Genomic DNA, 72,089 nt, shown 5'->3' on the forward strand with positions numbered 1-72,089 from the left:
CGATATTTTTGAGGGGACATTATTACATGGAGTTTATTTGCTTGGGGGCTCTGGTCTTCAAAATCTATTAAGACAGCCATAGGCCTCACTGACTACAACTATGTAAGTAACACACAATTGTCCACTAACTCTACACGCAACCATAAAGTCCAGCTGGTCCTGGCCACGTGCCCCAGCCCAGTAGGCTCTGGGATGAGCAAGAAGAATTCAAAGTCCATCCTTGCACACCCAACCAAAACTAAAAATATTACAATGACCCCCCTAGCTAGAGAGATGGGACCACCCCCACTGACTACCGAGGTGGTGAATCGCACCCCTACGGCGGTCAGTGGTCTGGCAATGGGCCTTTCTCCGGAGAACCATTGGAGAACCATGCGGTTCCTGACTTTGCCACACAGAATGCCCACAATCAACTCCCTGGTTCCTCCCATACTGGACTACACGAATGGCCGCCACACTGTGCCTTCTGACAAGAAGGCACACATCGCACCATGCATCGCAAACCCGGTGCCCTGGCCATCATGCCGCATGGGGGCGAGGGGGTGGCAGAATTCATCGGATGAAAAATCACGCCATATGCACGTAAAGAGCAGCTTAACCCAGCAACCCTCCTCCCATTCCAAACCCACACCCACTTAGCACTGTTACCCGTGCTCCACTAACTGGAAATTATCAATATTGCCTGGCAGCCTAAATGGTAGGACAGTGCTAAATGCTAATTGGTAAGGGTTGTTGCCCCTGTATGCCCAATACCCCTAACGATGTGCATTCCTCGGTGGCTACCTGGAGATTGGCTTGCCCAGAGTAAGTAACCAGACCAGGGGGGAGGGGCCTCGTTTGAAGTTTTCACCACTAAACTGGGGAACCTACGGACTAAAAGAATCCCAGATGATAGAACCACCTCACATTCTGTAAAGTGCCACTGGAGGGCCTTCATTTGAAGTGTTTACCACTAAACTGTGGAACCTAGTGCCTAAAAGAATCCCAGATTATAGGGAAATCTCGCATTCTGTAAAGTGCTACTGGGGGTGACTCATTTGAAGTGTTTACCACTAAACTGTGGAAGTCAGTGACTAAAGGAATCCCAGATTATTGGACTGCCTCGCATTCTGTTTACCACTAAACTGTGGAACCTAGTGCCTAAAAGAATATCAGATTGTGGGACAATCTCGCATTCTGTAAAGTGCCACTGGGGGTGACTCATTTGAAGTGTTTACCACTAAACTGTGACTAAAGGAATCCTAGATTATTGGACCGCCTCGCATTCTGTTTACCACTAAACTGTGGAACCTAGTGCCTAAAAGAATCTCAGATTGTGGGACAATCTCGCATTCTGTAAAGTGCCACTGGAAGGCCTTCATTTGAAGTGTTTACCACCAAACTGTGGAAGTCACTGACTAAAAGAATCCCAGATGATAGGGCCAAGTGGTTCTTGAGGTGCAGGAGTGTGCCTCTGGATGTCAGACAGCATAAAGCATCCAAACCATAGTGAAGTGTACCCAACATTTTAGTGGCAGCCTTGCTCTCTTCCTGATACCCCCACAAACCACCTGACTCGCTTCCCGAGCACGACCCGGAGCAGAAGGGGGTGGGGGGGCATGCAAATGACTATGTGAGAAGCAACAACATAATGAAACACGACAAAACTTAACATAAATGGATCCCCAGATTGTTGTACCTTGGGGTTCAATCCCAAGCTGACAGTGGGGACGGTACCATTTCTGGTGGCACTTGTCTACCAGTGCAGAGGGGATGTGGTCAAATAGGACAATCTACTTTCAGGGACAATTTCAAAATTAACCCGATGCCCTTCAATGCCACCCAGAGAAATTCCCTATCCAGTGATACTTTCGAATAGAAATGACCGAAAACCTTTTTAAACAAATCCAGAACACTGAATTTAATTAAAATAAAATATAATATATTTGAGTGGGGTATGGGAGTAGAATGGGTGGGGATGGGTATTACGGTGGAAGGACCACGCTGGAGCCGGTAAGCCTTCACACCAGATCCTTTATTTCCCAGAAACATGAAACAGCCCCAACCGCTCCATCAAGGCCCATCCGATGGCTTTCAAGAACCCACATTCCTTTTTACAACCGCATGGTTCCAATTCCAAGCTGGAATAGTGCTGCATCACAACATGACTATTTACACTGCACACAACTATGTACATATTATACTGAACATTTAGAGAGTACAACCTGCATTATGTATTAAACAGCAAGTGTGGTGCATGTACACAACCTGTTGTAAGTACATGGGTTACACACATACATAATACATTGTAAGTACATGGGTTACCCACATTCATAACAAGGGGGTTGGGGTGGGTTTATAGACATAGGGAAACAGAGGGGGTGGAGGGGACCCACAAATATATATTAAACAGAATAGGTATTTTTTCAGTATTTATGTTTCATTAAAAATGTTTTCGATAAACAAAATTAAAACAAATCACATAGATTGGAGAAATTCGCAAGAGGCAGGCGTAGGCTGGGTAATGGATGCAAACCAACTTCGAGACATGCACCCCCGCACTTATTTTGTAAGCTGGCATAGCACCCCTGCAGCATTTTTATAGCAGCTTATTTATTTATTTACCTTGCAATTTATATAGCGCCCCCGACCTGAAAGCATCTGGGAGCTGTTCTTGGTAAAGCATAAAGTTACAATGTTGCGTGTATCAATGACATGAGAAAGGTTACAAATGTTACATACATACATAAACAATGACATATATTTGCAGGACGATAGCTAATACCATTATCTTAGATTCCTAGTTGAGGCTCATTTAGTAGATCCTGTGAGAAAAGCCAGGTTTCTAAGGGTATTCGGAAGGTCTAGAAGGATTCTTCAGGCCTTCGTGTGGCTGGTAATGTATTCCAGTGTCTTGCTGCTATCACTGGGATGCTGCTGCCTCTGGCTTTCTGCAATTTGAATCGAGGGGTGGAAAGCAACTGCCGGTGTGCTGAACGTGTCGGCCTGTTGGGTTGAAAGGTCGTGACTTTATCTGCCAGGTATTTAGGGGCTGAATTATGTAAGCATTTGTGCCTCAAGGTAAGTGATTTGAATAGTATGCATTCCTGGATGGGTAGCCAATGGGCGTTCCTTCTTATCAAGGAGATGTGAGTATTTTTTTGGGGATGTTTAGAGCTGCTCTAAGGGCGTTATTTTGGATCACTTGTAGTTTTTTTAATATTGTGGTTCTTCGTGCCTGCGTAGAGGGTATTGCAGTAGTCCAGCCTTGATAAAATGAGGGCTGTGGCTAAAGTGATGAAACTGTCAGGTGATAGGAAGTGCCTGCAAACGTTGATAAGCTTAGATGTATAAACTGCTGCTGACGCTGTGGCATTGACTTGTTTGGTAAGCGTTAGGGCAGAGTCCAGATAGAAGCCTAGTGTTTTTACATCCTTCGACACCTTAGTGGTGATGCCATCTATATTAAAGGCCTTAAAGGAGTCCTCAAGTTTGTTCAAGCGGTATTGTGATCCTATGAGCAGGAGTTCCGTCTTTTCATCATTCAGACATAATCTGTGATGGGCCATCCAAGTCTGGATAGTTTGATAGATTACGCTGAGTGATGCAGAGTGAATGTTGTGACAGCCCATGATCGGAATGAGATTTGAGTATCATCTGCATAGTTACTGTAGGTGACATCCAAGTCATCACGACAGTCGAAAAGGGGTTTTATAAAGATATTGTAGAGTGTAGGTGAGACACATGATCCTTGAGGTACACCGCAGGTGACCATGGTTGGCTGGGCTGCTGCACTGATAGAGAATACTCTCCTAGTTCTGATCGTAAGGAAAGATGGAATCCATTATATAGCTTTCGGGGAAAAGTGGGCCGCTGACGCTAGATCGTTGCAGAGTATTTTGTGATTGATTAGATCAAACGCTGCTGAGAGGTGAAGTAAGAGGAGGAGGGCTAATTTACCTTTGTCCTTAAGCTCATCCATTTGAATTTTTAAATCCAGTAGTGCTGTTTCCGTCCCATGTCTTGGGCGGAACCCTGAATTGGCATAGACCAAGGAGGTTGTTAGTTTCCAAGTATTTTTGGATCTAGAGGTACACTCCACTATTTTCAGGAGGAAATATACTGTAGTAATAGGTTGGTAGTTAGTCGGTATATTTGGGTATAGAGTTGTTTTTTTTTAGCAATGGGAGAACCCACACATCTTTAAGATTAGTTGGGACTGTGCTACTTTCAAATGAGGAGTTGATTAGATTTGTGATGAAAGGCATCAGATCTGATGCACAGTCGTTGATGATCACGACAGGGCATTGGTCCCCTTGGCATCTTGATGGTTTGAGGCTGGAAATCATTTTCATCACTTCTGAGTGGAGACAGGTATGAATACGAATAATGCCGCTGTGTTATGACTGGCGTGACTTCAGGACACTTGAGGTTGTAAAGCAGATTTGATATTGATTTTTTTGTTTTAATTTTAGATTGTAGTAGGGCAAGTTTATCAAATAGGGCTTTTTGGATGCCTGTGCACCAGTTAGTGTCTTTGTTGCAAACTTCGATAGGTGCCACTGGCGACTCTAGTTCTCTCAGGATGTCAAAGAGTTCCTTAGTTCCTGATTTGACTTTAGAAATTCTCTCGATATTCTCTCGTTGTATGTGGAGCTTTTTGTTTGGGTAACTGCCTGTTTGTAATTTGTAGACTCCTTAACAAACTCTGCTTTGTTTACATCATTTGGTACTTTTTTTCCAGTTACCTTCCGCCGTTCTCTTCGAGCTAGTTCTGAGTGTACCAGGAGATGAGGTGTGCTACAGGTTTAGCTTTACGCATAAATAGGGGGGCTACTTTGTCAATGGCTGCCAGTAAATTATGGTTATATTGATCAACCATAATAGATGGGTCATTGGTCCCTATGTTTTGCTATGTCATGATAGCGTGTAGCAGAGGTAGGATATTGTTTGCCATGATGTTTCATTTATTTCTGGATAATGCAGCTGGTGCAATAGGTGTTTGGATATGATAGGTTATTTATAACGCGCTTAATACCCAGAGGTTTCTAAGCGCGGACCCGGGGCTCGAACCTGTGTGGCTCTGTGTCGTCTTGCTTCCAAGACGAGCACGTTGCTGCTGAGTTATCCTCCCAAGACAATGGGTCCAAGGGTTCTTGGAGATAGTAAATGGGATGGGGTGATGGTCAGACTATGGGCATTGGGCATTGGAGGTTATATTTAAGTCACAGTTGTGGTCCGCTAGCCAATAGAGTGTGCAGCCTTTAATGTGAGTAGGTTTATTAATCCGATGAGTATAGCCTAATGCCGAGACGGTGTTGGCAAAAGCAAGGGTGTTGTCATTTGGGGCATTAAAGCCCATGTTAAGGTCACCCAGAAGTATGGTTTGAAAGCTAGGTTTGGTGTTAGATGAAAGGAGTTGAGCAAGTCATCCTCAAATGATGATATGGGGCCAGTTCAAGCCACACACTTGAAACTTGACAGCACTATGATTGGCAAGTGACATGAGTTCCCCCAGAAGTCTCATATCGTGCCATGCCAGAAGGAAAACCTAAGCACGAAAATGAGGGCAGAGGTTGCTGGCTACGTAACAGTTAATTCTCCAGGCTGTAGTGTACAGGTCCTGCCAGGTGGTGTCATCTGCTACACTTCTTCTGTGAGAGATGACTGAGGTGAGGTCCTGGCTACAATAGGTGGCAGGTCAGTAGTCCATGGGAGGGGATACCTGCCCTTAGACACTACCTTTAAAGAGAGTAGAACATGTATGCCATTCTTGACGGAAATTAACTCAGTTAGTGGGCAGTTGGTGGTGAAAAGAAACCAGATCAGAAGTGCTGCAGTTGCTGTCTTCTAATGGCTTTCAGGAGAGTCTGGTAAACCTTTCTTATAGAGGTCTTTTAAACTTTATTTTGAGAAGTTTTGCTGTCATTTATAAGAGGTGATTTGGCTTACCTTTTTGATTCTATGTATATATTATAGGGCGGCGTTAAGGTTAAACCTTTGTACAGACTCCGACTGTCCTTTAGGGCAATAGGCCTATGGCCGAACCAGAAATGCAAAATGCTGCTGTGGGCCCGTTTTTTTTGTCAAAGTGGGTCACTTTTTTGGCCAGTGTGGGTCAGTTTGATGAATTACTTCACTGTGTGGCTGGAAGTTTTTACCATTGCTGCTGAATAAATGTTCTTTGAATTGCAAAATGTGCATTCCATTTTATCAAAAAACTCCCACTTGGGTACTAGTCAAATAGTCTGTTACAAAAATAATCAATTGCCTTTTGCAACTGTTGGCCACTTTGACATTGGTGCCCAAGATAATGTTATGCCCCAGTCGATGTGATAATGTCCCTGCAAAAATGTTGCCTGGCAAAAAAGTCACAAAAATTACCATTTTTTGCAGGGACATTATTACTCGGAACATGCGGGGGACACCCCCGCAAACCCCAACACCTTTTTTTTCTTCAAGGTGAGCAGGGCACACCCCCACAATCCCTGCTGCCTTTGACCCCATATATATGGTCACCATATAAAATGTTGCTACAACCTTTTCCCAGGCGACATTATGTATGGCGACCATATCTGTCAGGACAATATGACCGGATACCGCTAATTGCAGGGGGGAAAAGCATGCAATCACATCATACAAGAGGTGGGGAGGAGGAAAGCGGTCACGATGTGCAGTTGGGGAGTTGGGGGTGGTCTGGGGGAGCCAATTACAGTTAGAAAATGTTCCGCTTACAGGGGGAATCTTGCAAGATTACCGTGGCAATGCCACAATATGAGCTCAGAAAAGAAACAGCGTCACACAAAACGAAGAGTGATAGGGGCTAATGGGAGAGGGTCGGGAAGGGGGAAAGCACTTGAGAGGGGTGGGAGGAACAAGGAAAGAGGAGGGTGGCACAGGGTGAGTACCGGAAAGAGTTTTTAATTTTCGGGTGTTATCAGGGGAATAGTGGGAGAATCTCGCGAGAATCGGAAGACTGTTATACCAATGTAGAAATCAGTTTAATCAGAATGACTTCAAAGAAAACTATGGCGGGAAAAGAGAGTGAGAAAAAAATGGACACCTGTAGTGATCAGATCTACTAGGCAGGGGACAATTGGTCTTTGTGTCACTGGCCATGGCCGAAAAGTGGGGTGTGCAGCCAACTGCCTAAGAGGGAGTCGGCTGCACAGCCTGTCCTATGGATAAGACTTTAAATGGTTTCCATAAGAGACAGAAGTGTCCACCGGAAAGGCCGTGTGATCATAGCTTCTTGTATATTCCTCACCGTGCTATCCACAACCACACATGCCAGCAGAAAGATTGGTTACAATATGGGAGCATACAAGAAAGGCAGGCAAAGATCATGCAGTTGGCAGAGCCACCAACACAACCATCTGCAGGTTTTCTGAGAGTGAGGTGTGGTTTGAAAAAAGGCAGCAGTTCACAAACCCACGTAGCCAGCAGTCCATAGACCATTTGCAATCCCTCACGCACCTCAGGAGCAGGCAGAATTACTATGGCAGAGAGCGCGGCTTTAACCACGAATACAGATCTAACTTCCCCCGTGCAGAAGGTAAAACAAAGATGGTGGCTGGAGCTTTTAATACGTTAGCTAGTGGAGCAAGTGGCAGAACGCGGAGTATTTTGATCCGCCGTACAGAGGGTGAGTGTGGCTGGCGTGATGAGAGAGGAAGGCTGTGAGAAAAGTGAGGTGAAGGTGGATGAAGGAGAAAAGGAGAGTGGAGAACTGAGAGGGAGCAGAAGATGTTAGAAGATCACCAGGGGGATTTCCTGGTGGGTGGTTGCCATTCCTGTGATCGGGTGCCCGGGTGTGCAGCCTCTGGGTGATCTGTTTCTTACAGCCTGGTGCAGTTGGAGCCTAGCACATGAGTTCTGCGCCTGCCGGAGTTTAGCTAGTCGCTAGGCTGGGGAGGTAGAAGATGCTTACGTTGTCGAGGAGCACGATTATTAAGGTCATGATATTGCTTGTTCTGGGGAAAGAGCCAGGAACAGAAGTACATCCCCGGACAATCCAGTGATAGAACGGGAAATTGACCACAGAGGTAGCTTGAGAGCCCAATGCGACCTCTGAGTCCATGGGAAACTGTAGATGTCAACTTCCTAGTTAGGAATAGGAGCAGCTCTGAGAGGTGGGAGCCATAGAAACACGGTGGGGAGGTTTCAGTGATATTTCTCTGCATTTCAGCCTTACATGTTGTATATGGTTCTGAGTGAAGGGTAGTTGAATGTCGAAAGACAGGTTGGTCAGGAGGCAGGGGAGAGCTAGGGGTTTGTAAATCTGGAGCATAAAATGTATTATGGGTGTCATTTTAGGGGGGACAACGGGTGTTTGTCCCCCCACACCTTTTTTGGCACACCATTTTGTCCCACTCATGTGGTAGGGGCACCTTTCATTTAGATGTCATGTTTCCCCCCAACATTTTCAGCAAAGTTACTCCACTGATATTGATGTCATCTGCATAATTATAACAAGTAAGTCCAAAGGATCAGATTAGCGCCGGGAGCCGCAGGGTGAGGTAGATGTTGAAAAGCCAGGGGAGACCCCCACCACCACTGTGGAACTCTGCCACTACACTCACTAGGAAATGAACAAACTCGAGAACCCTGAATTTGCTGTGGGTCTCTCACTTTCCACTCCTGTCATCGCAAAGAAGGCACGCTCCTCACCAACAATGGCAGCCTTTCTTCAGCTTCTATCCCCAGCTCTGCTGAAACCGAATAACCTCACACTAGAGCTGCCAAGTGCAAATGGGACATCCCCGAACTGAACCAACCACACCGTCAAAAATAAATGGAATAAATCCACGGCGCTGTCCGCTAAACCAGGCCGCTGAGCCCATCTCACAGGCTACTCTTTGACAGTCAGAAAAGTGAATGCACTATGTGGCACCCGAAAAGCGCTCAACTTCTATTAATATCGCCTCGAGGCACCGAGGAAAAGGATATCTGCAGTGGTCAAAGTGGGCGGGAGTGGTGCTCCTCTACTTTTTTAAATTACGGTTTACTGTTCCTATACTTTTATTTTAATAAGAAACCATTCCGGAGTTGAAAGTAGCACTTCAGTGCAGTGCACTGAACGGTCCCTGAAACAGCAGGCGCATTTATTTGTTTTTTTTAATTGTGTGTGGGAGGGGGCTTGGCGAAGGGCAGAGGCGTTGCTAGGGGGGGTTGAGGGGGCTATAGTCCTGGGTCTTTTAGTTGTAGCCCCGGGTAGAGGCTCAGGTGCTACAACCAAAAGGTTGGCTAGCCCCGAGTCCTGACAGTCCCGACATTAGCGTAGCCCCTGATCTTTTCCAGACCTAGCAACACCTCTGGCGATGGGGTTTGTGGGCAGCGGGGGACAGGCCGGCAGGGAACATAGTTCCAGTACTTCTTTTCATACACTTCGACCACTGGACATCGGTGAACCATGTTCTGACACAGCTTTATATAATCAAACCGCACATTTGAAAACAAAGGCAGCTGCCCCATTAGCAGAGACGACAGTGCAATGCTAGCAGCAGGAAAGTCGAGAGTTACTATGAGCCGGGATTGAAGGGCTGCGTGTCGTCTTCAGCGATGTTTAGAATATGGTGGTGATTGACTGCGTTAAAAAGAAGGGCACACCCCACAGTGATTTTGCTTCCAAAGCGTTGCGCGCACGATCATTTGACATCACATGTGACTATCCCACTGCAGCTGGTCACAGCTGAGGGCTCTGTGACACAATACATTGTGGCGAAACAAAAAGGTGATGGCTGGAAGGTTTTGAATTATCATAACCATGAGCACGGCTCTGGGCAACCCTCCAGACCATCGTTTCTCAGCCTGCCAAGCCATTAGAGAATGGAAAGTTGATATGCAAATCAGGCTTAGACCCACTCCAAAAGCGGCAGTCCAGCCCGAACTGCTAGGTCACATCCCTTCTGCACGAGACCACAAGCACCCCCAACATCTTTCGGCCTTTGGGCATCATCAGCGATTAGCAGGCTCGGGACCCACATCTGGGCATACCCGTCCCACTCGGGGTGACTTAAGCAAAACAAAAAGGTGATGGCTGAAAGGTTTTGAATTAATCATAACCATGGGCACAGCTCTGGGCAACCCTCCAGACCATCGGTTTTCAGCCTACCAAGCCATTACAGAAGGGGAAAGATCATATGCAAATCAGGCTCGGTCTTACCTCTTTTGTAATGGCCTGGCAAGCGAAGACCGGCGGTTTGGAGGGTTGCCAAAGCAATGCCAGAGGTTAGTGCAAGGATTAATTTCAAACCTTCCAGCCATCACCTCTTTTGTTTTGCCACAATACAGTGTGCACATACATTGCAGATTTGTTATATAATTTACACCATAACAAAGTTCACATGTCATGCCATGATTACTTAGCAAAACCTAATATGGCATAGCATGACATAACACGCAGAGTGTATCAAAGCACCATAGCTTAGCATACTGCATGGTACAGCTTAAGAGGACCTAGCAAATACGGTCTAGCCCATTTTTGCCGACCTACACTTAAGCCAAATGCATTTTTGCCAATTCTTTTACCACTTTTATTGCTGCAAAATGCAGTTGATAAGTTGGGGTAAGGTCAGTGCCGGCCCCAGGTCTACCAGTGCCCTGTGCGTATTTTATGTGTGCCCCCCCAACGTTCTAACGCACTGGTGCATTTTACCAACAGGCGCCAGTTTATAATAATGGAATTAAGAAATGAACTTGACGGGCGGCTGGGAGGATAGCTTAGGTGCAGCACACTTCTCTTGGATGCAAGACAGCGCAGAACACAGGTTTGGATCCCGGTCAACGACTGCAGACCCCAGCAGTTTACCCAATCAAGGACAACAGAATTCCCCCGAGCCCCTGCTGTTCTTGATAATGTGGTTCAGGCACAGCATGTTTCCTGAATATGTGCTGGTGCCGTGCCATTGCCACGCCAGGCTGGAGTTTGGAGTCGGCTCATAGAAAAGTAATTGACTGACACTTTACATTGTGTGATCTGGCAGCACCCTTTATTTGCAGCACCCCTGTGCCACTGCACCACTTGATCACCCCTTGGGCCGGCTCTGTGTAAGGAATATTGAAGGGGGTGTATTAGGGAGGTTCAGGGGGTCTCAACCCACATTTTGTGGCACAAAAAGCAGATTTTTCTTCATATCACAATCTTACTAGGTATACAACACAAATTCTCTTGTGCATATTACCTGCAAGTGCACGGATTTGGTGGGTGCCTAAGCGGGCTGCTCAAAGAGAATACAGCTAAGATAAAGAAAACATTGAACAAGAGTTGGTTTCATTGTTTACCATTGGACTTATTTGCATTGCACAACAAACCAGCATCCGACCACCATTTAACCCCACCAGAGGTCGTACCCGGGCTGCGCATTAGACTTCCCCTGGCTCTTCCCATTAGGGCATTATTGGATGTTGAAAAATGTCTAATATATTGATTGGGTCAAGAGATGTATGAATAAACATGCTTCCTTGATGGCTAGTGCCTCTTTCATTTCTCGCCAACAGCAGGAACAATGGGAGAGGCCAAAAGCAAAAGAAGAAAGCAACAACACAGAAACAAACAAGGAATGATTAAAGGCTCCACAACTTTATCCCAGAGAAACTGTTCTTTTGCAGGATTTTACTGGAAAAAGGTATAAGCCCTGCAGTATGGGTCCTCACGTGGTGGAAGAAGAAACCGACCAAGCAGTGAAATTGAAAAACAAAAAAGCCTGGAACTATATTGACGACATCAAGCCCTGTCAAGCAGCAGCCTCTCCTAGCACCAACAGTGAAAGGGTCAACATTGCACAAGCAGAAGAACAAACAGATCATCTAGGAACTTCACAGCCCAGCAGAGGCCAACCCATGATTACTTGCTCTCAAACAAGAGAGATGGGGAAAGGACTTCCTAAACATCCAGAGTGAGGATACACTGTCTGTTTATTATTTTTCCTTCCGCACACTGATACCATTCATCATGAATGTTGCGACTGTTATTGCTACGTTATTCCATGCTTCCCCAAGACCATCACCCAGCGACCTTTCAGTGCCAATTTGACCACTTTGTTAGGAGATCTAACAGTATACAAAGACATCCTCCTAGTGTATTCTTCTATGTTTTCCTGGCTTATTTGTCACAAACATACCCACAACTGAATAGAGGAAATCCATCAGTGCTTGTAGTACTTTGTGATCCTAGGAAACGCATTGTGTGGGAACAAATATTCCTTCTTGCAATGACACAACATTGCATTCACACAGCCTGAAATAATAAAGTACTAACAACAAAATAACGCATTTCTAGCGCATTTCAGGCAGGTCATCAATATTTTTAAATCTACAAAAGGATCCAAAGAGGGGCGAGTAATGAATACCATTATTAAAGGTGTGCTACTGGTGTCTTGTGTCTTATTTTCGTTTGGTATTTTTGCTCTTATTTTTTGGTGAATGTCCTCTTTTATAGAAAATAAAGCTTTAACTCCTACTAACACAACCCCAATTTCAGCAGGTGTGGTTACCATATCAGGTGGGGGGGTAAGCACTGCTAAAGAAATAAAGAGATGCAGTGTTGAGACAGATATAGGAGGGGTTGATCTCTATCTCACTGATACTGCTCGAGTATCAAATAGCATGTGATACAAGCACATGACCAAAGTAGGTAAACAAACCACTGGGGAGAGCGGTTATGTCTGTTCTCTTTTTCCCTATGCCATGAGTGCCTCCAGAACGTTTGTGGCAACTGAAATACCAGCAGCAAGAGCACAGTGCCTTATGCAACTGTCAATGGGCCTCATTACAGGTCTGGCGGTAACCGTGCTGGAGCTCCTGGCAGGTTGCCGCCTGACCTATAATAAATTAATGGCAAGGGACTTCCTAGTGTTACAGGGCTATTCCAAGTCCGGCGGACGGAAAGTCAGGTACCAGTAATTTTGTTAATGCCGTGACCGCTGTGCCCCACAGGGTCAGACCTGTCAGGCACAGCGGCTCCAGCAGGTAAACCCATAGTTTGCCAGTGTGGAAACAACAGTGCCGGTGAGCTTACAAGCACCGTTGTGTCCGGACCGGCAAACTTACAATGAAGCCCAATATGTACTACCCGAGGAAGATTCCAAGGGAGAACAGAAACCTTGAGATGGCTGTCTAAAGCAACATTCCCTTATGAAGATAGCTACATAAAACACTAGACATGATGGACAATTGTTGGAAAAATGACAAGGCTATACAATATATTACTGACGGCCCACAGAAAGGGGAGACAAGAACAATATCACTGAAAGAACTACCATGTCCGAAGAAGGGGCCTAAAGAAATCGGAGGAGCACCAGGATGCTGGGAAAGACCAGAGATGCTTGTGTATGGCCAAGTATACACAGCAGAGGGATGGAGAGAAGGAGTGGTAGGGAGCAAGCCGCATACGCTCCTAACGGTTCCAGTAAATACAGTGCAAAAAGAAAATGACAAATGCCCCAAGGAATGGGAAGCAAGTGCTAAGTTACTGACTTGGGTGGAGAATGAAGCTGGACCAATGCCCATAATACCACTGAGGAAAGCAGCATTATGTTTCCAGAATGATGGAGCAGTAAAGGTTGGAGAAAACAAAGACTGCAAGCAAACAGTAAAGGCTCCAGGCATGAAAATTGGTACAGCAGTATTAATGGATCATTATTGGGCCTGTGGATCTAAGGCATATTAGAAACTGCCGCCCAAATGGGCAGGAGTATGCTCGCTGGTATATATCAACACGTCAGCACTAGTACTTCCACAGAAAGACATCAAAACAGAGGACTTCCCTAAAATGGACGATGCCAGAAGAAAGAAGAGGTCAGTAGATTTAACCAGGCTGAAAAGAGGGAACTACATATCCTCAACAGCACCTTTTGTTCAGCCGGACAGAGATATTCTTTGCATTAGTAGTTCCAGCAGTACAAACAAACACAAATGCAAAATGACTGCAGATTACTAGGTGGGAGCTGATGCAGACAATAAACTCAACGGTCAATGGCTTCAATGCCATAAAAGAAGATCTCCGAGCAGTAAAGTTAATGGCCCTCCCAAACAGATACATTCTGGATTTATTTATTTATTTATTGCATTTGTTACACGCCCAGACCCTGAGGTATCACGGCGAGGTTACAGACAACTTAATAAAGCATACAATCAATGGGCCATTAGGGCACAGTTACATTAGCAGATAATAGGAAATTAACACAGGGTATGAAAATGAGGAACACAGTTATTTACAATGCAGAGAGGTATATACATTACACATATTATGATGGCGGCTATTATTGGTATAGATTGAATAGCCAGGTTTTTAACCGTTTTTTAAAACCCGTGAATGTTTCCGCATTTTTTATGGATAGCAGTAAAGAGATCAAGTGTTTGGGGGCTAGGTATTGAAAGCTACTGCCCCCTGCTCTGGTGTTTTTGTAACGGGGTATTGCTAATAGTGAATGGCTGTTAGATCTTAGGGATCTGGTGATTTCTTTTTTGTCAATCGCATGGTTTAAGTAGATAGGAGCATTCCTTGGAGGCATTTGAAGGTGATACTCTAGCTTTGATGGGTAGCCATTGGTGCTCTCTTCTGGTATTGGAAATGTGGTCAGTTTTTCTTATTCCGAGGGCGGCTCAAAGGGCTTTGTTTTGCATAAATTGTCATTTGTTGAGGTTTGAGGTGGAGGTACCGAGTAGTAATACGTTACAATAGTCGAGCCTTAATAAAATCAAGGCCCTGGCTAGTGTGATGCAATTGGTGGGTGCCAGAAATTGGCGACTGAGAGAGATAAGTTTGGAGGTGTAGGAGGTGGACGATGAGAGGGCGTTGATGTGTTTAGTCATAGAGAGGTTAGCGTCCAAGTAGGCTCGTAGAATTTTTACATGTTTCAGTACCGGTATTGGAGTACCATCTATGTTGTTGGCAGAGTAGTCCGGATGAAGAGCGCTTATTTTGGATTGAGGGCCCACATTGAGAATCCCTGTCTTCTCATTGTTGAGGAAGAGGCTGTTTAATGCCATCCAATTTTGGATTATGGTGTAGATTTTGTTGATAATCAGGGTATCTTGGGTGTAGTTCCCTGATAGAGGGATAAGGATCTGGGTGTCATCTGCTTGTTGGTGTAGATGAAACCCATATCGTCCAGTGCTCAGAAGAGTAGCTTCATATACGCATTATAGAGTGTGTGTGAAAGGCAGCAGCCTTGAGAAACACCAATAGGGACTGGCATGGGGTCTACTGCAGGTCCAAATTCATAGTGTACACAATAATTTGCACATGCAAACAATAGGCAGTACCATGCGTGAGTTGAGAACACGGATACAGGAACACTTATCATCAATTGGGAGTCGAGATGTCACACTTCCACTTGCACAACATTGGCAAAAGAACCACCAAATGGACAAAAAGCAAGACATCAGGTTCATAGTTTTACAGAAAGTGACCCTCGGTAAGAGGCGTGGAAATGCAGAAGTTCTACTTGGACAAGCGGAAGCCAGCTAATATGCAGATTCAGAACATTGGAAGTCGGATTAAATACGGATAATGAAATGGCATCGTTCCTGTAGGGACTAGAACTCAGGAGCAAAGATAATCATTTACCCTATGGATGTACAATGTGAAAAAACCAAGCTCATGCTCCATGGGTATTCAATATTACAAAGGATGACATATTAGGAATGTGATGAGCACCTCAGATGCTAATAATAATTGTTTAATGTAGAGCCACATATATATGACACAATGCAAAAATGCTTTTTACTATGCACTATGTTTTGTGATGCATTAGTATATTTCTAGACACAGTGAAAACATGGAAGGTATGGACAAGTCATACCCAAGACAAGTTGTGTGGGACTGTTTAGCGAACAAGGGATACACCCAAGACATCCCAACATAAATACGGCAAGTTCAATATTTCATGATGTTTTTATAATACAACACATTTATCAGCATTATGAAAAATACATGAAGTGCAATAGTGACATAAGTTTGCAGGAACCACAGGTAATGACTAACAAATTAATTCCCTTCAAATAGGGCTCAAATGTTCGGTATCTGTGATTTAAAGGGCGCCATCCAAGCTCTTAGGTACACAATTTGAGATCGACTTCAATTTCAATTAATAATGGCTTAGTGGATAACAAAAAGTTCAACAAGGCTTAATTTACTCAATACACCCGGATCAAAGTCCCAATGCGGCAGAATTAGATCATCATTGCTCTAACGAGGCGTGCAGAGCATGCGCAATGACACAATGAAGTAAATACAAGATCTCATTACAGCTATGCGTACTGCTAATATATTCAGTACATTTGGAGCAAAGCTCATTATGAATCAAGTACCTAAGCATACAAAACATGCACAAAATAAAAAATAACAAAAAATAAAAAACGATTAAACATAATTTCAAGACAGAATATTATGCTCTGCAATGTGGGCGGCGATTGCAAGGTAGCGGTGAAGTGTGCAAGAGTGATGTAAATTACACTGTTTATCAGTTCATAATGAGGATGGGAGTAAATCGTACACACAGACAGTTTAAATGTAAGCCTTATACTAAAAGATGGCGGCTACTGTAGCTGAGAAATAGAGATTGAAGAAGGACTTTTGGCAACCGTGACAACCTCAATATACAAGTGAGGTGGAAGCCGGCGTCTCCATTAGAATCGAAGAGCTGATATGATATCAATATGCAATTAAATGCTAATATTGAGAATTAAGATATTGTGTGTCCTCTCATGTCCTTTTTGTCTTTGATTTTCCCCTGAATTCGTCTCCCATTTACACAATTCTAATATGATTATTGACTTAGATTTAAATAACGCTTATTGACTCTCTGTTTCACTCGGTTCTGACATGTTCTTTGAATATTTGATGTACTTTTCTTAGTTCACCGATTTGTTGTTCATAATTATGTTCTTATTTAAAATTAATAAAATGATTAAACTGAAAAAAAAAGAATCAGAGAGCCGACGCGAACTGACCGGATTAGACATTTTTCAAGTAAGCCCTAGCAGGGGATATGGCAGGACAATGAGGCAGAGTTGCTTCGATGCCATACGGCACGATCGTAATGGAAAAGAAATGTGTATGCTATGGGTAAAACTCTATATATGGGAAGAATCAAATCAGACATCATTTTTCAAGCACCAATGTGGTACAAATGCGCCTTTTTTTGGGAGCATGTACGTGGTTTTCGAGGATCATACTAACGAGATAGCTTTAATATGAGGACATTGAATGTATTATGCATCATTTGAAATATAATTAACGCTTGTTCGTAAAACAGATATGCTTTAACGGCATTGAAATTAGAAAAGGGTTTGAATATTGTACACGCTCGCATTAGGATTTTAAGAATACTCAGAATGCAAATGCAGGCACATATAATCAGTTTTAAGAATAAAATAATGACAAGGCTCAACCAATACTAGAGGGCGCGATCATCGCCCAGTAGAGGTTTGAAGTTTTGAACAAAATGCAACAATGTATTACAGGTGGGATTTAACCCCAAAATCTTGTTAAGCAAAGACCAAAGAATAAAGATCTGAGCATCCACGAACAGAAGAACTGATGGTAAGACCAGTACTATAAATTCAGGCTAATAGGTCAGATAAATGCTTTAAGGCTGACATATAAACTAATAGTAACCGAATGGAGCACTATAGGAGTGTAATAGCATATTTGAGTTTGGGAACAGCTCAAACCAGTGATGTCTACAAAGGAGAATGCCATCAAGATGACTTACACATTATGAAAAAAGTTTCTTCATACACTTGAAGAAGCCACACAGGAAATAATATAATTTTTGTTTTTTCACTATGTTTTGTTTCTTTCTCTTTTTTCCCCTTTTTCATTGTTGATGATGGCTTTTTCACATGACCCCAACCATCCTCCCTTTCACCATTCCATCATCTCTGTGGTATTGACATGTTTATGTACTAACTGTGGCATATTATTACATTTTTGTATTTGATTTTGCTTTCACTTTGACCAGTAATGTGTGATAATGTAACACTTTTTGCCCTGATTTGAAGAAGGCACAGGAAATGCCGAAACACGTGTCTCACAAAGAGCCCTCCTACGGGAGTTCAACAATACAAACTAATAAAACCAGATAAGGTTTTGAACACCTATGGCGCAGTTACTGTGTGAAAGTTATCTCTTTTACATATCAGTACATACACTCATTTAAATAACAGCACTCATACTGATACTAATAATTGTTATTCCTCTCTCTGTCTAGGGTTATGGGGTTGCTGCGTCCAGAGGGTCTCCCTTTCCAGGGGTTACCATCTCTGTCATGGTGGTATTCTATATCTTCCTGGTGGGGTTTTAGTACACTGTGCTTTGGTCGGACAGGTGAGAAAGGGTAAGAGAGAGGCTAGGGGCAAAGTGAGATGTCAAGAGCACAGTAGTGAAGCAATGGGAGTGAAATGAAGGTAGTATTAGTGCAATGAAAAGGTAAGAACAACATGAGTAGGCTAGAAGTAAAGTTAGTGCTTATGGGAAGAGTGAGGGGCTATGCCATAAGGAGCTGATGGGCTGAGCAAGGCATTCAGAGCAGAATAAAAGTGGGAGGCAAAAGCTAGTAGGTGCAGAGTGAAAATATAGGGTGCGTGTGATAAGTTAGGACAGAATGAGTGGCAGGGTAGCGAGGGGTTTGAGAACAGAGCAAGGGGTTAAAGGCAGCAAGGTGAAGGACCAGGGATAGGTTGCACAGTGGTTGGTTGGTTGGTGGATGACATGTGAAATTGGCTAGTTGTAGGTTTAGAGACAGGAGTTGTCCTGGTAAAGAGTCACATTGTATTTTCTGGTTAAGAATCCAGAGTCAAATGGATATGATACAATTCAAGTATGATTTTATTGCTTCCCCAAGATGGGCCATTTTGTACTCTCCTAAGTTAAAGTAGCCAACAAACAAAACTATTGTTCCAGAATAAAGGTTGTCCACGTGATATTTCTAAACCTAATTCTGTTGAACATGGATGCCAGTGTATTTGATGCTTTTAAAGGATCTATTGTACAACACTGAACATAGACATTTTTGCTAATTGAGTTATCACCCACGGACAGATGGTGGCACAGAGAGAGTCTATCAGGCAAACCATGGAACTGTATTCAGACAATAACTTGCACTTGATTTGATTTCTAATCGGCTTTCCGTACCAACCGCTAAGGGCTCTTGACTAGTCCTCATTTGCTTCTCAAACATTTACCCAAAGCTGTGTTCATTGATATATTCCGTTATGAGCATTTAAAATGCATGCTATTTGCGTGAGACTGAGACAACAAACTCATTTGTTTGTTATAGAATGGGAAAAAGAACATGAAAGCCTACAGCAAAATAGTCACAGGTGAAAAACGATGGCCCCATACCCGAGTAGCCTACCGTGTCCAAAAACGCAGCCTATCTTTATTCAGCATCTTAGAGATGAGAGAGATAACTGGCACCTCTGCAGTAGCAGGGTGTGCTGAGTGGCTGTGCCGACTCTGTCAGTTACTGGGGGGCACAATTTATAAACAATCAGGGGAATGCTGATAGAACAGAAACGTCCATGACTTTCATTTACTCAGAAAAGGGCCAAGCCTTCTGTGAGCAGCATCATGTACAAGATGGTGCCTGGACATCACAGGGCATTGGAAGCTGAGATAGAAAGAACCCACATGCCAGTTTAAGCCACATTGGGAGAGAACATCCCATTTTAGCTTTTTGGAAGTTTGTTGGCACCACTGGAACTGACCTTTCTCTGGATCCGATGTTTGCTCCAGGGGATTTATAGATGATGTGGATTCTAGGCTGCCTGGAGTTCCTGAAACTTCATTGCTGTCGAAACATGTCATATGTTTGGACTCTGCTACTTGCGTGTGGCTACTTGTATTTGTCCTGTGCCCTTCAGGAATCTGAGGTCACTGTCAACTCTATGAATCCTCATCTTGAAAACTGTTGCTTCTGTCTAGCCATGACCTAACAAGGTGAAGGGGGAGATAGTGTGACGTCAATCACTGCAGAATAGGACTTCCGCCATCTTTTCGCCAAAGCTTCTTCCTGGCTGGTTAATTCTTCAATGGCTAGGGATGTCTCCCCTAGTTGTCTCTCAAGGACAGTTCAGAGGTGAAAATGTGCCTGATTACACCACATTGCATTGTCTGTGCTTGGGGGTCATGTTCTCTATGCAGAGTGCCTGTACAGGGCAAGGAGATTCTGCACAATGAAGCCCACATGGGACACCGCACGAATTCAAACGAGACCACTTTTGTGTGTTGTCTCTTGTCAACATCTGCACATGAGATTATGCAGGTGTGCAATTAACATCAGGCAGCCATCTTGGAGTTTGCATTTGCAATGGCAGCAAAGCAATATTCTGCAACGCGCAGCAGTCTTCAGGGGCACAGGAAGCAGTAGACATTGGTGACTGCTTCCTGGCCCCCACCATGCTGTGCTGCTCAACGCACAGGAAAGCGTTGCTGCTTTAATGGCCTCCACATTGCTAATGGTCACCGCCTGCACTGTGCAGACAGCAACCAAGCAATGCATTTGCCCCGGAATGAGTGTTTGCTATTCCTGGTGACAATTGTGAATCATGACGTCCATGTTGTGCACTGCACATGCCTAGAGCTTTGCATTCGCAACACCTGCCACTTTAGGTACACTGCTAAACGTGGAGTCCTTTCCTATTGTACCCCTGGTTCTGTGTATGGTGCCCCCTTGTTCAAACATCTTCCCAGCGCTTAATTTGGAACAAAATAAGTGCCAGGGCCGAAATATTTTCTAGCACGCCTGTGTCATGCCAAACCGGGCAGCTTCCCACCCTATGTTGGCCCTACTCAAGGCTACACCCACATTGTAAACATATTTGCGGTTGCAACTGCAATGTCCACCAACTCAACGTGGGTGATGGATGCGCGGCCTCTGGCATAGGTGCGATTTAAACATTCCAATCAGCGTGGCATAAAATAAGCTAGCATGCTAGGTGCGTCTGAAAGTGTTTACATGCTTCTTTAAACACACCACGGTTAACCTTTAACTTGCCACTTAGAGGCGGCAAGCGTAGCATGGCCCCCAGAGTAAATGTGCTTTCTTCCTGTTTAAAAAGGATGGACAAATACAGACAGAACCATTGGTGCACTGATGAACAGAACAGGCCTGTCAAACATTACACCAAGAGCTTCTTATGCAGGTAGGCACTCAGCATGGGCGCTCTTCCATGGCAGCGGTCTTGCCCCTGTGGTGGTGCTGGTGCTGTCTTGTGACTGTCCTGTTGTGCCCTCTGTACTAGAGGCCCCTTGGCCCCACTGATGGCACTGGTGACTGTGCAGCGACAAATTGCAGGCAAATGCTAGTGTGTGTTTAAGACTTTGGGCCTCATCATGACTTTGCCTGTATCCTGGCAGTAATTCCACCAGGATGCTGGCAAATGGTCACACTGTTACCGGCACTCGGTCCAGCGATATTACCACCAGTTTGCAAGTGCCGGTAGTGGTGTTAGATCACCATTCCATGGAGTCCCAAAGGACTCAATGGGGGGATTTGCTAGCATTACTCGCACCAGTACACCAGTGCTGGTAATATCCGCAACTTTTGCAATTAGGTTGGCGGAATTACCTCCAACTGTTAGCTGGAGGTAATTCCTCCACCCCACCGGCAAACTTTTACTTTGCCGGTGTAGAAGCGTGCCAGTATACGGTAATACCAGCATGTTAATTCTGCACCATTAGCAGCAGCCTGTTACATACATGATTTTTGGCACACCTCATACCGGTTCTCCACCAGAAAAGAAAGAGGCAGTGCTCAGCTTAACGAGTGTGCCTGTTAGTGCCTGTTAGGGCCACTACCCACAAATTAACAGCAGACCCAAGCCCGTGTGGGCCAACCTTACCACTGACACGAGCACATTTGGATGTGTTTGCCAGCCCGCCTGATGACCTGATTAACTGGCACTGCCACTGCGGCTGTCTGCCTGCTGCCGCACCACATGCCCGAGCACCCATCCTGGGGCAGCAGTGCTGCCGATTATGCAGTAGTGGTGCAGCACCAATGTCTTGGAGACCACTGGAGTAGTGTGCAAACATGGCCATCATGAGTACCCAGTCATGCCACCTTCCCACACATTGCTAATCATGAAATTGGATAAGGAGAACAGCTGCACAATCAGATTCATGACTGACAATGAGCCATCCCGGGATGCAGAGACGCGTGGCCCGTGCGCACCACTGTTGCTAGTTGTGTGACTATGACTGCCTGACACTTAAAATAAAAATGTTATTTTACACCACACCATAATTAGGGTGTTCAGATGTCCCGGTTTTGCCGGGACTGTCAAGGTAATTGCGCCTCCGTCCCGGGGTCTTGAGACTTTTTTAGTTTAAAAACCATGTCCCGGGATTTGGGGATCGGGTGGATACCATCCCGATTTTTGGCCTGATTGTAATGATTTTTCCATCGGTTTGGCCAAAAACGGGATGGAGTCCACCTGATCCGCAAATCCCAGACCGGCTTTTAAAACTTAAAATAGTCTCGGAGCCCGGGCGCTCTCCTCACTCGATTTTCACCCCCTCCCACATTCTTTCCTCCGAGTCCAATATGTGTTCTGTTGCTTCAACATGACATGGGACAGGCCCCCCACATAGAAGTAGGACTAGTGTCACTGCTGAAGCTGTAGTCCTATTTCTATGTCAGTGGCCTTTCGCGTTTTTTTATTTTCAAAATCTGGTCACCCTAACCATAATACACAATCAGTGTCTGAAAACAACATCCCAAAAACACCTCACGCCACCTCAAAAGCGACTGCCGTATATGACGCGTGTCCCTGCACAGCGATTGTTCTCTGTGTTATAAAAGGTTTGTTCCGGCGTCCAAAGCGACCCGGAATCATGATCGCGAGCATCATCTGACCTTCGTCACGTGAGAATGACGCGTCAGCACAGGCGGGGGCGCGCAGCATATTGACGTGGCGTGAGGTGTTTTTGGGATGTTGTTTTCAGACCCTGATTATTCTGGGCCCGAATTATATCAAACCTGGAGTGATGTTGGAACTCGACTTACTTTTGGAACAAGATCAGAGATGAACACGTATCCTTGACAAGTTTGAAGACTTCGTTTAATTGAGCGACTTATTTGAGCCAATATGACCCACGTACTTCCAGAAGTAGTCTGAAGAAATCATTACCACACATACACCAGGAAATGTTGAAACTAGGAAGAAGGGAAAAATAGGAGAACCTCGAAAGAGTTCAAAATACATCTGAATACAATTTTATGTTTCCTCAAAATTGTCTCACATAGTAGACTGGCATAATTGAATATGCTGTATGACTGTGGAATAATTGAATATGCTATATGACTGTGGAATAATTGAATATGCTTGGTTGTATGTTTTTACCACTGGGTTGGTTGAGCAATGTTCAGTTATTAGTTTGTGAATCAATTTGGAAATTCTCTTTCTTTATTGATCAGGTGGTGATTGCATCATTTGCGCATTAGGTTCCTAGAACAAGATTTGGGGTACATCAATGGCACTTTAAGCACATTGCACTTTATGATAGTTCTTAAATGTATTGTGCTGGCTTGTAAATGTCGCTAATGATTTGCAGCTTATTCAGAAGGAAGCCGAGGGAGCTTGAAAATGAAATATGTTTAAATGAAATACTTGTTTTCATTGTTATTGACACCTTCCTTCATCGACTGTTCTTTGATTCTAGATTTATTATCCCTTGGAATGAGGGAGTATGGGCGCACCTACCCTTGTTGTTTTTGAATAGTTTGGGGGTCAGACAATACAATACAATTGAGAAAATGCATCCAAAATCGTTATCCTTATTATTCTAATTTGGGATTAAATGTGCCTGCATCACTTGTGCTGACTCGCCACACACTAACAGCAGGAGTCGCATAGCTATCTCCACACTTATGCTGGCTCGCCACACACTAACTGCAGCAGTCGCATGACTGTCTATACACTTACACAGGCTCGCCACACACTAACAGCAGGAGTCGCATAGCTACCTACACACTTATACTGGCTCGCCACAGACTAACAGCAGGAGTCGCATAGCTACCTACACACTTATGCTGGCTCGCCACACACTAACTGCAGCAGTCGCATGGCTGTCTATAAACTTACACTGACTCGCCACACACTAACAACAGGAGTCGCATAGCTACCTACACACTTATTCTGGCTCGCCACACACTAACTGCAGGAGTCGCATGGCTGTCTATACACTTACACTGGCTCGCCACACACTATCAGCAGGAGTCGCATAGCTATCTACACACTTATGCTGGCTCGCCACACACTAACTGCAGCAGTCGCATGACTGTCTATACCCTTACACAGGCTCGCCACACACTAACAGCAGGAGTCGCATAGCTATCTACACACTTATGCTGGCTCGCCACACACTAACTGCAGGAGTCGCATGGCTGTCTATACACTTACACTGGCTCGCCACACACTATCAGCAGGAGTCGCATAGCTATCTACACACTTATGCTGGCTCGCCACACACTAACTGCAGCAGTCGCATGACTGTCTATACCCTTACACAGGCTCGCCACACAATAACAGCAGGAGTCGCATAGCTATCTACACACTTATGCTGGCTCGCCACACACTAACTGCAGGAGTCGCATGGCTGTCTATACACTTACACTGGCTCGCCACACACTATCAGCAGGAGTCGCATAGCTATCTACACACTTATGCTGGCTCGCCACACACTAACTGCAGCAGTCGCATTGTAATAATATATGACTTCTATCAAGATACCCAGCAGTGATCAATAACCTTGCTTGAAGGCAATTTTTGAGACAGGAAAATCCCCCTGAGAACCCTACCCCCCCCCCCCCCCCCGCCTGCAGTGGTACAGTAACCGGAGGGGAGCAAGCTCCCCAGGGAGACCCTCTGGGGGAAAAAACCCTGGTCTGGAATTGAGAGCGTAGGGGATGACGTCTTCTTTTCCTGGAACTCACGATCGGACTTTAACTGGCTCAGAGGTTTTCTTATGGCTGGCTGGAAGTCTTTGTCTATCAGAAACAATGCATAGTAAGTAAGTATAGGCAAGATCTGGAAACAGAAAGCAGAGGAAAAGAGAATGAGAGGGACCGGCACCTGTAGGTTGAATGGGAACTTTCCCGAACTGGTGTTACTGAGGGATTGCTGACGTAGCGCCTTGTTCGAGTACTGAGGCTGTATCCCGGAATGCAAAGAAAGAATGAGAGAAGTCCCTAATCTGAGTGTGAACCCCGCCCTATCAACTCTACTCACTGCGGGAGAGCCGCAGCCTTGAATAATGGCTTCCGCGCCGGAGGCGTGGTGTTTGCCCGATGAAGAATAGTTCCCTGAGTATGGGCTGTCTGGATCTGCAAGCGGGGAAGGAACGCTGCCTTGGCGTCTGCTTCGAAAAGCTGAAGTGGGCAGAAACACGTGGAAGAAAGATCTAAAGGTAAGAAAGGTAAGTACGTTTTTAGTAAGCATAGAATGCACAGATAAACAGATTGCCTGGACCACGAATTTACGGAGTGTCTTCTAAGGGAGTAGCGACGCATGTGTAACCAGGAACTGTGGGAATATGAAGCGTCACCTGACCCAGGGTAGGCGGTTCAGCTGCTGCAAAGACTGAAGCGGGTGGACGAGGCGTAGCAGAATGGCGCGAGCCAGCGGCCATGTTGGTAATACTAAGCACGGCAGCAAAGCGAACACGGCCACGTCACCATAATGACCATCGGCCGTAGTGAGATGTAACACCCATGACTGCCTATACACTTACACTGGCTCGCCACACACTAAATGCAGTAGTCACATGACTACCTGTACACTTATGCTGGCTTGCCACACACTAACAGCAGGAGTCGCATGGCTGTCTACACACTTATGCTGGCACGCTACGCACTAACTGCAGGAGTCGCATAGCTATCTATACACTTATGCTGGCTCGCCAAACACTAACAACAGGGATCACATGGCTGTCTAGACACTTATGCTGGCTCGCCACACACTAACTGCAGAAGTCGCATGGCTGTCTATACACTTACTCTGGCTCACCACACACTAACAGCAGGAATCGCATGGCTATCTATACACTTACACTGGCTCGCCACACACTAACTGCAGGAGTGGCACAGCTGTCTATACACTTATGCTGGCTCATCACACACTAACTGCAGGAGTCGCATGGCTATCTATACACTTACACTGGCTCACCACACACTAACTGCAGGAGTCACATGGCTATCTATACACTTACACTGGCTCGCCACACACTAACTGCAGGAGTGGCACGGCTGTCTATACACTTACGCTGGCTCATCACACACTAACTGCAGGAGTCGCATGGCTATCTATACACTTATGCTGGCTCATCACACACTAACTGCAGGAATGGCAGCGCTATCTACACACTTATGCTGGCTCACCACACAGTAACTGCAGGAGTCACATGGCTATCTATACACTTACACTGGCTCGCCACACACTAACTGCAGGAGTGGCACAGCTGTCTATACACTTACGCTGGCTCACCACACACTAACTGCAGGAGTCACATGGCTATCTATACACTTACACTGGCTCACCACACACTAACTGCAGGAGTCACATGGCTATCTATACACTTACGCTGGCTCGCCACACACTAACTGCAGGAGTGGCACGGCTGTCTATACAATTACGCTGACTCACCACACACTAACTGCAGGTGTCACATGGCTATCTATACACTTACGCTGGCTTCCAACACACTAGCTGCAGGAGTCACATGGCTATCTATACACGTATGCTGGCTCACCACACACTAACTGCAGGAGTCACATGGCTATCTATACACTTACACTGGCTCGCCACACACTAACTGCAGGAGTGGCACAGCTGTCTATACACTTACACTGGCTCAGCACACACTAATTGCAGGAGTCACATGGCTATCTATACACTTACACTGGCTCGCCACACACTAACTGCAGGAGTGGCACGGCTGTCTATACACTTACGCTGGCTCATCACACACTAACTGCAGGAGTGGCACGGCTGTCTATACACTCACGCTGGCTCATCACACACTAACTGCAGGAGTCACATGGCTGTCTATACACTTATGCTGGCTCACCACACACTAGCTGCTGGAGTTGCATGGCTGTCCGTACACTTACACTGACTCACCACACACTAACTGAAGGAGTGGCACGGCTGTCTATACACTTATGCTGGCTCATCACACACTAACTGCAGGAGTGGCAGCGCTATCTACACACTTATGCTGGCTCACCACACACTAACTGCAGGAGTTGCATGGCTGTCTATACACTTATGCTGGCACGCTACACACTAACTGCAGGAGTCGCATGGCTGTCTATACACTTATGCTGGCACGCTACACACTAACTGCAGGAGTCACATGGCTGTCTATACCCTTATGTTAGCACGCTACACACTAACTGCAGGAGTGGCACGGCTGTCTATACACTTATGCTGGCTTGCCACACACTAGCTGCTGGAGTTGCATTGCTATCTATACACGTATGCTGGCTCACCACACACTAATTGCAGGAGTCACATGGCTATCTATACACTTATGCTGGCTCACCACACACTAGCTGCTGGAGTTGCATGGCTGTCCATACACTTACACTGACTCACCACACACTAACTGAAGGAGTGGCACGGCTGTCTATACACTTATGCTGGCTCATCACACACTAACTGAAGGAGTGGCACGGCTGTCTATACACTTATGCTGGCTCATCACACACTAACTGAAGGAGTGGCACGGCTGTCTATACACTTATGCTGGCTCGCCACACACTGACTGCAGGAGTCACATGGGTACCTATACACTTACGCTGACTCGCCACACACTAACTGCAGGAGTGGCAGCGCTATCTACACACTTATGCTGGCTCACCACACACTAACTGCAGGAGTCGCATGGCTGTCTATACACTTATGCTGGCACGCTACACACTAACTGCAGGATTCGCATGCCTGTTTATACACTTATGCTGGCTCACCACACACTAACTGCAGGAGTCGCATGGCTGTCTATACACTTATGCTGGCACGCTACACACTAACTGCAGGAGTCGCATGGCTGTCTATACACTTATGCTGGCACGCTACACACTAACTGCAGGAGTCACATGGCTGTCTATACACTTATGCTGGCACGCTACACACTAACTGCAGGAGTGGCACGGCTGTCTATACACTTATGCTGGCTCATCACACACTAACTGAAGGAGTGGCACGGCTGTCTATACACTTATGCTGGCACGCTACACACTAACTGCAGGAGTCACATGGCTGTCTATACACTTATGCTGGCTTGCTACACACTAACTGCAGGATTCGCGTGCCTGTTTATATAAGGGGGGGTTGAACTGGATCGCCTTGGTTTTTTGCAGATAGATTTCTGTCGTCTAGGCGAGATGTGCAGAGGAACTCCTGGTGCCCGTATTCATGGAACAGGTGCTCAGAAGGACCTGGTTGCCTGGTTACACGTCGCTGGATGCTTGCATGCTATGGCATTCATAACGCACCTATACACAAGCATGAAGATGGCATCTTAGGGTTGTTTCTGAATAATACTGTGGAACATTTGAGGTTTGCTCCCATTGTCATTGATGTCATTCGGGGAGCCTGGAAAACACCCATGTTTTTATATTGATTTATTTTTCAATATTTAGCATTTTCACCACCATGCAGCTTTATGCAGGAGGACCACCAGCAGCTTTTGGCTCGGGAGGGAGCAGGTGGAAGGTAGAAGGCATCACTCTGCCATAATAATAGCGCCGCTAACCCTCAGGTATCTGAGCGCTGCTTATTATTACCCACGGTGTGTGGTGCTCGTGTGGTGCTCATTTAGCGACCTCGGGAGGATGAAAGGCTGAGTTTGGCCCTTCCGGGATTCGAGCCTGCATCACAGGTTCTGCACGGATGTCAAAGCGAGCGCTCTACTCGCTGTGCTATTGGACCGGACATGACTCTCGGCCTGGGGCACCAATCAGGAAGGGACGCTACAGCAAGAGCCTGTCAAATTTCTCACCTGAGAGAGCAGAGCATTTACATGTAAACAATCATTAACATGGTGGCAGCAGCAAACGTAGAGAGGCAGAGGACAAAAGCCTGCTCAGGCCGCATCCATATAGCTCCTTAGACAAAGCCAAAAGCTCTGCTTTTAGATGGCCCACAACTCCAAGGATCAGCATCTCTTTATGCAAATAAATAGCCTCTGAATGTGGGTGAAAGATTGAAAGATGCATCTAGGAGGCCAGACTAGGTCAGAATAGCCATTCAGCCTCCTGGGCTCTGAGGAAGGGGGGACAACAGCTTGAGTTTGTCCAGTACGATCTATATCTCTATCCCACAGATTGCACAGATATGTTATATAAGTTGCACCCCTCTGCCCCCCCCCCACTTTGTGACAGGTGTATTTTTTAATAGAAGGATAGAATGTGCTCGTCTGTTAGGCCTCGCCTTTAGTTCCACGGGCTTCTTATGCCCGGCCCCCTGCTTCTTAAGTCACACCCCCAAATAAATATCGTTTTCAGAAGTGTAGCCGCCATCTTTGTATTTTTTATCCCACTTCAATCACTAACTCTTTCCCGTCGTTTACTAAATACTCCGCACTATGGACCAAACACACTGATTGGCTGGACTGTTTATTGCAATGACTAAAAAGAAAGGGGGGTTGTAGAAACCCCCAAGAATGAAAAAGAAAGGGGGGTTGTAGAAACCCCCAAGAATGGGTGTCCAATAAAAGGCGTCTGCCCATTCACCCCACGCCCAGCACACCCCTCCCTCTGGTTTATGGGTTTAAGTGTCCTTCTCCCCCGCCGACGAGGTATTCAAGGCCCTGTTCAGATAATAGTTTTCTGGAGCATATGGAAACCGTTACCATATTCTCTTCACAGGGGGGCCCAATTCACACGGGTCTAATTATCTAACCACATCCATAAACCCCCTCCCATTACCAAACTCCAAGCACAAGACGTCTTTAGCGCCCTGTTTTTCTCTCAGCAAAGGAACGCAGGAACCCAATTCCGCGGCCTTATGGAGTTCCATTAGACACTCACGCATCAATAATTCAGATTAAATCACAACATTCAAGTGAAACTCGCATGTTGCTATGCACACGCGTGTAGGGGAGAAAAAAAATCACCCCCCCCCAAACGCAACATAAGAACAACATCGGCCAGACACATTGTGCATGACTGCCAACTTTGGCACGAGGGTAGCATAAGGAAGGCTTGGCTACTAATGGCTGATTGTTTATTCGAGCGGTGTTCTGAAGCTGAAAGGCAAAGGTAGGCTCATTCTGAGCCCACTGGTCCCAGATAATAAACGGGATTGGCTATGCCCGGCTCACGGTATGGGGGCCTCAATACAGCACCCACATAGAGGCAGGTGTGCTGCATGGCATTATGGTACCAGATGACTCCATGTCAGGAAGGACACCAGGGCCCAGTACTGTGCTTTCGGGTCTCCAAGGAATTGCCTGCTGGGAGTTGTAGTTTTGGGTCACTTCAATTGAATGAAATGGACTGAAGTACAATAAAGGGGAAAGCAAAATCTAGGAGTGCATTAGGGTGCCCTTGATCAGATAGAGCCATCCAGCACCCATGCATGGGTATTCAGAGTACTATGGACACGGGCCATGGGCTCACGTTGCTGAGATAAATCAGCGACAATCTGTCAAATGAATTGCAGAGGCTCTTGCATTTCTGCTGATATTGCCGTAATGGCTGCCACCGTTGCAAGGGTTGGCTGTGCGCATTTCTGCATAGGAGATATCCCATCACATTCAATGCAAGCGGACAGTGAAGGACCCGGCAACCGAAGATTAGCTGCTTGCATGCGTTGAATCCCTAACCTTGCTCAGCTGAGCGTCAATATGCTTATGATAGTGAGATCACTCCAGCTTTTCTACCAGGCAGGTCCCCGACCCCAGAGTTAAAGGTGGCTGGGTGCGCGTGCAAATGAGCAAGTGAATGGGGTGTGAATGGGTGTGTCCATGTGTTTGTGCTGGGCCGGCACCAAGGAGATGATTTTGGTAGGTGGGAGGCGAGGAGCAGGGTGTGCGGCTACATACTTTTTTATTGGACATCCATCCATGATAAGCAAGCATGCTATGTGTTATGTGTCTAGACTGGCATTTTGGTGAAGCCAGTCTAGCAATTTATTACTCTTGTATGACATTTTTAACTGGGCATTTATTACAAAGCAATCATTAAGCGTTATTACCTGGCTAGACTGGCATTTGGGTGCAAGCAGTCTAGCCATTTTTTACTGTGGCATGACATTTTTTTAACTTTATTTCAATGTTTAAAGCGCAGATCTATCTTGAAAGAAACCGATCGATGTACAAGGTTTGTGTAGCCACACTTTTTCTGCTGGCATCTTTCAAAGGTAACGCTGAGCGTTCTGTGTCCATTGGGATTAATCCATGGTTAGGTGCTGTTGAAAAAGTCAAGTTTTGAGAGATTTTCAAAATTGGATAATTGTGGTGGCATTCCAAGTTAATACTGGGGTCGAGTTCCAGAGGGTGGGTGCTTGACAAGAAAAGGATTGTTTGCGGGTCCTCTCTTTGCAGACTAGTTTTGATTCAAGGTGGTTGGCCGATTTGCTGTACAAGGAGCTTGTGTAACCAGATATGTGGAGAGTAGCTGCCGGGTATGCTCGTGTGCTACTCATGACTGCTTTGGGGATGATACATGGAGTCTTAAACAGTATCCTGGCCTGGAGAGGAAGCCAATATAGCTCGCGTAGGATGGGAGTGATTCAGTCAAATTTACACTACCCGTAATAAGACGTTCTGCAGCCTTGTGGACTGCTTTAAGGGGTGCCAAGTGAGTGACTGGGAGCCCTGTCAGAGGGCATTTCCCCCATCAATGCGCGAGACCACAAGGGCCTACACCAAAGTCCAGAAGTCCTGCTGCATGACAAAGGGTTTGATTTTATCAAGGGGAAGATTTGGAGCAAGGCTTTGTGGGCCTTCTTGTCTATGGGTTTCTAGAAGGACAGGCTGCTGTCAATTGTGAAACCTAAGGATTTTGTTGAATCCGACAGTTGCATAGTAAATCTTTTTAGGTGTATATCATTGAGCCATCTTTTTTTTTGGGAATCTTTGATAAATCAAGCATGCAAAGTATTATTACGTGGCTAGTCTGGCATTTTGGGGTAGCCAGTCTTGCTATTTATTTGGCATTGCATTTTAAACTGAGCATCTACGATAAAGTAAGCATGATGATACGTGTTATTATGTGGCAAGACTGGTATATTGTTGCAGCCACTCTAGCCATTTCTTACTGTGGCATGACATTTTTACCCTGGGCATCGGTGATAAAGTAAGCATGTTAAGTGTTATTACATGGCTAGACTGGTGTTTTGGTGCAGCCAGTCTTGCTAGTTATTTGGCATTGCATTTTAAACTGGGCATCTATGATAAAGTAAGTATGAGGATAAGGGTTATTATGTGGCAAGACTGGTATATTGTTGCAGACACTCTACCATTTTCTTACTGTGGCATTACTTTTTTGCATCTATCATAAAGCAAACATGATAAGTGTTATTATGTGTCTAGACTGGACCACATTGTGCAGCCAGTTTGGACATGTTTCTTATTGTGGTAAGGCATTGTTAAAGGCAAAGCCAACAGGAGTATGTTCTTACATTGGGATACTGCCATATATTGGCAGAACCAGAGTGGCCATGTTTTCTTATAGCATTATGTGCAAATATGAGTATGTTCGTATATGAGAATGCTAGCATCTGTTGGTGCAGCCATTGTGGACATGTATGGGCAGAGCCAGTGTGAACATGTTTTAATACTGGCATATAATGTGGGTAAAGGCATCATGGACATGCATTGGGGAAATGTGCCTGTGCACTGTTGGTGAGTGCATTTATTGGATATTTGGATTGGAGTTACCCTACAAAAGCAATTGCAAACAGTCTGGCTTTTTACTCAATTTTTCACAGAAAGTGTGCTGTATAATGCACCATTTTTACCCATTATTTAAAATATTTTTAAAAAAATGTTTTATTAAACATATAGCGTATGTAAATACAAACTTTTGCTTTAAAAGGGAGAACTTTTTTTTTTTTGCGTCTCGATTACAAGGCCAAACCCACTCCATAGATTTTTCCTTTTTGTTCTCATGGTGTGTCAATCCCTGGATTTCAGTTCTTTCGCTGTTTCACTTTTGTTGGTTTTCTTTTTCCCTCCTTGATTTGGCCTCGATTTGGACACGTTCATTTATGTTTCTTCCGTCATCACGGCATCATTTCTGTTTGTTTGACGGGTCACTTATTTATTTTCTAGCTAATCAACATTGTTTGTAGGAATGTGCCGAGTGCTTTTATATATTGTAAGGTCAATGGGGAGCAAACTCCCTTTGGTTGGTTCGGGCTCTCTCGCTATGCTCGGTTGCTCTGGTGTATTTGTAGGAAATGTTTGCACCCCTCCAACTAAACAATTCACCAGTCACCACTGGATGAATGGCTGGTGGGTGAATGGGTGTGAATGTGTGCATGCATCGTTGGGGCCCAGGCAAGGGGCATTGGAGCAGTACATTTTACTGGTACTTTTGGACAAAGCCAAACTAATGAATGTTATAACTTGGTGGAGGGTTTATTGTGGGCAATTATAGCACAATGTGGCAGGCAGACTGGACATTTTTTTTCTGTGGCATGGCATTTTTTTACTCACACAAGGGGCAAAGCCAATATTAGGGTTGTTCTTACATGGGTAGGGTGGGGGCACTTGTGCAGTAAGCAAGTAAATGCTATTTTACTGTGGCATTGCATGTTTTACTGGTGTTAAGGGCAAGGACAACATCATAATTGTGCTCACATTGTAGATGAAGGCATTTGGTACCCAAGCAAAGAAATGGTTCCTTACTGCAGCATTACATGTTTTACTGGCATTGAGGACAAAGTCTACAAGAAGAGTATTCTTACATGATAGTGCCGGGGTTGGGCAAGTATTTGTAAAGCAGCAATAACATCTTTTTTTTTACTGTGTCAGAAAATGTCGATTAGCATTAAGGGAAAAAACCTACAAGAGAATGTTTAAATCTGTCATGGCGGATTTCTTTCCAAAAATAAAAAAAATCTTCGGCCTCTTTTTATTGGTTATTTTAATTTAATTGCTTATTTAAATGACACTGGGCGCCAGACTCCTCTAGTTCGAAGTGCCGGACTAAGGCTTGAACCCTTGCTGCTCAGAGTCATTTTGTTCCCAAGATGTAACACAATTTGCTTGATGTATAAGCGCCTTACGAATGCACAATAAATAAATATATAAATAAATAAATGCTGAGCTTACTCTGGGGAGAAAGACGTGCATTTTGTTTATACGATGAAAATTGCAGCAATTGCTTTACAAGGCCGTCTGGTGTGCATGTCTCCATCGTGTATGCATGCGGCATAGACATTAAGACCGCGATGCTTGCATGGCTAGCATAATGAAAAGGAGAGCTTGCGCGGGTGCGCGCTCAGGAACTACTGACTGCGAAACAGGAAGCATGGACTAAGACTTGATGAAAGGACTGTTTGTGCTCAAAATTAATTGGGTCACTGGTATTGATAAGTGATGACACTTGGGTTTTTTTATTTTCCCAGCTTGCACCACTGTCCCAATTAGTTGGATCCATTCTAGGAGACTTTATAGAGCATATTCTAATTTACACATTTAAAAGGGTTATTTCTCTACATCCAACACATTCCAGGCAACCACCAATTATCAGTATTGTTGGAAAAACCAACAATAGGACAAAAGTACCTGATTGACAGGCCAATTATACTTTGGACTCTCGACTAAATTTCAAGGGACGGCCGTACCAGTCTTGGGAGGGTAGCTAAAAAGGAAACATGCTCGCCTTGGAAACAAGACGATGCAGGGCAACACAGGTTCGATTCCCGAGTCCGTGCTTAGAAACCTCTGGGTATTAAGTGCATTATAAATAACCAATTATATATATACCAGCCCAATATACCCTTGCGGCAATGGGGCTTTCACTTTTGCCTGGCCTGGCCAATGTCTACCAAACTTTGCACCGATCTCTGCACTGCCACACAAGCAAGACTTGCCCAAGTGACACACAGATATACAACTCCAAGTTGCACCTGGGGACCCACAGAATACTCAAAAAGCAACTACATGGGTCTTATGCCCACCGGTGCCTCGGCTCACCTATCCACTCACTCAGACGCCCTGGCACACACTGACTCAAATAAGGAAACCACTCACACTGAGCTCCTTAATATCCCTTCCATCAGATGGCAAACGAAAGCACACCTCCACACCCCCTAACCACTGCATCCTAGCAATATGAGCACAGACGGTCTGCCTTCTGGACACACAAGCCGCAATGCACAAAAACAGCTAGAATCTCACACACAGAGTTCGGAGTACTTTCTGTCTGCACGCATCAACGCAAGAGCACGGCCATCTTGCACGTCCCCTCTCCTGATGAATAACTAACCCCACCCACGCTCTTTCTGAGCTGCCCTGCCAGAGCAACTGCGGACCACGCAAATGGAAGCAGTCGGTGCTATAAATCCTAGTAACATAACATTCTAGCCATAAAGAAAGGAAGGGGAGCCAGTCAAAGAAGTAGGTGTGAGGGTTACAAATGGAAAGGGGAAATGAGTCACCTGTTAACGTACCACACTCAATTAACACGTTAACAGGTTATATACCTAAACACTTTATATAGAAATCAATTTCATTCTTACATTTTTCAAAGGCATGGGTTCTAACAACGTGTGTTAGCCAACCACAACAGGAGTGGCAAGAAAGAAGGACATGGGAAAGCGAGAGAGAGAAAGAGAGAGAGAGGGGTGGGGGAGAGAGAGAGAGAGAGAGAGAGAGAGACCTTTGCCACGCCTTGATCCCTCTCCCTCTTCTCCCGTGTTCTCGCCCAAGCGCCACAGCCTCGTTTTCAAGGTCTCTTCACCCCTAGATGACTCTGTTTATAGCTCGTGCATTACAAGCAACTATCCTAACATACCATGCGGGGGGGGGGGGCGCATGCTCCAAATCCTCTCACTGCCGGTAAGATATCTCAGTGGGCTGCGCGCTTGCAGAAAGAATGTTTGAAAACCATGAGTACCATTGAGTTGAGTGAACACGTATTGTTGAAGCATCTCTCCCCTTCAACGTCACCACACAAGGGTCGCGCAAAGCGGCTGTTCAGTGTATGTATTGCACATTACATACAAGCAATCAAAAGGACCCGGCCTACCTCCCTGTCAGGCCTTCATCGTTGCCCCTGAGTGCAAGGCGCGACCAAGGCCTCCCCCGATCTCACCTTCGGCTCCTAGTCCACGCCCTAGGGGCGCATATATCAGGTCTGATGGCCTGATATTGATTTTGCCCTTTACTACTTGCGTCAAATCAACATTCCAAGAGTGTCCTGATGGAATTATAATTGTTCCTTTATAAAACACGTAATACCAGCGAACGGTTTCTAAGCGCAGAATTGGTATTCGAACCTGTGCTGCACTGCGTTGTCTTGTTTCCAAGACTAACGCGTTGCCCCTGAGCTATCCTTCCTTCCCTGCTTACAATGTGAGCTATCCTTCCTCCCTGGATGTTAAAGTAACAGAGATGCTGGCATTGAACTGAATGTTTAGGTCTGGGCAGGGGTGGACTGTGAACAGAAAGTGGCCCGAGAAGTATTTTTGAAAGTGGCCCCGTAGTCTACCATATGAGCAAGCCCAACTGCTCTAGGTAGGGGTTACGGTGTTTCTCCCACAAGACCATTAGGTAAAAATTGTATTCAAATAGGAAATTTAATTTTAAAGCCAATTCGTCCTTGAATAGCGAATAAAAAGTAGTTACACAATAAAATAATGGACACATACCGTTTCTTCTGAGTGAGAAATAACATAGTGGAAGCTTTATAAGAAATTATTTTCCTCAAAGTGATGTGGGGGATGCGGAGAGACGGAAGGATGGGGTGGGTGTGCAAGGAAGACAAAGAAAGGGGTGCTGAAAAGCAGGCTACCCAAACAAGAGATGTCCAGGGTGCAGAGGCCCACCGGGAAATCTCCAGAGGTCTCTGCAGACCTGTGCACCCCTTCCCCGGGTGCAGAGGCCCACCAGGAAATCTCCAGTGCTCCCTGTAGGCCAGTCCACCCCTCCCCCGGGGTGCAGATGCCCACTGGGAAATCTCCAGAGGTGTCTGCAGGACAGTCCACCCCTGACCCGGGTGCAGAGGCCCGCCAGGAAATCTCCAGCGGTCCCTGTAGGCCAGTCCACACATGCTCAGGGTGCACAGGCCCACCAGGAAATCTCCAGTGGTCCCTGTAGGTCAGTCCACCCCTGCCCAGGGTGCAGAGACCCACCAGGAAATCTCCAGAGGTCCCTGTAGGCCTGTCCACCCCTGCCCCGGGTTCAGAGGCCCACCAGAAAATCTCCAGCGGTCCCTGTAGGTCAGTCCACCCTTGCCCTGGCTGCAGAGGCCCACCGGGAAATCTCCAGAGGTCTCTGCAGGCCACTCCACCCCTGACCCGGGTGCAGAGGCCCACAGGAAATCTCCAGCGGTCCCTGTAGGCCAGTCCACCCCTGCCCAGGGTGCAGAGGCCCACCAGGAAATCTCCAGCGGTCCCTGTAGGCCAGTCCACCTCTGTCCCGGGTGCAGCGGTCCACCAGGAAATCTCCAGCGGTCTCTGTAGGCCAGTCCACCCCTGCTCTGGGTGCAGACACCCACTGGGAAATCTCCAGAGGTCTCTGCAGGCCGGTCCACCCCTGACCCGGTTGCAGAGGCCCACCAGGAAATCTCCAGCGGTCCCTGTAGGCCAGTCCGCACCTGCCCAGGGTGCAGAGGCCCACTGGGAAATCTCCAGAGGTCCCTGTAGACCTCGCCACCCCTTGCCCTGGTGCAGAGACCCACCAGGAAATCTCCAGAGGTCCCTGTAGACCTCTCCACCCCTGCCCTGGGTGCAGAGGCCCACCAGGAAATCTCCAGAGGTCCCTGTAGGCCAGTCCACCCTGCCCCGTGTGCAGAGGCCCACCAGGAAATCTCCAGAGGTCTCTGTAGACCTCTCCACCTCTGCCCTGGGTGCAGAGGTACACCGGGAAATCTCCAGAGGTACCTGTAGACCTCTACACCCCTGCCCCGGGTGCAGAGGCCCACCAGGAAATCTCCAGAGGTCTCTGTAGGCCAGTCCACCCCTGCCCAACGTGCAGAGGCCCACCGGGAAATCTCCAGAGGTCCCTGTAGACCTCTCCACCCCTGCCCTGGGTGCAGAGGCCCACCAGGAAATCTCCAGAGGTCCCTGTAGGCCAGTCCACCCCTGCCCCGGGTGCAGAGTCCCACCGGGAAATCTCCAGAGGTCCCTGCAGGCCAGTCCACCCCTGCCCAAGGTGCAGAGGCCCACCGGGAAATCTCCAGAGGTCCCTGTAGACCTCTCCACCTCTGCCCCGGGTGCAGAGGCCCACCGGGAAATCTCCAGAAGTCCCTGTAGACGTCTCCACCCCTGCCCCGGGTGCAGAGGCCCACCGGGAAATCTCCAGAGGTCCCTGTAGGCCAGTCCACCCCTGACCGGGTGCAGAGGCCCACCGGTAAATCTCCACAGGTCCCTGTAGGCCTGTCCACCCCTGCCCCGGGTGCAGAGGCCCACCGGGAAATCTCCAGCGGTCCCTGTAGGCCAGTCCACCCCTGCCCCGGGTGCAGAGGCCCACCGGGAAATCTCCAGCGGTCCCTGTAGGCCAGTCCACCCCTGCCCCGGGTGCTGAGGCCCACCGGGAAATCTCCAGAGGTTCCTGTAGACCTGTCCACGCCGGCCCCGGGTGCAGAGACCCACCGGGAAATCTCCAGAGGTTCCTGTAGACCTGTCCACCCCTGCTCTGGGTGCAGACACCCACTGGGAAATCTCCAGAGGTCTCTGCAGGCCGGTCCACCCCTGACCCGGTTGCAGAGGCCCACCAGGAAATCTCCAGCGGTCCCTGTAGGCCAGTCCGCACCTGCCCAGGGTGCAGAGGCCCACTGGGAAATCTCCAGAGGTCCCTGTAGACCTCGCCACCCCTTGCCCTGGTGCAGAGACCCACCAGGAAATCTCCAGAGGTCCCTGTAGACCTCTCCACCCCTGCCCTGGGTGCAGAGGCCCACCAGGAAATCTCCAGAGGTCCCTGTAGGCCAGTCCACCCGTGCCCTGTGTGCAGAGGCCCACCAGGAAATCTCCAGAGGTCTCTGTAGACCTCTCCACCTCTGCCCTGGGTGCAGAGGTACACCGGGAAATCTCCAGAGGTACCTGTAGACCTCTACACCCCTGCCCCGGGTGCAGAGGCCCACCAGGAAATCTCCAGAGGTCTCTGTAGGCCAGTCCACCCCTGCCCAACGTGCAGAGGCCCACCGGGAAATCTCCAGAGGTCCCTGTAGACCTCTCCACCCCTGCCCTGGGTGCAGAGGCCCACCAGGAAATCTCCAGAGGTCCCTGTAGGCCAGTCCACCCCTGCCCCGGGTGCAGAGTCCCACCGGGAAATCTCCAGAGGTCCCTGCAGGCCAGTCCACCCCTGCCCAAGGTGCAGAGGCCCACCGGGAAATCTCCAGAGGTCCCTGTAGACCTCTCCACCTCTGCCCCGGGTGCAGAGGCCCACCGGGAAATCTCCAGAGGTCCCTGTAGACCTCTCCACCCCTGCCCCGGGTGCAGAGGCCCACCGGGAAATCTCCAGAGGTCCCTGTAGGCCAGTCCACCCCTGACCGGGTGCAGAGGCCCACCGGTAAATCTCCACAGGTCCCTGTAGGCCTGTCCACCCCTGCCCCGGGTGCAGAGGCCCACCGGGAAATCTCCAGCGGTCCCTGTAGGCCAGTCCACCCCTGCCCCGGGTGCAGAGGCCCACCGGGAAATCTCCAGCGGTCCCTGTAGGCCAGTCCACCCCTGCCCCGGGTGCTGAGGCCCACCGGGAAATCTCCAGAGGTTCCTGTAGACCTGTCCACGCCGGCCCCGGGTGCAGAGACCCACCGGGAAATCTCCAGAGGTTCCTGTAGACCTGTCCACCCCGGCCCCGGGTGCAGAGACCCACCGGTAAATCTCCAGAGGTCCCTGTAGACCTGTCCACCCCAGCCCAGGGTGCAGAGGCCCAATGGGAAATCTTCAGAGGTCCCTGTAGGCCTGTCCACCCCTGCCCAGGGTGCAGAGGCCCACCGGGAAATCTCCAGAGGTCCCTGTAGGCCAGTCCACCCCTCCCCCGGGTGCAGAGGCCCACGGGGAAATCTCCAGAGGTCCCTGTAGGCCTGTCCACCCCAGTAAATCTCCAGAGATCCTTGTAGGCCAGTCCACCCCTGCCCCGGGTGGAGAGGCCCATCATGAAATCTCCAGGGGTCTCTATAGGCCAGTCCCCCCCTGGGTGTGTGGCACGCTGCAAACATGTCATAGCGCCAGGTAGTGGCAGCCCGAGTGCCACAGCTTAATTCTACCCCACCGCCCAAGGCATTGCATGATTGCAACACATCTATTTGCCCCCTTAAGTGCCATGCTTGCATTTGCAGCAGCAGTGTGAGATTTGAGGGCAACATATAACATGCGATTGTAGAGAGCACTGCTGTCATCCTAAACATCATGTACCATATATGTTTCGTGCAGGTGATATGTCCGATATGTGCATACATGACATTTTTCAAATGTGTGCTGCGATTTGGGCCATGCCTTTTGTTTAGAATTAGAAGTAGGGTAGGATCACAGTAAGTGTAGTCGTTTTGCTTAGCTTGAATTTGTTGCTCACGACTCACAGTCACAGAACATATTTTAAGGGAGAAAACCATCACTGTCTTGCTCTAGTGTGATACAACAGCGTGATATCGTCTGAAGGAGCAGAATATCACAGCATTTGTCTTGAGTGTGCAATACGAGCTTGATTCCTATATAAGGGAGCAAAACATCTCAGTCAATGTTTTTAGGGTGGTAAGGTGTGTGAAACCATGTGAATTTCCTTGTGAGCAGAAAATCGCAGTGATTTGACTGAGAGGTGGCTGGAGTTTATATTCATTGAATACCACTGATTGAAACCGGCATAACTGCCGCGTGATTTCCTAGCAAAGCAGAAAGTCACAGTGAATGGCTTGGGGCTGAGACACAGACATGACTTTTTGTGGCAGCAGAATATCGAAGTTTATTGTGTGTGGATCAGAGTTGTTGCTAGGGGGGTGCTTAAGGGGTTATAGCCCCAGGTCTTTAGGTTGTAGCCCCGGATAGAAGCTCAGGGTCTAAAGCCAAAAGGGTAGCTAGGCCAGAGTCCCGACAGTGCCGACATTAGCATAGCCCCAGAACCTTTCCAGACCTAGCAACACCCCTGGTGTGGATCCTGTGGGAAATTAAGAGAATGAAGGCCCCAACACCTGCCACGGGTATGGAAGTACTTCCCGCCAGCCATGGCAGATTGTGCCTATAAGGGAGATGACATCATTGTGCGTGGCCATGTGCGGTCAGCGGCATTGAGCGCGCATCTCTGGCCCACATTCACCAGAGAGAGGGTGAATGCCTCAGAGAGCAATGAGGGATGGATGAAGCTGACAGTGGCTGATTAAAGCTCCTTGCTCAGGGACCTTTGGCACCGGCTGGACACTCTTCTACCCTGTTACTGTACGACGAAAGAAAACTCTCGGTAGATGTGAAACTATGTGTAGCAGCTACCCCGGTTCCATTTGATTTCTTAGAATTGTTTCCATCGAAGAAGAAATCATTGACTTTATTTTTTACTGGAAGATTTTGCAGGAAATGTATGCAGGAGGAGACCCCACACAGCCCCCACTTAACCCATCTACGTTCATTATTCACCTAAGCCCACCCGCCACATATATTTGCGATAAAATAGGTTGTAAAAAATTCAATGATTTCTACCTCGATGAAATCTACTGCTGCAAAAACTCCCTATCCCGCTACTTCACGGAAATCTCCGCTACCACCAGCACCACTGTGACATATACTGAACCCTGGCTTATCAATTACTTTTCAATGCCCCAGACCTGCCCCATACAGGCATCTAAATGGGGCCACATGTATGACAGGTTGCATGAGAATGTGCCTGCAAAATGGCAACCTGACAGTCATGCTGTACGCAGAGCCCTTTCATTTTTCTACATTAGTACCCAAAGGGTTGTCCCCACAGTGGGGAAATATCAGACAAGCCAGAAGGCAAAAGTGTCCTCTGTACTATATCCGGTGGGCCCAGTGGAAAAACTATTCTTATGTTATGTTAAAGGAATTTGTTAAGCGCAGCTATGACCTGAGGGTATCCTGGCGCTAAGGCTCCAAAGTGAACCAGCAGACAGCCTCAGTACGAGACAGGCAGACCCACTCTTAATTACTTAGACAAAGAGAAATGCCTTATGTTTTTTCCTAAAGGCCAGATGGTCCGAGAGAGCCCGCAAAGAAAATAGAAGAGAGTTCCAGAGAATTGAAGCTGTCACTGAAAAAGCCCGACCAACAACTGTACTTCTAGACACCCGTGGTGCACAGAGAAGCAGAAGGTCAGCTAAACGATGGTTGCGTAAACCTCTCCCAGAGATACAAGGCACCTGAGCCCCCATAGGCCCCGTGCACCAAACAGAGTGACTTAAATTTAACTCTAGCCTCCACTGGTAACCAATGAAGTCCCGTAGCACCTGAGATGTATGGGCGAATATAGGCAGGCCTATGGTCAAGTGAGCTGCAGAAAGTATTGACTACATGGTCATCACAGCACGCTGGGTAACCTTTTCGTTCCCTCTCAACTAAGAGGAGTCCAAGAGCAATTGAGGGTTACATCAGGACCATGCTATCTGACAAACGTCCAATTTCTGCAACCAGGCCAAAACACGTGTCTGGGGTTGCTGTTGGTATTCTTGTTCAGAAGAGAATTGCCTGGCATTTCGGTGCTGGACTGCCCTTGTGCAGGTCAAAGACTGATATGTAGTGGACATTTCTCTTCTGTGAAAGGATGGTGAGCTAACGACTCTGGTTGAGACTCCAACCCGGGATAGAGGCCGGGAGAGAGACACTCCCAGGACCCCCCTTATTTGTGCAATTTCTGCATGAGCCATTTTGACTGCAACGCTGACAGAGGAGATAACGTCTCTATGTAGGTGCAGGAGATTATGATCGGGACCTAGTGTCCCTATCCGCGAGTACTGGCCATTGTGGAAACTGACAATGGCTCTAATGTCCTTCCTGACCTGATTACTATTCAGATCAGGTATGTCTCTTGCATATGGGGAGATGGCAGATGGAGAGCAGGTGCAAGTGGATTTAGGTCACCTGGCCTAAGTCCTGCCCACCTGGTGCCTTCTTGATTGCTGCTCTTTGTCCCTACTTAGGGAGCCCTCCAGCCTATTTTCCTTTGCAGATGGGGAGCAGGTGCAAGTGGATCTAGGTCACCAGGCCTAAGCACAACCCACCTTCTTAGCCCTGCCTCTTCCATTCAGCTCTTAACTCTTAGATCAAGGGCGTCTCTCGCCCGGGCATACGAAGTGAAGGGCAGACGAAGAAAAGGGCAACTCCTGTTTGGACCTGTTCGGACTAGGAGAACCAGGGGCCCGAACCCCTGCTAAGACAGCAGGTAAGCATGCACCAACATGTGTTTACTCCCTCTGTCCCCACAGGCCATGCCCACCATCATCAGGCAATGCCAACGTCAACTTCTCTGGCGCTGGGGTGAGGACAGGCGCTCCATGGCACAGTAAGTTGTTTATTTGTAAAAGTGATATTCTCCTGCTGCAGCATGAGTGTGCCCGCTCCCTCCTCCCTCCATCCCACCATGCTCTCATTGGTTAGCAGGCTCTTTAAATCGGTCAACCAAGTCACACCCTGCTGTGACAGGCCCCACGGCCAAGGACCAGAGGCTTTGCCCTTCCCTGTATTGCCCCTCGCATTCCTTGATCACGTATCCATCCGCGGCCCTGTATCCCTGCTGACTACGCACGCACCCTCACCACCTCCATCCTCTCATCGCTTGCTCTTTGCCTCCCTTACCTCCATGGCCCCTCGTAATCTTCTATTGCATTGCCTACGCCTGTGCTGTGCATCCCTTGACTTGTGTGGTCCCTCACAATCTTTGATCGCATGCGCCTCGGCTCCTCCTTCTTACCTGCATCCTGCTCGCCCCTGATGTGCATGGTCCCTCGCAATCCCTGATCATGGGGTTCCTCGCACTTTCACCCTGGGATCGCTCGCAGAGGCACCTGCCTGACTGCGTGGTCCCTCGCAACTCCCTGACCGCGTGTTCCTCGCAACTCCCGACCACGCGTTCCTTGTACTTTCCATCCTTGGTTCATTGCATTGTGCATCCCTGACTGCATGGTCCCTCGCAACTCCCTATCGCGTGTGCCTCGTGCCCCCCTTCTCCAGACTCACGCGCCCCCTTTGTTCTTCCTCATTGACTGCCCTGTTTTGCATTGTATTGCTTTGTGTTCTGCTGCATTCTTCCTTCTTCTAGGTTTACATTTGTTGACTGCTTTGTTCTTTTGTATATTGTTCTGTGTTCTGCTGTCCTCCATCCTCCTCTAGGTTCTCTTTTTAATGACAGCTCTGTTCCTGATGCCCTGGTAACCTGATTTGCTTACCGGACTACCTTGTTTTCTGCCTGCTCTTCCATCTAAGCTCTTGTCTACTAGTCAATCGTCCACTATTGTCTTGTCCCTTTCTGTCACATCTGCTTGCACCCCTCCTTGTGCCTCCCCACACCTTTCCCCTCCACCCCTCTTCCTCTCTCCTCTTCCGCCACCTACTCTAGGGTACTCTCTGTTTCCCTTATCTTTTCAAACTGCTTCTCTCTCGACTATCCTGCTCTCCTTACTAAGTCTGGTAGGAAGATGTTGAAAAAGGATATCCTGGCCTCCAATCCAGCCCCCCCTATCGCTGACACCTATACCAGTGCTACCTCTAGTCATACCTTCACCGACACCCTCTTTGGCATTCCCTCACCAGACCTATGGACTCTTCATATGGTCTCTGTGCTTTCTCTTTTCTGTTCTTCTCCCATTAATGGTGGCACTCGGTGGGAGGCCCTCCTGGCCCCCTTCAACTCCTCTAAGGTCATCATTAATGTTTACCTGAATGGCACTGTCTTGGTCCAAGGCCCTCATGCCAACGTTCTCCTCTTTGATAGACTCTTCCCATACCTCATCAGTTTCCTTTCTTCTCCCGCTGTCCCTTCTTCGGCTTCCTTGCCTCCCCCCTCTGCCTCCTCCTTGGCTACCTTGACCTCTCTTCCTTCCTCTTCTGCCCCCCTCGAGCTTCTTCTACACCTTTGCAGGGGGTACCTCTGATTTGTACTCATCTCCGGAAGTCTTTCAAGGTTCGCAACCTTCTCCATATTGCCACTCTCAACTCTCGCTCAGCTGTCAAACACTCCTCTGACATCTGCCGCCTCCTGGAAGAACTTGACCTCGATGTCCTCAGTCTCACCGAGACATGGTTCATGGCCAGCTCTGTCACGAGCTTTGACACTCTCCTCCCTGATGGCTACAAGATCCTCTCTGTGCCCAGATCCAAATGTTCTGGAGGCGGTGTAGCCTTGATCTTCCCAGAGTGGATTCCTGCCTCTGTCATTCCTTTGCAGGCCTACTCCTCTTTCGAATGCTTTGTCTGAAGTTTCTCTCTCTCTCTCTCTCTCTCCTGGCCACTCTCTTACGGTGGTTACTATCTATCATCCACCTGGTCAGATCACCTCCTTCTTCTCTGAGTGGGCAGACCTCTCCTCCTCCCTCCTGGACTTAACCACTGAACTCCTCCTTATCAGAGACTTTAACATCCACTGGATGCTTCCTATCCCTCCCCTGAACTCTTTCGTGACCTCTGCGAGTCTCTCTCTTTCTATTCGCCCCTCTGGCCTGACTCACTCTGCAGGGCATACTTGAAGTTCTGATCTCCTCAGACCTTCCTCTCTCCATCGCCCTCACCATTCCTCTCACCTGGAGTGATCACTTTCTTCTTTCCTCCCATCTCTCCCTCTCTACCCCTTAGGCCAAGCAAACTCCAACACTGCCATCTACCTGCTTGGTCATCCGACCCATGTGTCAGTTGAGGCTTTCACCGCCACTTTCACTCCTCCTCCTCCGCCTCTGGCTGACACACATCCTGACTCAGCCCTTTCCATGCTCCACTTTTCTATCTCTGATACTCCTGATGTTCTTGCCCCTGTCATGAGGATCTGCTTGAAGCCTAAAGCCAAGTGCAACTCATGGTATGACTCAGACCATGTCACGCTTAAACGTAAGTGCAGGGTGGCCGAGAGGAAATGGCGTGCTTCATGTACATCCTCTGACAAACTGGCCTGCCGCCTGCTCCAAAGTCAATACCGGCTCTCTGTCCACACTAAGAAGAGAGCCCACATCCAAGCTTGCATCTCTGCGGCTTCCAACAACTCGTCTGAACTCTTTAAAATCTGAAAGGAACTGGCCAATCCTGCTGCACCCTCTACCTCTCCTGTTCCCTCCCCGGCCCTCTGCATGGCCCCTGCTTCTCATTTAACCTCTAAAACCCAGGACATCCTGTGCACCGTCTCGTCCTCTCTTTCTCCCCCTCTACTATCTACTCTATCCCCTGTGGCCAGCTCTCCTCCCTCTTTCTCTTCCTTTCCTCTGTTCTCCCCTGACAAGGTTTCTAGACAACTCCGATCTATGAAAGTCTCGTCAAAACAGATTCTTCCCTGTTCTTCCAAAACCATCAGGGACCACATTGACACCCTCACTCCTGCCCTGGCTGACTTTTACAACCACTCCTTTGCCACTGGAGCCTTCCCTTTCCCCCTGAAGCACTCTCTTGTGCACCCTATTCTCAAGAAACCCTCAGCCTACCTCTCTTGCCTGGGTAACTATCACCCGATTTCCATCACTCCTTTCCTGGGCACCCCTGGAAAAGCTGGCCATCTTCCAGCTTAATCTTCACACTGAATCTCCTGCTTGTCTACATGACCATCAGTCTGGCTTCAGAGCAGCCAGAAGCACAGAAACTGCTCTCCTGAACATCTATGAGGACCTGCTCTCTAACCTTGATTGTAATCTCTCCTCTGTCCTCAACTTAGTTGATCTCTCTTCTGCCTTTGACACGGTCGACCATGCCATACTGCTCAACCATCTCTGTGATAACCTGGGTATCACCAATCAGGCCCTGGCCTGGCTGGCCTTGTTCTTCTCTGATTGACCCTTCCAAGTCCAACTTATGTCCTTCCTTTCATCTATCTCACTCTCTACCTGTGGTGTTCCCCAGGGGTCTAACCTCTCTCCCTGGCTGTTCTACCAATACTTGGCACCTCTCGCCCACCGCTTTACCGCTCTTTGCTCCAACATTCAGTGCTATGCGGGTGACACTCAGCTCATTTTCAGGCTTCTCTCTGTCACATCTTCTCCTTCTCTCATCTCTGACGGTCTGTCTGCTATCCAGGAGTTGTGTGCCGCCAACAATCTCTGCTTTAATGTCAGTAAGGCTGAGATTCTTCTCATCGACACACCTGCATCCTTCTTTCCTGTCACTCTCTGGCCGGCCTCCCTTGGCCCTCTTCTTGTTCCCACCTCTGAAGCTAGAAACCTCGGGGTCATCTTCGACTCCACACTCTCCTTTTCTCCTCACATCTCTGATGTCTCTAAGAAGTCAAACTACCAACTGCACCTCCTCACAGGTATTCTTCCTTTCCTCTCCTTCCCCCAGGAGCTCACTGTCTCGAGAGCTCTGGTTCTCTCTAGGCTGGACTACTGCAAATGCCTCTTTCTAAATCTGCCTACTTCTACTCTCTGCCCTCTGCAACTCATCCAGAACAGAACTGCAAGACTTGTCCTTGGCCGCAAGCCCAGGGATCGTATCTATGCAGCACTGAAATCCCTCCACTGGCTCCCAGTGGCTGCAAGGATTAAGTTCAAGATCCTCTGCATTGTCCACAAGGCCTTCTGGGCCTAGGTCCTCAATACCTCCAACTCACTCTTCGAAAATACCTTCCTACTCGAGCTCTTCGCTCCTCCAACTCCAACTCCCTCAGGGTCAGTCGATTCTCCAAGCAACAAGTTGGTGGTAGATCTCTTTCTTCAGCTGAGGCCTCCCTCTGGAACAGCCTCCCTGCCTCCCTTAAACTTGAGGAGAACCATCTCCGGTTCCAGAAGCACCTCAAGACCTTCCTCTTTGCTTCTGGCTTCTCTCTTCTTCTCCCCTGCTGATTTCCTGTCTGATATTGCACTGGTCACCTGGCTACCCTCTGTTTCGGGCCCAGGTCCCTGCCCACCCAGTTGCACACCCGCACTGCCTCCCGGCAACCCTTCCACTTGTGTCTGTATCTGTAACCCTACAGTCCCCCTACCTGCCCTTTTGGACACCTGCTGTCACCTGCACTTGCACCTCCCACCAGCTGCCTGCACTTCTTGTTATTGTTTTGATCCCATGTACTGCACTGTCCCCTCCCCTTTCACCTGCAATTGCACAATCTCAATGTCACTTGGCCTAGTAAGATTGTTGTCTCTGTCCTCCCTCTGTTACCCCTTCCATGCCTCGTCACACCTTGAAACACAACACTTGTGTATAGGTGTGTTACAAATGCCATATCATATCATATCATTGCAAATATCTTCCCATTTCTGGCGAATCGTGTTTTCACTCTTTGCATTGCACAGGTGAATGAATAGCCCACTTTGCAGAAGACTGGGCACCTAAAAGTAGTGTAGACCGTACACTTTTTTAGATGCCTTATTTTAAAAAATAAGCATCTCACCTTATTCACGAAGGTGATCTGCAAGTATGATGTGCTGCCAACCTCCTTGCATACATTAGCATTGACAGTGCCACCCTGACATTAATGCATGGAAGATTCCCAACCGCCACTTGAGCACTTGCAACACGTCTGACAGTTGTGGCCTCAAGGGCCTTTCGATTTAATGTTCTTTTAAAAAGAAAAAAGTGTTCCTATTCCTACTTGGGGGATAGAAATGCAAAGGGGAAAGCACCAGTTCGTAGCACTGCAGTCACACCTAGAGAACTGCAAGAAAGGGCCAGATATTAGCCTCTCATGCGCTGACCACCTCCAGCACCAGTACAAACAGGCACAGGAGAATACTCCTGTTTTCTCCGCATTTTAAATTGCAACTAATTTTTTGAGCGAGTAAAGCACTTTGAAATGTGCAGAAACAACATGTGATTTGTTCAATTTTGCAGAGGTGGAAAAAGGCATCAAATGCATGCATCTATGATGCACACATTTGGGTGGGTCCTCATTGTGAACGTAGGGGACATTTATTAAAGTGAATGTGATGTGCTAGCCTTTAATGCTCTCCATTGCCAAAACTCTGCTTCCATTTTACCTGCAGTGTCAGAAATGTGCTGCAGGTGCCACATCAGCTGATGAGGATAGTACAGTACGGTTGAGCCAATGGAATTCCAAATTGCGCATCCTGGACTTCCTATGCAGCCACATATACCTCCTATAAGTGGCTGCCACATCAGCTGATGAAGATAGTATAGTTTGGATGAGCTACTAAAATTCCATATTGCGTATGCTGGACTTCCTATCCAGCCACATATACTTCCTATATGCGGCTGCCACATCAGCTGATGAAGATAGAACAGTGTGGTTGATCCACTGGAATTCCGCATTGCGCATGCTGGACTTCCTATGCAGCCACATATACTTCCTATAAGTGGCTGCCACATCAGCTGATGAAGATAGTATAGTGTGGTTGAGCCACTGGAATTCAACATTGCGCATGCTGGACTTCCTATCCAGCCACATATACTTCCTATATGCGGCTGCCACATCAGCTGATGAAGATAGAACAGTGTGGTTGATCCACTGGAATTCCGCATTGCGCATGCTGGACTTCCTATGCAGCCACATATACTTCATATATGCGGCTGCCACATCAGCTGATGAAGCTAGTACAGTGCGGTTGAGCCACTGGAATTCCACATTGCGCATGCTGGCATACCTATCCAGCCACATATACTTCATATATGCGGCTGCCACATCATCTGATGAAGATAGTACAGTGCGGTTGAGCCACTGGAATTCCACATTACGCATGCTGGACTTCCTATCCAGCCACATATACTTCCTATATGCGGCTGCCACATCAGCTGATGAGGATAGTACAGTGCGGTTGAGCCACTGGAATTCCACATTGCGCATGCTGGACTTCCTATCCAGCCACATATACTTCCTATATGCGGCTGCCACATCAGCTGATGAGGACAGAACAGTGCGGTTGAGCCACTAGAATTCCACATTGCGCATGCTGGACTTCCTATTCAGCCACATATACTTCCTATATGTGGCTGCCACATCACCTGATGAAGATAGTACAGTGTGGTTGAGCCACTGTAATTTCATACTGCGCATGCTGGACTTCCTATCCAGCCACATATACTTCCTATATGTGGCTGCCACATCAGCTGATAAAGATAGAACAGTGTGGTTGAGCCACTGGAATTCCACACTGTGCATGCTGGACTTCCTATGCAACCACATATACTTCCTATATGTGGCTGCCACATCAGTTGATGAACATAGTATAGTGTGGTTGAGCCACTAAAATTCCACATTGCATATGCTGGACTTCCTATCCAGCCACATATACTTCCTATATGTGGCTGCCACATCAGTTGATGAAGATAGTATAGTGTGGTTGAGCCACTAAAATTCCACATTGCATATGCTGGACTTCCTATCCAGCCACATATACTTCCTATATGTGGCTGCCACATCAGCTGATAAAGATAGTACGGTGGGGTTGAGCCACTGGAATTCCACATTGCGCATGCGAGCCACTGGAATTCCACATTGCGCATGCTGGACTTCCTATCCAGCCACATATACTTCATATATGCGGCTGCCACATCGGCTGATGAAGATAGTACAGTGCGGTTGAGCCACTGGAATTCCACATTGCTCATGCTGGACTTCCTATCCAGCCACATATACTTCCTATATGCGGCTGCCACATCAGCTGATGAAGATAGTACAGTGCGGTTGAGCCACTGGAATTCCACATCACGCATGCTGGACTTCCTATCCATCCACATATACTTCCTATATGTGGCTGCCACATCAACTGATGAGGATAGTACAGTGTGGTTGAGCCACTGGAATTCTGCATTGCGCATGCTGGACTTCCTACACAGCCACATATACTTCCTATATGCGGCTGCCACATCACCTGATGAAGATAGTACAGTATGGTTGAGCCACTGGAATTCCACACTGCGCATGCTGGACTTCCTATCCAGCCACATATACTTCCTATATGTGGCTGCCACATCAGCTGATGAAGATAGTACAGTGTGGTTGAGCCACTTGAGCCACTAGAATTCCACATTGCGCATGCTGGAGTTTCTATTCAGAGCAATACAAAGGGATTCCTCACTGCATTTATTTTGTAGAGGGAAAATGTGTTTCGACCCGAAACATTTACAGCAGAAACAGCAGTTCATGGAACAAACCTTTAACAAGCGATGCACATGAGAGGGATTATAATGAGTGACTGACCAGTTGATGTGAGGGAATACAAGGGCACATAGGCCTCTGACAGCACAAGGCATCCAACAGACCGGGAGGCGATGCCACCAATGTACTTGCTTGAACCTTACCAATCCATCATGGTGAAATGACATGACTTCCCGTTCAGCTGATTAGAGAACTGATGTAAAATGCATGTGGGGTTACTTTCATAGTCACCATGAAACAGAACAAGCGCTTTGAAGCACTTCCCTTGTGCATAAGCGCTTTACAAATACACAATTACAATTACAGCACAGAATAACTGAAGTTATTTCTAGACCCACGCTTCACCTGCAGATTCTGTCCTGCCCCTTCTGTGCCCCTTCAGTCGTCTACTGCAACAGCATGTCTGCCAGCACCACCTTCTCCTCCCACATCCACCAAGCCATTTCCAAAGCCTGCATCACCAACATTTCAAGCACAGCCTCCTCCTCCTGCAACACCACCAGCAGGGCCCACATCATCGCGAGCTGCGCCATGCACCGCAGTGTGAGCCTTCTCCTTCTTCTCTACTGCCACTGTCTGCCAAGCCCCCTTCAAGAACCCCCCCAACAATGGGATACCTTCACAGGAACATTTAATGCACCCTATCCCACCACCAGCACACCTGCCTCTTCCACCTCCAACACACTGCTGTCAGGGTCATTGCAAAGTCCCCACCACCGCAGCCACACTCGCCACACCGCCCGCCTCTTTTGATGGGGATGAGCGGGAACCAAAGGGCCTACACAACAACCCTTTCACATGGGTAGGAGACGTCCCAGTTGGTCTCTCTCTCTCTCTCTCTCTGCCTGTGGAGGTTCATAAATGTATAATCAGTGCTGGTCATTGGGCTGGATTTCCCCCGATCTTTGATCCCGGGAAATGTATTTGTGCCCTTTCCTGTAATGTATGTGCTTTTGCTGCAGACTTGAACTCAAGTTGTCAAGACCACAGTGGAGAGTCTTACCCACTAGACCACTGGAGCGTCTGATTAGAACTCTTGTGAATATGCCTGTTAATATTGTACCCTGCAAAAAGTATTGAAGTAAAGCTTTGTAAGTTTAAAAGCTGTGCACCTTTTATAATTTGCTTGCAATATTATAAGAAACACCCCTCTGTTCTTGGGTTAGTTTCCATTAGTTAATAATGTGTTCATTAATGTCCTGAAATGGGTTTATTTATGAGGGGGGGCTAAAGAGCCATACCCACCCACCTCAATCTGTCCCAAGTCCCCCCAACCACCACCCGCCCTCCTTCCCGAACCTCCTCCCACAACCTGCTATGGATGGTGGGTTCCCACAGTTAATCATTTTCCATTTCCAGCTCTGTGTATAATTGTGGAACAATGCCTTCAATTTCTGCAGGCATTACAGTTGAGACATAGCTGTCATTTACCCTCGCTCTTTGCCTACGGACTGGTCCACCAATTAGACACTCCGTTCCTCATCCCCCTCAAACCATAGTTGAAACTTTCAGAGTGTGTTTGCAGTGCCGGATTATCCATTAGGCCAAGTAGGCACCGGTCTATGGGCTCCACTCCTTTTAGGGGCCCCAGGAAAGGCAGAAGCCTTGACGCGCTGATGCGCTGCGCAATGGCCTGCACCGCATTAGCATTCTTATAATGTGCGAGGGGGGTCCCAAAATTTCGACTGCCTGGGGGCCTCCGCAGGGTTTAATCCGGCACTGTGTGGTTGGCTCCATAACAAGATGGCTTCTGTTCCCATTTATTCTGGGGACGTGGAGTATTGAGAATGCCAGGAGCAATAGCGGACATGTTGAAAGCTCCCTGCGGGTGCAGGTCAGACACTGCTTGATGGCCTGCTGACTGACAAAGGCTTGAGCTCTGTAGTCCAGTGTCTTGTCCTCTGGAATCTTCATCCTGGCCCTTTCTTCCTAGTAAACTTTGCTGGATGTTCCCTCCTCCTGTTCCTGCGTGTGTTGAAGGACGAGAAATCACGTGCTGACATGCTACTGTCATCGGGAGGATATTTCAGTGGCAATGTGCTCGCCTTGGAAGCAAGACGATGCAGAGCAACACAGGTTCGATTCCCGGGTCCGTCCATAGAAACCTCTGTGTATTAAGCGCGTTATAAATAATCTATCATATTGTACGCTAGCCGTACCCATGAACACCACAACGGCGATGATAATACACTAACCAGGTTGCTGGTTGTGATTCTGAAGGGGTTCTGTAAAAAGGTACACGCAGAAGCCGGGAATACGTGCTAACTTGTGGTTTCTTTATTCCACTGTGTCCCATTTGTTGTCCTGAAGTGGATTTGCAAAGATGCACTCAAAGTATGAAGTAGAGGTGAGAGGTCAACCAGTAGCTGTTTCATTCCGCTGCCTCTGTGCTAGAAAGAGTTCATGTATGCAGCATTGTTAATTTTGACCTTTGGGTGGCACTTCAGCGCCACCTATTATCTCAGACTTTTGCACTGGAGTATAAACAGGAGAGAGATAGGACGTGAAGAGGGGCACACTGCTGGTGTGTGCTCTTCAGTTACTAGCCCACCCATTGACTGCCCATGGTCATGCTAATCCATATGGCCAGTCCCTACCACCACTCGCCCATTTCCCAGCAAAACACATCTTCCTGGAATCACCTTGAGCTAGCTCTTTCAAGCAGTAACATTAAATGTTGTACTCTGTAGGGCCTGAAGTCTCAAATCAAAGCAGTCTCGATTGAAACTAGAAACACTCGACTGGTGTAATAGCAATGCCTTAACCAGGTGTGCCTTCAGCCACTTGCTTTATAAGCAGTGCATGTGCCCTTGCATCCGTTCCTTACACTGAAGTCCTGTTAAAGCAAGCATTGGAAAAGCAAATCGTTTTGGCTTGTGTATGGGTTGAAGAGGGAAAATGGGACTATCCCTTCCCCTGATTGTCATCCAGACCATGTCCTAGGACGTCATGACCCAAACACGCACCGCGAGAGGAATTCGACCCGCTCACTACCACCCCAGACGTCAAGATCCACTGTGGCCACGCCCCACACATCCAGGGAAGCTGCCCGTCAATCAAACCACGTGCTGGAACCTCAGGTGGAGCTGACATTGACCATATGGATAAACTTGATTAAACAGCAACCACAAAACACTGCCATCATTAGAAATGCCATGACGACATAGCCAGTAGACAATAACACACGTGCCACCAAGCACATTGGTCATACACACACAAATCCACCCGAAGAACATGCTCAGCGCTATGACGTAGAGGACCACTTACACTCACACAAGCATTGTTGTTATTTTTCACATAGGTCAACTACAGCACTACAGAAACGCAAGACGCCAGAAGAGCTCATGTAGATGCTTGCAGACACTGCCTCGCCACTAAAACCATGAAGATGTAACCCTGTATATTGACTAATGCATATGAATCTCTATCGGCCCTCGCGACCCCCATATTATGGACTATGTACGGCCACCTATAAGCCAGGCCAAGGTAGGCCGCAAAGCCAGAGTCCCCAGGCCGCAGCAGCTCAGACAAAGCTGCAAGGTGCTGACTACGCAGAACGAACCCTGACGAGAGCCCCACAGCCAAGGCTGCTATGTTGCAATCTACATGCCGCGCTCCCCGCGCCAATATTACACCTGCCACTGTTTAACGCTCCTCAGAGCCAAAATACAAATCAAATGCTCATAATTCTGCTCCAGCCACGTTCTCACAACACGTGACCAGGCCAACCTGATACAATGCCAAGCAGAGGACCAGAGAAGCTCTGGGGCCTCACGTCTGGGACACAGACTGCAACAATGAAGTGACAATTTGGACACCAACAGCGATGGGAAAGGCACGCACACCAGCTAATAGTCAGACCTGTCCATTGTCCGCCACTGACACATAGTCATACTTTGTTGCCGGCACCAGGTACATCGTGAGCTGGGAACAGTGATGGTCCCAGGCTTGGGGGCTCGTGCGTGGAACAATCAGAATACGAGGGGCTTGCCATTGATGCCACTACAGTTTAGCCAATCACTAATTGTCCCCTTGTAACAAGTCTCTTGTAGCAATTATTAGGGACGGCCCAAGCGTACCACCTGACCCTTCCTCTGCCACTAACAGTCTTCTCTATATGTATCTATGCTGACCCTACCACTCGGAAAGCCAACCCGAGATGGCGTTAGGTTTTGGGCTAGTTTTCCCAGGTGACGCACGTAGCCACATCATGCAGCTAGAAAACGGGCCTGCGAGCCTACCATGAACGAGATGTCTCCCGGACTCCTAGGACTGGAGAGCTCAGCCCTGTCTGTTTGGTGCAATAAACAGCAGTAACTCTTTGCTCTTGTGTGTAACTCATACTCCTTTAGGACGCGGGAGGAGTTGCGGCCTCCCCAACCCCAGAGGTCCATAGATGGCCCTGCCGGCCCCTGGGAAAATGCCCCGACAAGTTGGAGGCACTGCTGAGATCTTCTGAGACCGAGCAAATTCACTGCGAGGCCGCCTGCATCAAGGTGGGCTGGCAACGCGGCCCCCTCTGATGTTGCCCCCTTTGGAGGACTACAGGACCATCGCGGAACTGCGAGATGACCGGACAGCGCAATCCGGAGATTGGCCATCGGGAGCGGAATTGAGAAGTATTCCGCCCGCGGTTGGCGAGTGTCCAGGCGTGGTCCAGATGAGGGGAGGCGACGAGCTGATTGGGAGGGGTGCCCGCAGTCGAGCGGCACCGACAGGCGAGAGCTCGTTGTGAGTATGGCACACACAACCAGCAATACAATGTTGTGCGGGAGGTGGGAGGCATTGTAACTAGGGTGGCGGGTGGATCTTACGGGGTGTTAAGAAAAGATTCTGGTCATCGAGTGGCGATCAGTGTGTAAGGTATAGCGGGGAAAGGCACGAGGGCCACCCCCTCTAGTGTTACAGAGCAGATTGGGTGGGGCTTCAAGCACCCACGTGTGACTGGCGAATCGTGCTGATTGGTCTAGATCATGGACACCTGTCTGAAGGGGTGTGGCATTCCTATGAGTTGGCGCTGTAGATCAATGAAAAGATGAAGATTCCTATTGATTGAGTGTTTTAGCTCGGTGAATAGATGACTATTTCCCGCAGGAGGTAGCTAGATTGTTTTTCAGTGCGGAAGACATTTGACTGGTTAAGCTCCCCTAGAGAGGGGGCGTATCACACGCGAGGCGACGCAGTGTGCGCAGTCAATCGGAATAACGACATGATTAATGAATACTTCACTCTTGATGTGGTGGGAAGACAGCTGTGGGGATCACAGGAAATAACATTGTCAAATACGTCGCGCATTGGTTTTTACTGTAATTGTACGTACCAGTAACCCCTTGTAGTAGTTGGTGACATCACCCACCGGGCGTGCATAGGATAGCGCGGTCCTTTTTTTCTTTTCAAGAGTGATCGGGACAGGCACACGCGGTAAGGGAGATGTGAAGGGGGAGAGGCGGCTGCGCACGGAAAAAGCCGGCACATCCTCAACAACGAGGGTCGCACTAAGAGGCGGTGCGGCCGTTGGGAAGGGGACAAGAAGAGCATACACTGCGCAGGCAGTGAGGGCAGAGGAGAAGGAGGAGGAGTTAGAAGTACATTGCATGTGCGCAAAGTAGCAGCGGCACAGGAAGGGCGGGGCAGCTCAAAGCACGCTGCGCGGGGCACACAGCCGCAGGGGGCTTTGTGCGCTATGGATCGAAGGGGGCCCTAGCTCTGGAAGAAGAGGCATAGGAGAAGGTGATATTGTTGTGAAAACAAGGAGGGCGGTGGCGCCCAGCACGAAAGTATTGTAATTAAAATTGCTTCTCTTGCAGCGGGAAGTCGGAAGACCCCAATTTACGGGGCCAGGTAACGGTGGTATTGAGAAAGTGAAGGTTTAAAAGAGGTCTACGTGTTATGGGATAGGGGGAAGGGTTAGGGCTCAGAGCCAGCGCCTTAACAACACCACTCCAACATATCTGGGCAAAACTAAACCGCACAGAGATAAAATAGTAAAGTACAGTATTGAATGGACACAAGGCACAGACAACAAAATAAGGATACCATGGCCGCCCAACGGCAGTTTTGACATGTGCATCCAACACTCACTGCTAGCGTATCAACATAATACATATAAGGGGAAGAAATTAGCGAGTCTCCTAGAAGTTTTCGACATCTGGAAGGTGTTGCAGGGGTGCACACCAGGAGTACTAGGGATGTTCACCGTGCAGGGAGTAAAGGAGGAGAAGGTCGGCGAAGAGGGTTGATTCAGCGCACCCCAAGCTCCCCCCAGTGCTGAGGAAAGTGAGGAAGAATCAGAAGGATCGTTCCCAGTTGCAGAGGTACAACAGGAAGGTGAAGAAGAGACACCCATAACTAAAGAAGTAAAGAAGGAAACAGAAGGGCTGTATCCAATGAGAAAGTTGATGGAAGCTACACGATCACAATTAACAGCAGCTGAAGGATACTCCAACCCTGCATATAGCCCACCATCATAAGCATCAACAGACAGGAGTGGGTGTGAGGAGGGGTTGGGTGTGAGGAGTACAGCAGACACGAAAACAACACAGGTAAGCACCGGGGACATAAAAAAGGCACAAATAGACTTAGCAAATATAGGACCAGACAAATGGATAGCAGCACAGGTGTTACTAAAGCTTCGAGGGACGTTAACAAGGGAAGAGGAAGAAGCGGTAAAAAAGGTAGGTAAAGAAGAGAAAGGTGAGTGCAGGGTAAGTACAAAGGAGGAGAGAAGAATGACACAGGAAGAATAGGAGGTGCTGGAGGCGAAATTAGCAGAACTGAGGGAAGCACGGAGCGCGCTGATCAGAGAGTTCGAGCAGGAAGAGCGGGAAAGGAAGGCGAAGAGTAAAGAAGGTAAGGGGGACAAGGTGGGGCTAAAGCGGCAAGAGGAAGAACAAAGGAAACGAGAAGAGAGCCGCATAAGGGGGACTGCAGAAAGGGTGACTTGCATGGAGCAGCGGGAGGTGGGGAGAAGAGAAGAGGAACGAGAAGAAAATGACATGGAGATGGGACTGTGGAGGAAGAAGATTATATCGGAGAGCGCACAAAAATATGAGGAGGGGAGAATTATAGAGAGTATACTGGCAAGGGAGGGCAGAATATGGAGCAACAGGGAGGAAGAGGAAAGGGTATTAAAACAGGCAAGCAACGCAATAATGAATGAGCTTTGTAGAGCAAGAGCGGAGGTAGGTGGTGAAACGAGCCAGCAAAGCAATACATCGCTAGGAGAGATGCGCAAGGAACGCAGGGCCAAGACGTATGCGTGTAGCAATAAGTAGGTTACAACAACACCAGCACAGGATGGCACGGAGAAGACAGGTGAGCACACAGACATAGATTTAGGGACCACCACAGTGGGGGGAAAATACCCAGACACAGGGTTGACATTCTCAGATGGATTTTGCAGTGAGGAGGAGGAGGCATATAAAAGTGGGGAGGGGCTAAGCAAATTATACATAACACGCACAGACTGCGGGTCATCGTGGGAAAGTGAGACACAGGAAGGAGAAAACACAGGGAAGGAAAACAAAAGGCAACTAAAACAAAGAACACCACGGCCACTGACACCGCCAGTACAACACACACCATATGTTAATAGACTCAGAGACCTCCGAGGATGTAGAATGGAAGAACCAGCTGATACACACAGGATGGGTCAAGTGTGCCAACAGAGGAGGAACAAGAGCCTAGGAAATGATAGAGTAACACAACACATTACCGACTTTATTGAAGAACTTTCTGACATGGAAGAGGAGAGCGAATACACACACACATCCCCGCACAGGCAAACGTCAGGGGAGGTGAAGGAGTACACTATGATGCCATTACTTGAGAGAGGGGGAGCAAGGCCACAATATGTCCCATAGAAACATGCAGACAAGGAAAACATTAAATGCAGGCTACCATCTTTGAGTGGAGAGGCGAGGAAGTGGATATATGAAATGGAAAAACAAACTGCAGGACAAAAATTAGCAGTGGGCGATGTCAAGGGATTGTTAATTTCCATTCTGGGTGATGCAGCAGATGACATTTGGAAGAGAGGGGGGATTCCCGGGGGTAACTATAAGTGACACATGACATGATGGGGCGCCATTTGCAAATTGCAGACACGCCCTATGGCAGGAGCTGAGGGTGCAATACCCAGACACTTCCGACATAGGAGCAATAACGTCACGTAAAATGCGTGAGAATGATCAAATCCTGTTGATTACATCCAGGAAATTCAGGAGAAGTGGCGCCTGGAAACGCGGGAACCGTGGGACAAAACAGTAGCAATTTTTTACCACATACTTATTCAAGGCCTCCCAGAACCGGTACAGAGAAAAAATAGAGAAATTAGTAGGAATGGAAGCAAAGGCATGGCCAGAGATACAGCTGAAAATAGAGCACCATTGTAGGCTATGGGAAGAAAAGCTGAAACAGAAAGAGGAAGACAGAAAGGCAGAGGAGGCGAAACTGGTCCAAAAGAAACTGTCCAAATATGCCATGGAAGGTATAACAGGCCCCACCCAGGTCACTCCGGCACCATACACTACACAACAACAAACAGCATCACTACAGCAAACACAAATGACAAGACAGCAAATGCCACCACCCCCACCATACACAGCCCAACACCCATACACAACACAGATGGGAGGTGGATACACACAAATGGGAAACAGATACACAAACAACTGCTGGGGGAGGTGTGGGCAAAAGAGAGGGAGGGGATTTGGACCAGAAGCACCACCGCAAGGGGGAGGGTTCCGGGGGCACAACCAATGTGGACATCAGGGGTACTTGGACAACACTGGAGAATACCCATGGCAAGCACGGGAGCCAACAACATGCTGGATATATGAATTAATAGGACACATATCACGCACGTGCAGAACAAGACCTGCACAAACAGGATGGGGAGTGCAAGGGCAACAGGGTTACAATGGGGGATAACAATTCTACCAACAACAACAGCCGCAGCAGGGGACATAAACGCTAATTCAACAGCAAGCACCACCACCACCTCCGCAACAACCACAAACATACACACAACGACAACTGCAAGTGCAGTACCAACCACCACAATAACAGGCACAACAGCTAGTGGCAACAGCACAACAACACGTCCAGACAGTACAACAGCTCATGCAAACACAGGATGGTAAACTACTAACCGCAAACACACCAATACAACAGACACAGTTGGGGAGGGGGACAATATTGGGTCACAACCCATACACAGGGAGCGGACAGTCACTATACCCGCAATAGGACAGCCCACAGATGTCCTTGATGTGTCCCATCCTATCGGTAATACCTAACCCTGTGGAGGAACCACGCATAAAGGTGGCGATAGTTGACAAAACATTTTCTTTCCTTGTTGACACAGGGGTCACTAGGTCCTGTATTAGGGAGGGGAACTTCAAATTGTCAGGCGAAGCCATGCACACTCAAGGGTTCTCTGGGGCTAGAGGGCTGGTTCCTTTCACTGATAACATGTCCTTATCTGTTGGGGATCACAACCTGTCTCTACCACTGCTATATTCAAAACAATCGCCAGTTAACATACTAGGGAGAGACATTATGCGTAGACTGAACATGACCATATCCTTTACTGACAAGGGAACAGCGTGTTCCACACCAGGCATACACATGCTCACAGCACGACACATATTCCAGGTGTACTGTGGCAAAACAGTGGTGAGAGCAGACCAGTGGACGGGGACCTCTTCTAATATGGAACAGACATGGCAATAGCATGGTTACCAGGAATTGAGGGCAAGGTGTGGAGGAGACCAGAAGCTTACCTTTTTAAGCCAGAAACACCCACCAGTGAAGAGGAGGGGGCAATAATATCAGTGGACATAGAGAGTATTGTGGCAACCACAGACTATATTGCAGTCCACGCCCAGGATTGGGAGGGGAAAGCATGGAGGGCAGTAATAGCACTATCAGAGGGATGCAGGCTAACACAGGTGTCAGATGAGGAGCTGTTCTCAGATGGAGCAGGAGATGGGGAGATGGTGTTCCAGATGAGCGTGTATATTTGGTTGAGAGTGACATACAAGGAGGTAGCACAGAAAATGGCAATGGCACTAGAAGCCCCCGCCCCCATCCAAGTACCCTTCTACGAGGAAGACTTAGCAACTGTACCCGCCTCTCTATGGACCACTAGTCCGTATGATGTAGGCTGCATAAAGAGCATTGGAGGAGTACAAATAAAGCTAAAGAAAGTTGAAATGCTGCCCAAGGTGAAGCAGTACCCACTATCTAAAGAAGCTGATGAAGGGATCTATGAAACAATAGCTGCCCTAGTGGATAGAGGAATATTAGTACCATCAGAGTCATCATGCAACACTGCGGTGTACCCTGTGCGCAAGGCAAAGGGAGGGTCCTGGTGTTTCATACAAGATTGGAGACCTCTCAACAACATTGAAGAGGCAGAGTACCCAATAGCAGCTAACGCAGCCACCATACTGTGTGGGATACCAGGAGAGGCGTCACGATTCACTGTGATCGACCTCAAAACCCCCTTTTTCTCAATACCTCTACACCCTGATTCACAAGATTTAACGAGTTTCACATACTGCAACACAAAGTGGAAACACACTAGACTACCCCAAGGGTATTGCGAATCACCATCCATCTTTAACAGAGTAATAGAAATGGATTTAGGAAACAGAGATGGAAAGCACGGTGCTGAAATATGTAGATGACATCATCATCTGCAGCACCACTGAGGAAAAGTGCAGGAGGGACTCTGTAAAGATGATCAGAGTGCTGGCTGAGAAAGGATACAAGGTTGACAAGAGGAAACTGCAGTACTGTCAAGAACAAGTGCTTTATATCGGGCAGATCATCTCACAAAAAGGAAGGAACATTGAACCACAAAGGGCACAAGCAATAATGAATACACCACAGCCGCAGACAGTAAGAGAATTGCAGCAATTTCTGGGCCTATGCAACTACTGTAGGGCATGGGTATTTGACTACAGATCATACATAGGACCACTGCTCGAGGCCCTTAGAGAAGCACAGAGGGGGGAAAGGAAGTTGGGATGGACAAGAGAAATGACATTGGCATTCAATGAATTAAAACACGCCATTTCAACTACAGCAGTACTAGCTACCCCCAACTACGAAGAGCAATTCTACATATTCTCACATTGTGATGTTGCAGTAATGAAAGCAGTACTGACACAAAAGACAAGCATGGGACACAAACCAGTGGCATTTTATAGTGGCCATTTGCATCCTATAATGATGGGTTACTTCCTGTATCAACAGAGCCTCACTGCAGCAGCATTTGCAGTAGAAAAATCCTCATCAATTACCATGGGATGCCCCACCACACTGTACGTGGAGAATTCCCTCTTTGCAATATTGAACAAGCCAACATCCACACTGACCACTCAAAGAGCGACAGGTTACGAGATCATACTCTCCAGACCAGAGCTGAAAATAGTAAGGTGCAGTAATGTTAACCCAGCACGATTCATAGCAGAAGAAGTGGAAAATGGGGAGCATGCACATGACTGCACACAGGCAATTGACATGTACTCAAGTACCAGGAGAGTGGAAGAAAATGCCCTAGAGGGGGGAGAGAATGTACATAGATGGGTCATCAACAATTGATCAAAGTAATGGGATAAGAAGGACAGGAGCAACAGTAGTACGATTGAGGGAAGACTGGACATACGTTCCAGTAAAATGTGTCCAACTACAACAACATTATTCAGTGCAAGCAGCAGAGCTAGTAGCACTCATTTTAGAAGAAAGCAATGAGGAAAGAGTAACTATATACTCTGACAGTGCATATGATACATCAACAGTACATTCAGGATTAATAAAATGGCAAAGAAAAGGATTCAGAAGAGCAGACGGTACTCCAGTACAACATGCTGCCCTGCTGGCTGAACTAATTGAAGTAATTAATTACCTGGAAGAGGTAGCACTGGTAAAGTGTCAGGCCCGCACTAATGGTGACGACCCAATATCAAGGGGTAACGAAACAGCAGACGCACATGCAAAATATGCTGCATACTTTGGGGAGACATGGACCCTCCCAGAAGAACAAAAAGATAAGGGGGGGTAAGACAGATGTTGATGAAGGATGGGTACACACACATCCCAGAGACACAGATCATATAACTGCAGGCAGCAGCACCAAGAAGGAACTATGGGTCAAAAGAGGATGCACCATGTCCCCCACAGATGCATTATGGCAACAGAATAATACAGGAAAAGTTGTGGTGCCCCTGAAAACAGCTCTGACCCAATTACACTGTCCCGCAGATACAGAGAGAGAAGTAATTGCTGCACGGATAAAAGAATCATGGTTTTGCCCTGAGCTAAACTCACACGTTTCAAATTTCATTAGCAACTGCATCACATGTCAGCAATTTACGGCTGGTCACACACTGTAAGTGATCAAAGGTACAATACGCCGGCCTGAAGGACCCTTCCTGCACCTACACATTGACTACGTTGACATGATCAATGTATGTGAAAGTTACAGGTACATGATTGTAGTAGTGTGCCCATTTTCAAGGTGGATCGAGCCTGGTCCATGCTCTCATGCAGGTGCGTTCAGAGCAGCAACATTCCTAGTGAGGGAGGTGTTCCCGAGGTGGGGAGTATGCGAAGTACTGCGGTCAGACAATGGCCACACTTTGCCAATGAACTGTTCCAGCATGTAACTGCCCTCTTGGGGCATAAGTTTGCATGCGTGTATCACCCACAAGAAATTGGCGTCTGCAAATGCCTCAATGACCTCCTAAAAGAAGAAATAGCAATGATCCAACAAACAACCAAAAAGAGTTCACTGTACTGCCTCCCTTTGGTCTTGTTTGAGTTGACAAACAGACCAGGGTCGGACCACCACCTCACACCCCACGAGGTGGTGACTGGACGTCAAATGCACCTCCCACTCACACCACCATCAAGGGCAACAACCAACTGCCACGTACTGTTTTTGGTGAAAAAATGCATGAACATGTCTCTTCCTTGGTTACTAGTGCTGCTTTTATCTCTCAACAGATAAAACGGACACAGGGCGGGTCGTGAAACAACCAACAAGGAGAAGCAAACTGCGAGTAACAGGCTGCACAGTGGACAGTGAAAGAGGGAGACAAGGTTCTCCTGAAGAATTACCGCTGAACATGGAACAATCCTAGATTCACAGGCCCACACTTCATAGAAAAGGTAGCCCTTAGAGCAATAAAATTGAAAGGCAAGGACGTGTGGACACACATCCACGACATCAAGCCCTACAAAGCACAGACCCTCCCTCACCTCAGCGAAGGGGCCAACGATTCAGCAACGACAACCATGACACAGTACAGACACTGGATACCCCAAAGGACATAAACGACAAACCACCCATAGCTCACCCTATGATCACGAGATCCGAGATAAAGTAAAATAAGTTCAGCTAAAATGTACTCCCACCAGCCACCAATTAATGAAGAACATTGTCAAAACAATCTGCAATATACACCACACTTTGTAAACACGTGCATGCTCTCTTCTCTTTTTGTCTCGCACATGCAGGTATTGCGCATTGCTATTGTGTATGTAATAAAAAGAAAAGGAACATACGTAACTGAAGCATACGTCACTGCCCAGAGGTAAATGCTGCCCGCTGACGATAACACCCCAGAAGCACTGTCGCACCAGTTTGTATACGTTATAAAAAGGCCAACATATTTAAGACGAAGGAGAATACGCGTATATTATAACACGTTCCTTATGATAATAACACAATCATTTCCACATCTCCACGCAGCATTACCCGCCCTAAGAGAAAGGACGGTAAGGAAAGCGTGGGAACGGCTTTTCGCCTGGGTATTGAACAATTACTTGATACGCAGGGCTTGAATAAAAGTACTAACCATAATAACATATATGTTGAGAGATTTTCAGGCGGGCACCTATATCATCTAAAGTAAAGTTGCTGCAGGTCCACAGCAAAGGTAAGAGGGACATGTCAGTGGTAATAGCAACTGTAATAAAGATGTTAGGGATATTTTTACCACTGGTTTGATTACTGCCGCTGTCTGGCAGGCCTACTATGCTTTCTATGTGATGGCATCTCCCTCTAATAACATTTCCCCTACCATGGCTGCAAGGAGCACGGTGTCAGGTGGTACAAGTAACGCAAGGTCAAACAAAAAGATGGATAAACGGAGTGTTTCCATTGACGTACATGGGGTGGACACTTACATCAGAGAATCCACACACGTCTCCAACAACATGTGGTATAAGCACATGTCCAAAATTGGTAAGGACACGACAAAGGACAACTGCTATGTGTGCTAGTTGATTCCATACGCCATGAGTGCCTCCAGAACGTTTGTGGCAACTGAAGTACCTGCAACAACTGCTGAATGCTTGTTAAATCTAGCATTGTTCCAAACACGAGGACGGTTTCAAGGGAAAAGAGGGACACTAAGATGGAAGTCAAGGTCAACCTACACCTATAAAGATAACTTCAGCAAAGCACTACCAATGTATGACGAATCGTGGCGGCTGACCCAAGGGCTCAAGTACATAACAGATGGGCCTGACAAAGGAGAAACAAAAGAGGTTACACTGAATGACCTACCATGCGAGTGGTACGCAAAAGAAGTTGCAGGTGAACCGGGATGCTGGGAAAGGCCACTGATATTGATATATGACAAAGTGTACATGAAGGACGGATGGGTGGATGGAGTTGGAAGTAAAATGATGATTTTGGCAAAGTCATCAGTGATGACAGTGCAAGAAGAAAACGACAAATGCTACAAGGAGTGGACAAAGAGTGCAGCACTGGTAACATGGTTAGAGAAAGAGGAGGAACAGATAACAATACTTCCACTCACAGCACCAACACTGTTACCAGCATGATGGAGAAGTTGATGTTGGAGCAAATGAGGTTGCAAGAGAACAATGAAGCTTCCTGAGGGGGGTGCAGGAAAGCAGTTTTGATGGACCACTATTGGGCCTGCGGAGCGAAGGATTACAACAGTTTACCACCGCTGTGGAATGGAGTGTGCACTATGGTACACATCAACGTACCATCACTAGTAATACAGCAAAAGCACGTCAACATGGAACACTTCCCTAAAATGGACGAAGGGAATAAAAGGAAGAAAAGATCACTGAAGATGGAACAACACTACCCACTTATCCAGGGTAAAAAGACAAGGAGAACCACGGAGAGGAAACTACCTGTGGGGAAAGTCAAAAACAGCTCTGAGTGTCATTCCACCAGCACACAGGCTGTTTAGCAGGGCGGCAATGTTCTTTTCTTCCATCGTACATCCAGGGGTACAGGCATGTGCAAATGCGAAGTGGCTCCAGATAACAAGATGGGAGCTAATGATGACAATCAACTCCATAGTTAACGGATTCAACGCGATAAAGGAAGAACTAAGTGCGATCAGGATGGTGGCCCTACAGAACAGATATGTGCTGGACCTTCTGACAGCAATGAAAGGAGGTGTTTGTGTAAAAATTGGGGAAGTTCGTGCTGCACATTTATTCCTGCCAACGAGGAGGACAATGGTACGCTATCTGTGGCAGTATCACAGTTGGCCAAGATGGAAGAAGAAGCAAAGGGTGTGCAGAAGGATGGTAGCTGGTTCTCTTACCTCTGGTCCGGGATGCCATCATGGCTCTCAGATGGCCTTATGGTTGTGGCAGGATGCATAATTATAGGAATGGCATTTCTGATGGGAATAAAGGTATGGAAGACAAGTTCAAAGTGCACTGCTGAAGAAATTATCGGCATGCACGTCTTAATGCCAGCTGAAGACGACAAACACACAGACGTCATTATTAAGGAATGTGAACGGCTGCGCCAACAGATAGTAGAGGCAGACTTGTATCCACCATCAATAAAAGTTGAGAACCCAAGGAACCCGAAAAGCTACGTTGTAAAATGGGTTTATTGCGAACCCGTTGGCGGATGTGTTTATATGTACTGGTCATTTGAAGATCATGTGGACCGGTATTGACACTTGGCAGGAATAACAAAGGTATGGCGCGTACAAGGAGACAAGAGAGTGGATAATTTTGTGGTCAACAAGTTGACCAGATGGGGGACTGAAGAGGGAAAATGGGACAATCCCTTCCCCCGATTGTCATCCAGACCATGGCCTAGGACGTCACGACCCAAGCACACACTGCGAGAGGAATTTGACCTACTCACTACCGCCCCAGATGTGAACATCCACTGTGGCCACGCCCCACACATCGAGGGAAGCTGCCCGTCAATCAAACCACATGCTGGAACCTCAGGTGGAGCTGACATCGACCATATGGATCAACTCGATTAGACAGCAACCACAAAACACCACCATCGTTAGAGATGCCATGACAACATAGCCAGTGGACAAGAACACACGTGCCACCAAGCAGATTGGCCATACACACAGCAATCCACACGAAGAACATACTCTGCGCTATGACGTAGAGGACCACAAACACTCACACACGCATCGTTGTTATTTTTCACATAGGCCAACTACAGCACTGCAGAAACACAAGACGCCAGAAGAGCTCATGTACATGCATGCAGAGGCTTCCTCACCACTAGAACCATGAAGATGTAACCCTGTATATGGACTAATGCATATTAATCTCTATCGGCCCTCGCGACCCCCATATTATGGACTATGTACCGCCAACCCATAAGTCAGGCCAATGTAGGCCGCAAAGCCAGAGTCCCCAGGCCGGAGCAGCTCAGACAAAGCTGCAAGGTGCTGACTACGCAGAACGAACCCTGACGAGAGCCCCACAGCCAAGGCTGCTATGTTGCAATCTACATGCCGCGCTCCCCGCGCCAATATTACACCTGCCACTGTTAAACGCTCCTCAGAGCCAAAATACAAATCAAATGCTCATAATTCTGCTCCAGCCACGGTCTCACAACACGTGACCAGGCCGACCTGATACAATGCCAAGCCGAGGACCACAGAAGCTCTGGGGTCTCACGTCTGGGACACAGGCTGCAACAATTAAGTGACAAATTGGACACCGACTGCGATGGGAAAGGCACGCACACCAGATAATAGTCAGACCTGTCCATTGTCCGCCACTGACTCATTGTCATACATTGTTGCCGGCACCAGGTACACCGCAAGCTGGGAACAGCGATGGTCCCAGGCTTGGGGGCTCGCGGGTGGACCAATCAGAACATGAGGGGCTCGCCATTGATGCCACTACTGACCCTACCACTCGGAAAGCCAACCCGAGATGGCGTTAGGTTTTGGGCTAGTTTTCCCAGGTGACGCACATAGCCGCGTCATACAGCTAGAAAAAGCGCCTGCGAGCCTACCATGAACGAGATGTCTCCCGGACTCCTAGGAGTGGAGAGCTTGTCATTGTCTGTTTGGTGCAATAAACAGCAATAACTCTTTGCTCTTGTGTGTAACTCATACTCTTTTGGGACGCGGAGGAGTTGGGGCCTCCCCAACCCCAGAGGTCCGCGGACGGCCCTGCCGGCCTCCGGGAAATTGCCCCGACAGGGTATTAGATGGGCATTGGTCAGGAACTGCTATCATATGCACAGGTACTCACAGTAGCTGTTGCCATGTTATGGTTAGGTAGTACCAGTATGGCAGTGCCTGGCAAATGACTATCCCATAACTTCACAAAAGCCAAAGCTGCAGACTCTGTCAATGCTTTTTTCTAATGACTGGCCAGAAGAGTATTGACAGATAGGAGGGAAATGATCCAGCAGAAAGAGAGCAGTTGGTTTTTCACATTGACTTGTATCGGAGTAAAATGCATCTTATACAGAAGAAAGTTGCAAAAATGTTTGTAAAGTATGAATAATTGGGGAAGAATGGCTGGACTCTGCATCCAAAATACGGAGAGTTGTTCGGTATGTTCCAACTTTGGGCCTCATTTCGAGTATGGCGGTACAGCATGATATGATAGGTTATTTATAATGCGCTTAATACCCAGAGGTTTCTAGGCGTGGACCCGGGGCTCGAACCTGTGTTGCACAATGTCGTCTTGCTTCCAAGGCTAGCATGTTGCCTCTGAGCGATCCTCCCAAGACAATGTGGCGGTAGTATGGTAGTAATTCCATTACCACCACATTACTGCTACGGGTTTCAGCAGTAATGTGGGTGATTTATTGCCAGCTTTTTTTGTTAGTGGTCAGTCATCCACCTTACCCAGCAAAACAGGTGCCTTTACCGCACAAAATTATCGCTCACGGTAAATCCACAAAAAATCCCCATGGAGTCCCAAAAGTGGGGACTAAGTCCTCTATGTCACCACTCTTAATCCCGTGGTAACTCCATGGGACCCAGTGACGTTACAGTAAACAAGTTTGGCGGTAAATCAATAGATTTACCGCCAAACCCGTAATGACACCAGTTGTCCGTATTTATAAACTAACCAAAGCCATCACTTCCAACTATCTGGGCTCTATAACAGGCTAGTTACCAATTGCTGCTCATGGGGTGGACCTCACAGGGCATGATTTTTGTTAAGTGCCAAGGACGAGTCAGCTGGTCCTTTTTGCATAGACTGCCTGGCAGTTAAGGGGTTGGAAATGATATGATACCGTCATATGCCATATGGATTTCAGTTATTTAAAGAAATGTGTAATTGCTTTCTCTGTTGGAAACTACATGTCTATGCCCTCATCTGGCGCAGGCTAGTATTTAAGTGGGAGGCCACCACTTTAAGGAAGAGACTTCATAAAGGATTGCAGTTAGTGTTCGTCGAGGGCCTTCAGGCATTGAACTGGCATCGGTGCCATGCCACATGCCGGCAAATTACAGCGGGTCGGTCACCCACATGCAAGCACACACTATTTAAATCTCATTTTCTGGCCAAGGACTATTACTGATGGACGCACAGACTTCAACTCACAGCACAGCGCTACTGTTAAAAGACACCAGCCCAAACGCCGGCTACCCACATGCTCTACAGCGCCCCCCTGCTCTTGAGCTAATTCTGTGCTCTAAACAATCAAATTCAATATAATAACTCAGACATACTTTACGTAGAAAGCTGCGTTCCCACAGTCGCATGCAGCACATGGCAGCATTGTGCCACCTGCACTCCACCGCAATGGCATTGGTCCTGGTGGAGTGTGGACACAAAGGGGTTAAACAGAGGACTGGGGAGCTAAAAGCAGATCTTTCCACTTTGGAAACAACTGCTGATGTCGACAGGTCTAAAAGCGAGTGCGGTCACTCTGTTGACGCATCCCTGGACAGAGGAGAAGCCAAACCAAACGCTGCACATAAGTAAATACAGAAGGACAAACTGCCAACCTTAGAGTACAAAAAAACAAAGTGCTGACACATTTGACAGGAAAGGAAAACATGCAAACTCATCAGATGCTAGCTCAGTTTGTTCCGCGCCCTTGCAGAGATGTGTGCAACCTGAAGAACTCATCCCTGAGTCTCAGCGGCCCTGACTCAGCCAGACTCAGCTCTTCCATTTCCACACACTGTGTGCAGACCCATATCAAGGAACCTTCCAGCCATGGCCTTTTGTTTTGCTTTGTCACCCCGAGTGGGACGGGTATGCACAGACGTGGGTCCCGTGCCTGCTGGGCCTAGAGACTCAAGCTACTCCTCAATGATGACGCCAAGCGAGGCAGAAACATGTCTGGGGATGCTTGTGGTCTCGTGCAGAATGGATGTGACCAGCAGTTCGGTCAGCTACGCTCGGGCCTGTAACTATGGGCCCCGGGGGCATTACCTTATGCAGTAATGACCCGCAGGCTCGGGGCTTATTGCCCAAGTATAATACACATATTTCTATCTACTTAAACGGTGTAGAATACCGTGTGCATCATGGGAAAACAGAGATGCTTTGCTGCCGGTTGAAAGCAGCTGGGTAAATAATCCTCACTCTGCTGACACACTACGCACACCTCTTTACTTCACACTTCCGACTCCCCGCTATCCTTGCAACGCCAGTTCCCTCCCACTTACGTGGATCTGAGCTGGCGCAGCAGGGACCTTTTTTAAAACTTTTTAAAAATGTCTTGTCCCCCGCTTTCCTTGTATTGGAAGCAGGGGACACCCTTGCAACCCCCGACTTGCATTATACCGAATAAGGGGAGCAGTGGACACCCCCACATCCCCTGGAAATGTCAACGCACAGCGGCGGTGTGCATTTATTCATTTAGAGAAATGGCAGTAAAAAAGACATGAATGGGCATTTCCATGACACCGCGACAGCATGCCCTTTCATTCAGTCGGACTGAGACGGTCAAAACATCAGCACGGCGCAGCCTACGAAAGGGCATTTCAACATACACGTCCCTTAATTCGAACTGCGACGGTCGAAATTAGTCCGAAATTTTGTATACTGCAAATGCGCAGTAATGGTAAAGTCGGAATTATGTGGGTGACATTTTAGAATGATACCATTGTGCGACAGGCTGAAAAACAATGGTCTGGAGGGTTGCCCAAAGCGGTGCTCACGGTTATGATTAATGCAATACCTTCCGGCCATCACCTTTTTTGTTTTGTTTTTGTCACCCGAGTGGGACGGGTATGCCCAGACGTGGGTCCCGTGCCTGCTGGGCCTAGAGCCCCATGCTACTCCTCATTGATGACGTCCAACAAGGCCAAAGCATGTTTGGGGATGCTTGTGGTCTTGTGCAGAAGGGATGTGACCTAGCAGTTTGGGCTTGACGGTCCCTATTGGGGTGGGGCGAGGGCTTATTTGCCTCTGGTCTTTCCCCTTCTGTAATGGCTTGGGAGCGAAGAACGATGGTCTGGTGTGTTGCCCAGAG

The sequence above is a fragment of the Ambystoma mexicanum genome, chromosome 11, assembly GCF_040938575.1.
Source record: "Ambystoma mexicanum isolate Mex_15411 chromosome 11, UKY_AmexF1_1, whole genome shotgun sequence".
In the NCBI taxonomy this organism is placed as follows: Eukaryota; Metazoa; Chordata; class Amphibia; order Caudata; family Ambystomatidae; genus Ambystoma; species Ambystoma mexicanum.